Source organism: Protobothrops mucrosquamatus, unplaced genomic scaffold, assembly GCF_001527695.2.
Source record: "Protobothrops mucrosquamatus isolate PMUCROS unplaced genomic scaffold, P.Mucros_1.0 scaffold2962, whole genome shotgun sequence".
Classification (NCBI taxonomy): Eukaryota; Metazoa; Chordata; class Lepidosauria; order Squamata; family Viperidae; genus Protobothrops; species Protobothrops mucrosquamatus.
The window spans coordinates 1-56,031 of record NW_015388984.1 but is presented as its reverse complement, the minus strand read 5'-3'; the positions used below and the strand labels follow the sequence as shown (position 1 = coordinate 56,031).

Here is a 56,031-nt window from a genome sequence, read left to right as displayed (position 1 = left end):
GTCGGGACTGACTTCGGCGGCTCGTGCGCGCCCTCGGGGCTTCCGCCGTCGGGGCCCGGGGCGCACTGCTCGAGCCGCACCACCGTGCTGGACCTGGACACGCACGTGGTGACCACGGTGGAGAACGGCTACCTGCACCAGGACTGCTGCTGCGCGCCCTGCCCGCCAGGCGGCCTCGTCCCCGCCGTCGTGGCCTCCGCAGCCGCCGCCGCCTGCTGCTGCCCACCGCCGCCGCCTCCGCCCAGCCCGGGCGCCAAGCGCAAGTACGAGCCGGCGGGCGGCGCTGGGGATCCGCCGCTTCTGCCGCCTCCGCCGCCCGGTGCGCCTTCGCCCTTCGCCTCCTGTGCCAAGCGCGCCCGCTTCGAAGGCTTCCCCAGCGCTGGACCGGCGCCCTCGCCTTCCTCCTCCTCCTCCTCCTCTTCCTCCTCCTCCTGCTCCCATCCTTCCTCCTCCTCCTCGCCGGACGCTTCCAACATCTCCAGCCTGATCTCCATCTTCGGCTCCAGCTTCAGCGGGCTGGTGAGCCGGCCGCCCCAGCCGGCGCCGCCGTCGGACTCGGAGCAGCTCTCCAGCGGACAGCTGTGCGGCAAACAGGCGCTGGCCAGCTTGGGGGCTTGGACGCGGGCCATCGTGGCCTTTTGAGGGCGGCCGGGGGCGCCGCTCGGCCCCTTTGGGGACGCGGGGGACGGACCGAGGGCGGGTGGGAGACCCCGAAACAAAGACTGGACCGGCGGGGCTCTGGGCTGGAGCGGGGAGGGCAGGGGGGGAAGGTTTGGGCCAGGGGGGGCGTCGAACCGAGCGAATGTGTTCTGAAATTGGACCGCGGACTTTCCCCGGGGCCACCGGAGCTCCGTTTTTGCCGCGGACGGCCGGCCGAGCAGAGGCGAGACGATTCGGGCAGCGAGGAACGCGGAAGACGGGCGAATAACTTTTCCTTTGTTTCTTGATTTCCCGGCGCTTTGGAGTTGGAGGGGTGGGTTTTCCCCCCGTTTTTTTTCTGGGTTCCAAGCCTTCTTTGATTTCCTTGCTTTTTGTGTGTGTGTTTTTTAAGAGGAGGGGTTTTTGATTTTTTTTAAAAAGGGGGAAAGGTGGGACCGTGAGCGAGCGCGAATGCTGCATGGGGGGGAAAAGGCGAAATTTGGGGGGTCTCGGTGGAGGAAGAGTTGGTTCTGCCTACATGGAGGGGGGCGGTGGGGAAAAAAAACTGGAAAATTGAGGGGAGGTCCCTGCCTGGAAAGAGGGAGATTTTCCCTCCCCTGGCTGTAAGGCTGGGGTGAGAAATATTTTTCAAAGCTTCAGAGTTAGGATTTATTTTGAAAGCCCCTTGAAAATCTGGGCTTTGAATGGATTTCGCTCTAGAGTCACTGCCCCCAACTCCAATGGACTGTATGCATTTTTTCCACTTCTCTGCAGCTGCTTAGGGGTTTTTTTGGGGGGGGGAAGAGGCTCGCCTTTAGTGGGCATGGACCTCCCCTCTTCCCCTGTTTAAAAAAAAATCCCCAACGTTTTAAGCTGCAGAAAGAAATGTTTCTTCAGAGGGTGATTTTTGTATCAACTGACCACTTGGAAATGGTTACTATTTTTCCCTTGCATGTACACAAACATGCAGTACACACTCTTAAGTATTCCATTTGCAGATGGGTTTTGGGGGAGGTAACAGCTCCCATCCTGCACAGCTGTCTGCTTCCTCCCTCCCAAGGGAGGTGTGCAAGAAAGAGAGGCAAACAGCTCTTAAGAGCTCCCGAGTTCACTATTTTTGTGTCTTTAAAGTGTTGAACGACTCCTCCAATTTTTTTTAAAAAAAACACTCCTCAACCAGCCAGCATTGTTCAGTCCTGTGTGCAGGAAAAATAATAATAAAAAAATCTGTGTTTTCTGTAACCCTTTTTTATTTCTTGGAAGAGAAGGGGGTGGGAATTAAATTTGTCTTCTTTGTTTTAATTATTATTTTGCAAGGGAAGGGAGGAAAATAGCCTTTTGTTGTAAAAAGGTAGTTTTTTTTCAATCTGCCATCCACTTCACATTCAGCACTGTGTATTAAAGGACTCATTGCCAAAACCATTATTTTTTTTTCCCACCCTCCCTTTGTATCTCTGTATATTTTTGTGTGCGTGTGCGTGCGTGTGTGTGTGCATACTGAATTGTATATCACCGGGTAAAACTGTTCAGATTTGTTTAAATTTATAATCTTAATAAAAAGGCCAATTATAAAAGGGGGAAGCATGTGGCTGTGTTGTCCTTACAAAAAGGAGCTTAGAGCTGGGGGAGGGGGAGGCATTGCAACTCTTGAGTTGCTGTTACTCCTGAGTAAGTGCATGAGTCACCCTTGGCTAAGGGGATTTGCTGCCAGCCCAGCCTTTTAAGTTGAGCCTAACCTAAAGTTGACTGAAAATGCCCTTGTCTGGAAAGCATTTAAAACTTGCAAGTTATCTTTCACATTTTAAAAGGTTTTGGGGAGGCTGTGGTGATGTCAAGCCTTATTCAAATGAATGAACAGAAGGAAAGAGAATGATCTATTTTCTTAAGACAACCAGATTGGAAGAAAAGAGCATCTGCTATCTTCTTTTAAAAAAACTTTTTTCATTAGTTTTTGGAGCAAACTTGGAGTTGTAAAAAGTTGAATTATTTATGCTTAGGGAAGCTTTGATGGATTCGGAGAGTTTATTTCAATTTGGGTTTCTTTTTTTAATTTTTTTAACAGAAGGAGTGCCTTTGAGAAAGGGCTTAAAAGTTTTTTTCTCTTGTGGATCTATGAAACATGGTTATGTGGCTGCATTCCTAAAGTTTGTTTTTCCCTCTTTTCTTTATCTAGAGTGGAGTTTGTTATCTCTACTTTACGCCACTTGGTGGTGTTTTCCACACACCCCTTTCTTTAAACCAAATGAATGAAGGTAATAAAAAGATTTTTCTGACCAACTAGAGGCTGGCCTCAAAATTAATGGGTGTGCGTGACTGTGCACATGTGTGCCTACACAAACACATTTTTTTATAGGAGCTGTTACTAAAACATAGCTAGAAACATTCCCAATCCCAGACAAAATGGGCATAATATATGAAAACCTTTTGACACCCCTTATAATTTTTAACTGGAAAGGATATTTACTTTCTGACCTCAAATAGATGACCATTTTTGTTTCTAAGGGTCACTGATGGCTTTTGATGAATTTATGCACTTGCTACTATCATTTTTTTCATTTATTTTTTCTTAAGTAGGAAAATCGTTTTATTATATATCATGTTAGCTCATCGTGGTTTAAATTTTGAAAAAGCCCATTTTAGATCTGAATTGAAATACGGGAGAACAGAGTGTATTGAAATCAGAAGTTAATATTTAAACAAAAAGGAGTTCCCTTCCATTTTTTAACTTTTTCTTAAAAGAATGTATATAATTTTAATTCGTTTTTCCCCAGTTTAAATTCCCCAGCGGTAAAGTCCAGCTGAAAAGGCAATTGCCAGAGCTCTCCCTAGTGGTCAATGTGGGCGTTGCAGCATTATGTTGTAGTAGCAGATTAAAAAATACATTTCAGAGTTGGAATCTTGGATTTGAGTTGAGTCCAAATTCAGCTCATTTGAGAGGGATTTATATCATTACTGGGGGTGGGTGGGAAAGTGGATGACTCTTCTCTCACAGTTTATTGCCTCTTTGCACAGACATTCACACATAAGCACACACAAACACATATACACACATCTAAATGGGCTGCATAAAAAGATTAAAACGAAAAGGCTGTTCTAGAACTTGGATAACTCAAGCTAATTGCTACAGGATGCTAAGCCATGGTTTTAATGAACAAACTCCAGCCGAGTCCATGCGGTGCACTACATGCATCAGGATTTAGCAACCACCATCTGCGTTTATCTGTATCCTGCCTTCGTTATTTTTACAAATATCTCAAGGTGGCAAACATCCAACACACTTTCCTTTTTTCCCCACAACCCTGGGAGGCGGGTTTGGGCTGACTGGCCCAAAGTCACAGCTGGCTTTCACGCCTAAGACAAGACTAGAACTCACTGTCATCTAGTGATTGGCCCAAAGTCATCCAGTGGGCTTCCTTCTTTCTCATTTTCCTTCCTTCCTTCCTTCCTTCCTTCCCCCTTTCAGCCTCATTTCAGCCGCTCTTTCTATCTATCTCCTTTTCCTGGAGGACCCACAGGGCAAAACCAAATTCTCTGTTGCTTTTCCTCCCCAAAAAGGGCCCAACCGCTTTGAAAGAGAGCATGCAACAACAACAAAAAAAAGGCTTGTAAATAAAGCAAAACCGTTGTGTTGAAAACAGCCCTGACCCCGTTTGCGTGTTGTGGAAGGCAGAGAGAGGAGAAAATGGAATTAGCTGAAGCCAGAGTTTGTTCTGGGCTAAATTTAAACCCCTGATAATTAGCAGATTGGCTCTGCTGGACCCTTCTTGGTATTCCCACAAGACAGTTAACCTCTCTATGAACCCGGTTAAGTATGTTGTGGGAACCAGGCCAATGGACGGGGCGAACCTAAAAAAACAGGTTAATTTAGCAACCGGCTTGTGGGTTGGGCAAAATGAAGAGTGTCCCTTAACGCGCCCAGAAAACCAGATTTTTTCCCACTCAGGTGCACAAGAGTTGCCTATATTTAAAAGGGGGGGAAATGGGGCAGTTTGCAGGCAAATGAAAATCAGACCAACGTCCCAATCAACCTACGTGGGATAAAAAAATATTTGTGGCCCCAATGCTTAAGGTTCGTACTGACTTAATTAATTTATTAATGGTTGATTAACTGTATCCTTGCTTTCAGTTAAGATTAATTCATATTTAATTCCATGCAGTTATGATCTTACCGCCAAATGCTCAAGGCAGATAATGACATGAAAACTCAAATAGCAAAAGAGGCTTTTTAAAAAGCAAGTTAATTAGAACTACCTTCAAATTTAAGTCAAGTCTCTTTCAAGAATGGACACGTTCAACATATTCTTGGCAACGCTAAGAAAGGGGTAGAAAGAGTTTGTCAACTTCACCCTTTGGTCTGTGGCACCGAGATCGCCTGGTGGCATCTCATTCAGGCCCAAAGCAGTTTGAAACCTGCTTAATTGTTTGGAGATCAGCCCAGGTTAGAATAAAAATGTTGTTAAGTTCAATTGTGGTGACATCATCAACAAATCCAGCTAGTTTCCTTGTTGAAGCTCAAAAATGACTTCCCACTATTGTAAGATTTTTTTTTAAAAACTTCATAACCTGGTGGTCTCCTGTCCATTTAATAACCAAATGAGTTTTGCCCCATTTTATGACCTTTCTTGCCACAATTTCTAAGCGAATCACTGCAGTTATTAAAGTTAGTGACACGGTTAAGTGGCTCCCCTATTGACCTTGCTTGTCAGAAGGTCGCAAAAGGGGATCACGTGACCCCGGGACGCTGCAACCGTCATAAATATGAGTCAGTTGTCAAGCATCTGATTTTTTATCACATGGCAACAGTCGAAAGTGTGTGAAAACGGTCACAAGTCACTTTTTTCAGATCCTTTGTAACTTCAAATGGTCACTAAACGAATTGTTGTACCTTGAAGACAACATCACCACCAGATGGATCTGGTACTGGCTGGCAAACTGTACTCAACGAGTAGTCCTCAACGGCACTACATCCACATGGAGAGAAGTAAACAGTGGGCTACCACAAGGTTCCGTCTTAGGCCCAGTAAACTCTTCAATATCTTCATCAATGACTTAGATGAGAGAATTGAAGGGAAACTCATCAAATTTGCAGATGACACCAAACTGACAGGAGTAGCCAACACCCCAGAAGACAAGCTCAGGATCCAAAAAGATCTTGACAAACTTGAACAATAGGCCCTAGCCAACAAAATGAGTTTCAATGTGGAGAAAAGCAAAGTCTTACACTTAGGCAGGAAAAACCAAAGGCACAAATACAGATTGGGCGAGACCTGGCTTAAAAACAGTAACTGTGAAAGGGACCTTGGAGTCCTAGTGGACGATCACTTGACCATGAGCCAGCAGTGTGCAGCAGCAACCCAAAAAGCTAATACAATCCTGGGTTGTATAAACAGAGGCATAGAATCAAGATCACGCAAAGTATTAGTACCACTTTATAAAACCCTAGTAAGACCACACCTAGAATACTGCAGTCAATTTTGGTCACTATATCACAAAAAAGATGTTGAGAGTTTGGGGAAAAATTCAGAGAAGATCCAAGGCCTGGAGACTAAAACATATGAAGAACAGCTACGGGACTTGGGTTTGGCTAGTCTAAAGAAAAGAAGAAATAGGGGAGACATGATAGCAGCATTCCAGTATCTGAGGGGCTGCCACAAGGCTGAGGGAGCCAGGTTGTTCACCAAAGCACCAGAGGGAAGGATGAGAAACAATGGTTGGAAACTGATCAAAGAGAGAAGCAACCTGGAATTAAGGAGAAAGTTCTTAACAGTGAGGACAATCAACCAGCGGAACAGCTTGCCCCCAGAAATCATGGGCACTCCATCACTGGAGATTTTTAAGAGACTGGACATTCAACTGTCTGAGATGGTATAGGTTCTCGTGCTTGAGCAGGGGGCTGGACTAGAAGACCTCCAAGGTCCCTTCCAGCTCCATTCTATTCTATTCTAAATTCTATATTCTGTTCTCTTATTCTATTCTATTCTATATTCTGTTCTCTTATTCTATTCTATTCTAAATTCTATATTCTGTTCTCTTATTCTATTCCTGTTTACTGAATGGAAGGCAAACCTTCAGCTGTTCGCTTGGATGCCATTGTCGGCTCCAAAGGGGGTCTTTTGTCCTTGTTAAAATTAAAATTAACCAGATGATGCCCCTCTCTCCTGACCACTGTGCTGGTGGAAGAAAATTCACTCTGCACCTTCTCAGAAGCCAACCCTTTTCTCATTATCCTTCGCCTGACTTCTGACCTCACGGCTTGGAAGCTGGGAGGATGGATCGGTTGCAAACCCCAGCAGAAGGTTCAGCCTTTGAACTGCTAAAGCTGGGCTCCTTTCATCTTTTCTCCTCGGCTGTCAGTTCAGCAATTTCTTTCCGAGGGAGAAAAACTCAGCAGAGCAGCAGAACAGAGAGGAGGAGGAGGAGAAGAAGAAATTGGGGCTGGGGGTTTTTAGGGGAGAGGGAGAAAAGGGGAGAGGGGATTCTTGCTGTCACCCTGAAAATTTACCGACAGCGTGATTATCGTCTGCTGATGAATATGAGGACGAGTCGAGACAGGGAAACAAGAGCAAAGAAGCAATTGCTGTAGCTTCGCTTGATGGAAAGGCTTCTGGGCGTGTGCAGAGAGCCAACCAAAGTTTTAGGGGATGGTCTGATCAGCTGATTGGCTTAAGCAAGGGCTGGGAAGAGATGTATCTTAAACCTGGAGCTTTCCCTTTTATCATGCCAGATTCAATTTACTGAGTTTCTTGGAAAAGGGAGAGAAAGCATTAAGATGGGTTGGACTTCCATTCCCAGAATTCCCTAGCCAGGCCTTTTATTAGACATATCAGTCCAGACGCCGACTGGGGAATTCTGGAATTCTGGGAGCTGAAGTCCAACCATCTTAAAGTTGCTGAGGGATTGGAAGGGGAGGGTTACGGGGTGTGTGTGTGCAGTGGTTAGCAAAATTTTTCTAGGTTAACACAATTTCTTGGGGGAAAGAAATCATATGGATGCTCATCTTTCTTTGATAGTTGCGCTTTGACAACTGGATCTGGTCAGTTTCACACTGTTTCACTCCAAGGACTCTCAAACTCAGGCTCATCAATTTAGGGAGGAGAGGCAAAGGAGGTGCCTGCCTGCGTGTGAATGTGTCCATTTGTGTTATATATGGATTGCTGTCAGAACCTCCTGCAGAGGGTCAGGATTTTGTACAGTTGCGGCTCTCAGGAGCAAAGACGGATCCAAAATAAACATGCGATGTGAAACGAGGAGGACTATCTCAAAAATACAAGCCGGATCTCGGGAATTGTGGAGAGCCAGACAAACAAAATCACAAAAAATAGGATTCTTCCGTTGTTTATTTCAAGGGAAAGGGACTTATCCTTTTCATACACACACTCCACACAAACACAAATGTATAAAATAGGATTTCAGGGCGCAGGAAAACTAGAGAACGTCTGCCTGACATTGATTTCAAGACCCCCCTTAAGGAAACACGTCCCGCTTTAGTGCCGAAACTCCAACTTAAGACTTTGGATTCAAGATCCTTTGATTCTGAAAGGAATTTGCAGGCTCTGCATCATTCCGGATGGTATTTGGTTGTTCCTGTGATTATACGATGGGGAAATTAGATAAAATCCATATGGTGGCTAAAGAGATGGTCCTAAGTTGAGGACTGCCTGTACAGCTCCAGATCCAGAACACAGGACTGGAAGGGACCTTGGAGGTCTTTTAGTCCAGGGGTAGTCAACCTTGGCTCTTTTATGACTCATGGACTAAGCTGGCTCAGGAATTCTGGGAATTGAAGTCCACGAGTCATAAAAGAGCCAAGGTTGACTACCCCTGCTTTAGTCCAACCCCCTGCTCTTCTTGGAAACCTCTGGTGATGGAGCACCCACCACTCCAGAAGGCCAGCCGTTCCTTTGATGGATTCTTCTCATTGTCAGGAAATTCCTCTTGTCGTTCTACGTTGGTTCTCTCCTTGATTAAGTTTCCATCCATCGTCTCTCAGGTGCTTTGGAGAACAGAGTGGCCCCATCTTCTTTGGGGCAAGCCCTCAGACATTGGAAGGTGCTATCACGTCCTTTTCTTCAGACTAGCCATACCCAGTTCCTGCAACCGTTCTTCCCATGTTTCAGCCTCCAGCCCCCTGATCATCTTTGTTGCTCTTCTCTTAACGCAGGTTACATTTTTGCTTTTAAATAAATGACTCCCCCTCCCACGACCCAAATATTTCCTGGAAGATGCAAAATTCAAGGAAAAGCAGACTGCTCAAGATCTAGAACCACTGGCCCTTCCTTCCTCCCAACCGCCGGTCCGTGGATCAGTACTGGGCCGCGGCATGCCAGCAAGCGGTCCGCACAAACAAGCAAAGCCCCATCTGTGGGATGCAGGCAGCACACAAGACCACATGGAAAAACCTCTCTCCATGTAACCGGTCCCTTGTGCCCAAAAGGTTGGGGACCTCTGCACTAAAACATTCTCCAGAGTGACTTTCCCCAAAGCTTAAACACATCCAGTCCCATTCAGTTCTGGAAGAAGAGTTCCCCAGATCCTATGGGAGAAGAACAAACGTCTTAGGAACCGGGTGCCACCCTGATCTTCTCCAAAACATATTATTATCACCATCGCATTGTTCAATTATATTATTTTACTCTTATTACTAGGACAGGTGAGTGGTAGGAAACACAGGAAGCCGTTCTATTAACTATGTAATTTCACTGATCCCGCATCTGGCCTAAATGATAATTTACTTTACCTGCAGCCCATACAAAGCTGTGTGCCCCAGAATTACACAGTTCTTGAAAAGAAAACACTGAAGACCTGGGATCAGCTTTATTCCTCTAGAAACATTCGGGGTGGGTGGGGGTGGTGGTATTAAGAGACGGAGAGGGACGTAATCTAAGCAGTAGATAAACAGATTTGATGGTCACAAGGAGCTCTTTCAAAATGCTGTTTGATCAGGAATTCAGTTTGCTGACTCGGCCTTAGGTTTTTGTTGTTCGAGAGATCCATGTTTGCCATCTGGAAATCCCAGAGAACAGCAGCCTGCAGGAAGTCCTCAACTTACAACCGTTGAGCAACCGTTGGAAGAGATTTATGACCGGTCCTCACACCTACAATCATTGCAGCATCCCCACAGTCAAAATCGGCCTGTGTTTGCCACAGTTGCAGCATCCCAGGGTCACCTGACTGACATCCACAAGCCAGTTTGTGACAAGCAAAGTCAATGCAGGAAGCTGGATTTCTTTAACGACACGATTCAGTTAACAACCGTGGCAAAAAAAAGAGTGCAAAATTGGAAGGGCATCTCTGAACAGAAGTTCTGGCCGTTCAGTGGAGGACTGCCCGTACTCGCAGGTTAAAAAGAATCGAGAATCCTTGAGAAAAGCTCAACAAATATACGGGTCGGACACTGAACAAAACGTGGGCAACTCCAGGCAAAATTCAACAGGTTTAATTCCAGCCAACAGGCTAAGAGAACCGGGGAACAGGGTCAAGGGGAAGGCTGATGGGCCCAGGAAAGCCAGATTGACCGTTCTGGACTTAGGCACAGGTATGCAGAAGTACGGACCGGACAGACAGGCTAAAGGACACTCAACTGAATTTCCACCAGCTAGGCCCCAAATCTCTCCAAACTTGGCGACTTTAAGACTTATGGATTCCCAGAATTCCCCAGCCAGTATGTGGGCTGACGTGTCTAAGAAAACGCTGGCTGGGGAATTCTGGGAGTTGAAGTCCAGAAGTCTTAAGGAGACTCCTTAAGCTGGGCTATTGTACTGTGAGACCTAAGAGAGGGTTCAAAACCCCTGACCGTCCAGCCGAAGGAGCGCGCGGGGGGCCCTGGATGATACCTGCTAGGAAGAAAAGCTACACCACCACAGAGAAAGAGGCCAATCCTATTTAATGGAAGGTGCAGCTCTCCAGGCGCCGGTGTCATCCTTGGGGGGGTTTCACGTTTGCAGGAACAGGCAAAGATGGATATTTTGAGGGGGAGGGAAGAGGGGGTGTCTCCTCCCCAGGGCTGAGCAGACACATGCAAGGTTTGCAAGATCCCATCCCCATCAGCAAGCTCGCCTGGGGAAGCTGCCACTTGCTTTGATCAGGGTTTCAAAAGGCATTCTGGGGGGGGGGGAGGTTTGCGCGCAGCCATTTCAAGTGCAGTTCCAAGAGGGCTGTCCAGGAGTAAAATACGGGAAAGCTAGGAAAGGAGACCAGCCTGACAGAGGAGAATATTGGCAGCTCAGGATTGAAATGAGGGGTCCTCGGTGCATCCTGAACTTGGTTTTTTTTCTTGCAGATGTTTCATCACCCCACTAGGTTACATCCTCAGTGCTATCAAGGAGTGGGGTTTGCTTCTAGCACTGACGGTATTACCTAGTTGGGTAAAATGAAACTTCTGCAAGAAAACTACTAAGCTGAGAGAGCACCAAGGACCCCACAGTTGTCGTTATCTTCCTCCTCCTCCTCTTCCTCTCTGCAAACCCCCCTCTCTCCTAGCCGCAGGTGGAATCCATTGCTCACTGGGAATGGGCCTTTGGAGTTACACGCAGCCACCGCCTCTTTCAAATTAGTCTCAGGCTGAACATTTAAAAAAACAAAAAAAAAAAATTAGGGGGTTCCTTTAAAATGGAATAAACTGGCAAAGCAACCGGGGCTTCACCTTTCCTGCGCTACAGAAGCGTCTCTTGGAATTCCCCCCCAATTTAGGAGAAAAAAACAGGGTCGGCAAGTTTTTGCAAGGAGCCAAAATAAATAAATAAATAAACCTACCGAACCGGTTGAATTAGAAGTGGAGGCAAGCCTATACTAGGAATGGAGACCCCCCAGCCCCTCTTTCAAATCACTTGGAGGGGAGGGGAGGGGCAGGTAAAGAAATGTGTTCCCCATACACTTCAATTGGGAAGTCTTAAAAAAAAATCTTGGTGGTTTTAAGAGAACGTGGACTAGAATTCTCCAACCAGCATAGATATATTCCACTTTAGTTGTTTCCCGTTGTGTCCAATTTCTGCCCACAAAGAGGCTTCGCTTCTAACCATCATTCTCCTATTTAGATGCAGGTTACATTTTTGCAAATCAATACAAAATGCTTTCCCTTCCCCCCCCCCTCTGCCTAACCATTTCCTGGAAGAAGCAAAATTCAAGGAACAGCAGACTGCTCAAGATCTGGAACCACTGCTCCTTCCTTAAGTCAATGTCAAGAATTAGTCAATTTCATCTTCCTGTCTGTGGTCAATTTCACCAGGCACCGAGCAGAACCTGGGATTCTAAACCTATTTTTTCTTGATGCAGGCTAGCAAGAGGATAGTTGTTTTTGCTGCTGTTCTTTGAACTTGCCATCCGTCTGAACCCTTCAAACATGGTCTCCCCAAGTGGAGATGCCACATGCTGGCTGGGCAATTGTGGCTTGCCAGAGCTTGGGCAATGGCGATACTAGCAAGGGGAAGGATTTATGCTCCAGTAAGAAAAAAGTTTCTAATGGAAGATTGATTCTATCTGGATCTGGAGACAGAAACACAAGATGTTACTGGAGTATGCAGGATAGGGACAGAGGAAGAGAGAAAAAAAATAAAGAGGATTTAACAGGAAGAATTGCATTTGAAGAGGGCTAAGAAAGAGAGAGCTAAGATAAATATTCAGCAAATGTCTGAAAAAGTACCATTGCTGGGTTTGGGGGGGGGGAGGGGGAAAGGAGGCAGTTTGGGGCAGCATCCCAAACTCCAGACAGAAGACAGGAGAAGATGAATCCTGGCAGGAAAGGATTTCTGCGTTGCCAGGATTATAGAGCTGCGCTTGGCGTGACTGTAAAGGCAGGAGAAATTTCAAGCAGGCTTCAGTTTAAGGTCCCATCCTAGGACCAGTCACAGGAAGTCAAAATCTACAGATCTGGTAAAGGTCCTCACATTTTGGAGCTTGCAAATCTGAATTCCACAGGCAGCGTCTTTCAACCTCAGCAACTTTTAAGAGGGGTGGACTTCCTCCCAGAATTCCCCAGCCAGCAATTCTGGGAATTGGAAGTCCACCCCTCTTAAAGTTGCTAAGGTTGGAAAACAGGATTCAACAGACCTGTTGCGAAGGATGGGGGAGCCAAGTTGGATCCCCAGTTGCTCAGAGTAGCACGTACACACTCTTTTGAAACTGGGGGCACTGTGGGGCTTCAGGTTGGCTTCCAACCCCGCCCCTTGGAGGGTGCTGCCCTCAATTTTGCTCCACCGGGCCAAAAGGGGGGAGGTTTGGCATGTAAGAGATCTGAGATTTTGCACTGAATTCGAGGGAAAAAGCCACTGAGCAGCTTCGTGGGGCTCTGACATTCCCACAATTTCCTATCTTTCATGTTTCAGGACTGGGACATGAGGCTGCAGATGCCCAGCCCTTTCCCAGTACCCCAAAACTGCTGAGGGGGATGTTTCAACCCAGCTCAAGTTTCCAGATGAAACCAGGGCTCACCACGGCTGAGAAACTAGTGTTATCACTCTTTGGGGGCGGGGGCTCCAGACACTTCAACTACAACTCCCATCCCCTGACTATGCTGATAGGTCAGGAATGATGGGGGCTGTGGTCCCACGGCTCTGGAAAGGGCCAGAGTGGGCTGCTGCTAGCCAATAGCGATGCATCTGGATTCAAAGCAAACTTCCATGCCAGTCAAGGAACACTGTGCTTCAATTTTTACTCCGTTCCTGACTGCCGCAAAGAAGCCTGTTCAGCTCCCTCCATCTTTGCTTTGGGTCGCAGAAAACCTACCAGCTGACCCATTGCGCCCCCAAAAGGAAGCCGATCTCCTTTTGCAGAATGGGGTCCTCAGGGCCTCTCTTTTAACTCCCTCCAAATCCCAGTCCTCCGAGGACAGAAGTCTCCAGACCTGACAACTTTAAGACTTGTGGACTTTAATAGAGCTGGCTGGGGGATTCTGGGAGTTGAAGTCCACAGGTCTTGAAGCTGCCCAGTTTGGAGACCCCCGTCCAAGGGGATCACGGCAAAGAAATGGAAGGATTGGGAAGGGACCCTCGGGAAGAATGCAAGCACGGCCAGCTTGTCTCTAAATTTAAAGCATGTGTATTTGCCCAGCAAAATATACACCCCCTCTCCCAGTCTTAAGAGCACCAACCATCCGGGGGCAAACAAAAAAGGGGGTGCAGAGGAGGGGGGGGACAGTTGTGTGGCCCGACTCAAGTCCACCTCTTGCCTTTTTTTTCTTTTTCTTTTTGCGTCAATGCAAGGGTCTTCTTGGACAGTTGTGCCCCGCCAGGCAGCTGCCGAAAGGGAGGAGCATCAAGGCCGGCGGGTACTGGGGTGAGTGGGAAGGGGACCCCTCCCGTCGCTCTGCAGGGCTCCCCCCTCCTCGGTCCCATCACCAACAGAGCTCCTTAAGGCGCGACGGGCTGGATGGGGAGCAGGCTGCCGAATTTGAAGTGCTGAATGACGGGGAACTTCTCCAGGCACTAGAAAAGGGGAGGGGGGGGGAAACAGAAGAGGGACAGAAGTTTGACATCGGCGTCCATCATGGACTGGACTCACCAGGCAAAGGTAGTCCTCGACTTAACGACCGCGACTGAGGCCAGAATTTCCAACTATCCCATTCCGTGAAAGGTCCAGGGAGGCTGACCAATACCAGGTCCTCACATTGGTGGACTGCCTAACACCTTCGTAGAGCCTCAAGTCCAGGCAGATGTTTGATCCAGAACTACGACAGGTGCAGTCCCCCCCCCTCCTCTGCCTTTCCTCACCTCAGCTTTGTACATCCGGACGAGCCCCTGGTTGACTTTGGACCACGAAGGGACAGCGCTGATGTTCCACAGCTGGTTGGAGTGCTCAGGAAAGGGCCCTGTCTTCATCTGGAAGGCAAAAGGAACCAGGGTTCACTTCCAGGCACATCCCCCACAACAAAGTGGAGACCAAAGTGGTCTAAAAAACCCCCCCACACGGTCCCTGTGGGAAGTTCCTCTCGACTTTTCTTTTGCACATCTGGGGGTGAGAACGTTAAAATCCTGGATGGTATTTTTCCCGTTTGCTGCTATGGCTGCCGGCCGTTGGTTCAGGGCGGCTTCTCTGGAAGCACTGAGAAAAACCGTTGGGAGAAACAGAGAGCCTGAAATTTGGGACACAACTCCAGGTAGTCCTTCGACTTACGACAGTTCATTTAGTGATTGTTACAGCACAGAAAAAAGCGACTTATGACTGTTTTTCCCAGTTACGACCTTTGCAGCATCTGATCAAAATGGCCACTGCTTCGTACTTACGACCATTCCAAGCTCACACAATCCCCTTTTGCGACCGTCTGACAAGCAAAGTCAATGGGGAAGACAGGTTCACTTAAGAACTGGGTTAACTGCACGATGCAGATGCCAGAAGTTGGAAGTAAAGACTGGAAACTGGTGAAAAGCATGGACAGGTGAGCCCCAAGGATGCTGCAAATAGCTGACCTGCGAGCCACAGGCCAAGCACCCAAAATGCTACTTTCAAAGTTATGACGGCTGCACACCCGCACGCGCACACCCACGGACTCTAGAAAGAGGGTAGGGAAGAGCCAAAAAGATGGTAAGGCACTTGGAGGCTAAATCATACAATGATTTCAGGGAAGCAGGTATGTCTAGCTTAGTGAAGAGAAGGACCAGGGATGACATGATAGCAGTCTTCCAATACTTGGAGGGCTGCCATGAAGAAGAGGAGGGGGCGGCACAACCTATTTCTCCAAAGCGCCTGAAGGCAGGACAAGAAGCAACGGATGGAAACTAATCAAGGAGAGAAGCAACCTGGAACTAAGGAGAAACTTCCTGACAGTGAGACTAATAAATCAGCGGAATGGTTCGCCTTCAGAAGTTGTGGGTGCTTCAACACTGAAAGTTTTTAAGAAGAAATTGGACAACCATTTGTCTGGAGTGGTTTAGGGTCTCCTGCTAGAACAGGGGGCTAGACTAGAAGACCTTCAAGGTCTCTTCCAACCCTGTGATTCTCTTATTTATTTCCTGCCTGACGATCTGCGCCTAGCCCAACCTTGCCCAAGAGGCCAAAAGACCGGTTCTGCTGGCTGCCTGGGCATCGGAGCGTTTCGGAAAGCTGAGGCGCCCGGTTGAAGCGCTCTGATTTCTGCAGCAATCTACAGTGGGGGGGGGGGAGGGAAGGACTCCCCCAGAAGGCTGCACCCCGACCTTTCCGACTCCAGCCTTGCTCCTCGTTGCCTGGAATCCTTTTGCAAGAAAGCGATTGGGATGAACTCCCAAGCGAAAGGGGCAGGGCTGGCGGGGAGGCGGAAAAAGCAGCCGAGTTACTTTTCCTGGACACGATTCTGGGGCACACCCTTCAGAAGAAAGCTGGCTCTGTCTGGGGGGGGGGGGGAGAGAGAGAGAGAGAGAGAGAGAGAGGGAGGGAGGAGGAGGAGAAGCCTGGGAGGGAATGCAACTCAACTTGCCGAGAGGGAAGTTTCCATGACATCATCCACCACAGAGCTGCAGCGCCAGCTGAAAAGCAAGCCTGGGAAGAAGTCAACAGCCCTTGCAGGATGCGGATTTTAAAATAACTCACTTCCTCCCCCTCCTCCTCCTCCTCCTCCTCTCTCCAGACCTAAAGCACACAGAATATTCAGACTGCAACCCCCCAGCATCAAAAACAAAGAGGGGTTGAGAGGAGGAGGAGGGGGAGAGGAGGGGGGAATTAAAATGGATGGTGGAAAGGGGGGGGGGAATTGCATTTTAAATGCACCGAAAATCACTACACTCAGCCCAAAGGTATTTTGGGGAAGAGACTGGCAACATGGTGGGGGGTGGAGGGGGGAGAAAATAGGTGATCAGCCCCCTCCCCCTCCCCTGGTGGTCAGCCCCCTTTCTCCACCCTTTATAACAAGGCCTGGATTTCATTTCTACCCCCAACAGCTGCAAAAAATTCCCCATCCTCAAGAGCAAAGAAAAGGACGACGGTTCCTTGCTAAACCAACAAGGGTTGAGGGTCTGGAGCAGAAGTACAAATTTGGGGTGGGGGGGAAAAGAGGGGAAAAAAACCAGATTGGGTTCCCCGTCCACCCCCCCCTCCGTCTTTGGGCAATCAGCTGATGCAAACCTAAAGGGGTTATCAGATTCTTTGCAGAATTTCTTTGGCTCAGCTGCCGAAAGGAACCGAGGAAAAGCATCACCCCAAAACACAGGGGGGGAAAAAGCCAGAAGGACAGGGGTGGGGCAAGGAATAGACACAAAATGTGGTTTTGGGGGGGGGCGAGGAATCTGCCACACCTGCTTTTCAAGCTCCTAGTCCTCAAGGGCTCCAGCAGGGGTGGGAAAAATGCAGTTTGTGAGCTAGAGGTTGGCCTTTATACAGGTAAGGAGCCCCACAACGGAGCCCAGGATTTCTGTTGCTAAGTGAGACATTTGTTAAGTGAGTTTTATCCCATTTTTTACCTCCTTTCTTGCCACAGCTGTTGTTAAATAGTAACACGGTTGGTGTTGTGAATCCGGCTTCCCCATTGGCTTTGCTGGTCAGGTTGCAAAAGGGGATCGGGTGACCCAGGACTCTGCGACCATCACAAATATGAATCAGTTGCCAAGCATCTGAATTTTGATCATGTGATCACAGAGATGCTGCAATGGTCATAAGTGTGATGGGACCTCGGAGGTCTTCTAGTCCAACCCCCTGCTCAGGCAGGAGACCCTATATCAGACAAATGGCTGTCCAGTCTCCCGTGTTGGAGCACTCATAACTTCTGGAGGCAAGTCGTTCCACATCCTATTTCCAATCTGCGAACAGGGGAGCAGTTACCTCTGAGAGAGAAGGCAAAAGGCTGGAGGATTTCCAGGGCCTTAATCGAAGGACGGGGACTGAAGCCGGGGCAATGGGGGGGGAAGCGAGGCCCCAATTTGAAAAAAGCCCGAGGCAGCATGAGCTGCAGAGGCCTCTTCGTCATGCCCAGCCAGATCCTCGAAAGGGAATTAAGCGTGACTCATCCAGGCTGCCAAAGGCCCACAAAGGTGGTTAGCTGCATTTAAGTTCTTCCCAAGAAGCATCGGAGACTTCAGCTCACGTGAGGCTCCTCCAGAGCGAACCCCTGGGCTGTTGGATCGATTGATTTTTATTTATTTATTAGGCTGCTATCCCTCCTTTAGAGGTGGCCCTCTACGACCACAAGCGAACCCAAAATTTCTGTTGTTAAGACACACACACACCACTGACTCTGCTTGCCACGAGCTGGCTGGGATGGTTGCGAATGGCGATCACACAGGACCCTGGGATGCTTTTATTTTATTTTGCTTCGAAAAAAGGTTGCAAATCACTTTTTTCCCCTTTCCTCTTTCCTTCTCCTCTCCTATTTCCTTACCATCTTCCTTTGCATTTGAGAATTACAGAATAACAGAGTTGGAAGGGACCTTGGAGGTCTTCTAGTCCAGCCCCCTGCTCGAGCAGGAGACCCTATACCATTCCAGACAAGTGGCTGTCCAGTCTCTTCTTAAAAACCTCCAGTGATGGAGCACCCACAACAGCTGTTCCATTCACTGTCAGGAAATTCGATCTTGTTTTCCTTCCTTCCTTCCTTCCTTCCTTCCTTCCTTCCTTCCTTCCTTCCCCATCTTTATTTTTACAAGTAACTCAAGGCGGCGGTACATTGCATTTTATATGATGATCAACTTCAATAAAAATTATGTATTTTTGAAAAAAGAAACGAGACAGAAAAACGTTCAAAAACTGATCAGCGCTTGCAGAAAAGGGATCTGTGACCCAGACAAGGAAAGCCTCTTGCCTGCCCCTTCACGGCCAGGCGCCCACAATGTCGCTGTCGCTTGGGGCAGATGGTGGTTTGTGTTTGTCTTCCAAAGAGATGACCTTTTCGCGCAGCCTCGGTTACGAAACCAGAGTTTGGCACCCTGAGACTCCACTCCGCCCAGGCAGGTGGGCATCACCGAGGTGCCAAACGGACATCTGCTGGAGAGGGAAGACCGGGGACGGACGAAGTGGTGGAGTGTTGGGAAAAAGAAAAAAAAGAAGCAGAGAGAGGCAGGAAAAAAGAGAGAGAGGAAGAAAAGAGCTGCAGCTGGTTCCAGCCACAAGAAAAAAAGAACAAGACAGGGAGAGAGAATGGTGGAGAAAGAAAGAGAGAGAAAGAAACAGAGAGAGAAAGAAACAGAGAAACAGAAAGAGAGAGAGAAAGAGAGTCCTGCAGTGACCCCAAGGGAACGGAATGAGTCAGGCTAACCATATTGAGCAGGAAATTACTCACAGACGCTGCGTTCCTGCCTCTGTGTTCCCAAGAGAATCGGCCTTTTGTAAATGGTTCCTCTGTCAGTTGAAAAAAAAAACTGGTGGAGAGGAGATGGAAAAGGGGAGGGTGGAAGGCAGCTGAGCCCAGCACCTTCCTGTCCGTGGCTTCCCTTCCAGGCAGGAAGGGCTTAGCATTCCTGCCTTTTTTTCCCCCCAAGCCCCAAACCTGCAAAGCAAAGCTTTAAAAAACCTTTTATTTTACCTCTACACCCCCTTCTCAGCCCCCACCCCGCCCCAGCTCCTTTATTTAAATTATTAAATTACTCCGTTATTCCCAAAACTTTCTCAAATTTAGAAGCCGGATTTATTTATCCATTTGTAAAAATTCATTAGTCGCCCATCCTTACGGCAAGATTAAAAGTGGGGCAAGAGGGCAGGGAGCCCGGGTGGGGTAGGGGTCGAGAAGGGGGTGTAGAGGGAAAAAACAACAACTAATAAAACATTTTAAAAAGCTTTGCACTGCATGTTTGGGACTTGGGGGAGAAAAAAAGGCAGGAATGCTAAACGCTTCCTGGTTTTCTCCAGGCGTGGAATTTGTGAGTGGGAAGGCAATAGTTTTCTGGCCTGTTCACTGACACCCCCCCACGCCACACCCCACCCAGGGGTGGTGGGGGAGCCCTGCTTTGGAAATGAGGCCGGGGGGGGGGAACCCCACAAGAGACAGGGAGATGCTCTTGCTGAACAAAGGAACAAAGCCGTGGGCGGGAAGGAAGGAGAGCTGCCTGGGAACCGAAAGACTACGCTGGGTGGGGGGAAGAGAAGGGAGGCTGTGCGCGGACTGTGGTGCCCCCAACGTAGGCTGAATGTTGTCCCTCTTTCAGGGATCTCCAAAGAGCAAAGGTGCTCCTGTCAGAAGGTCGCAAAAGGGGATCACGTGACCCCAGGATGCTGCAACCGTCCTAAACCTGAGCCAGTTGCCAAGAGTCCGGATTTTGACCACAGGACCCTGAGGATGCCGCAACAGTTGTGTGAAAAATGGTCACAGGTCACTTTGTACGTTTGTAACTTTGAACAGTCGCCAAACAAACCCTTGTAAGTCAAGCCCACCTTTCTTAGACAAAGCAGACCAGGCCAAACCGAACCCGGCTTAGAAGCAGAAGTGGGGCTCCTGCAGTCCAACCTTTTTCATAAAATCGAGAAATCGCCGGTCACCAGGTGGAGCTGCAAGAACACAACTGGAGTCCAGTTCACAAATTCTCCCAGTCAAGGCATAAGGAAAACCTACCAGGAGTTTCTGCTGCAAACATCGGGCCTCCTTCCAGAATACAAAACGACCACGAAGAGTCCTTGACGTATAACCACTTGTTTAGTAACCATTCAAAGTCATGACAGCGTTGAAAGAAGTGACTTAGTCCCGTTTCTCACGTTTGCAAGCGTTGCTGCATCCCCAGGGTCACGTGATCAAAATTCAGACCCTTAGCAACTGACTCATATTTATGACAGTCGCTGTGTCCCGGGGTCACAAGATTCCCTTTTGCGATCTTCTGACGAGCAAAGTCAGTGGGGAAGTCACTTAACAGCTGTGCGACTAACGTAACGAATGCAGGGATTTGCTCAACAACTGAGGCAAGGAAGGTCATAAAATGGGGCCAAACTTACTTCGTTATCTCGCTTAGCAACAGAAACGTTGGGGTCGTAGACTGAGGACCTGCCTCTGCATCGCCAAAGTTTGGCTAAAGCAGGGGTAGGCAACCTTGGCTCTTTTATGACTGGTGGACTTCAACTCCCAGAATTCCTGAGCCAGCCATGCTGAAGGGAAAGGGAGAGCTTTCCAAGCTGAGCCATGCTGGCTGAGGAATTCTGGGAGTTGGAGTCCACAGGTCATAAAAGGGCCAAGGTTGACCACCCCTGGGCTAAAGGGAATGGGAAGCCAGGCAGAATTCCAGTCTCACCTCAGTGATGAACCGGATACATTCCAGGAACATGTAGTCCTTGTGCTGCTCGTTCACCACCTTCTCGTCCACAAAGTGACGCGGCTCCAGGTTGGGGTGATCTAAAAACAGGATCTTTTCAGAGGGGCTGGAAGTGAAACCCTGGAGGAGGTTTGCTGCATGGAAGTGGAGAGCGGAAAAGAGAAAGAGAGAAGCAGAGGAAGAGAAAAGGAGAAAGGGGGGAAAGCAAGAGCGCAACAGAGGCAAAGGAAGAAGGAAAGAGAAAGAGAGGAGGCAGAGAGAGGAAGAGAAAAAGGGAGGGGGGGAGGACATGCCTGCTTACCAATCAACTGGGAACTTCCCCAAATGAAGGGGAGGAACTGAAAGTCGTCGAGACCCCAGACCCCCTGACTGCCAGCTGGCTCCATCCGATAGGTTTTCTGGAGTTTCCGCATGACTTCCAAGTACCTGAAACCAAATAAACTTGGATGGGCCGTGACTGTGCGGCAGCTCAGCCTTTTATTATCCCGGTCTGCTGCTGATGCCCGACAGAGCCACAAAACAAACCTCCACATGGGAAAAGCCCCCCCCCCATTGGGAGGAATAATGGAGTGACCAGAAGATGAAGCAGAGGGAGAATCTGGGCAGGATTTGGGATCTCGGTCAAAGCCGTAACGTGGGCAGAACCTGGGGGCTGGACTAGAAGACCTCCAAGGCCCCTTAAAACCCTATTATTCTATGTCCTCTGTTCCCTCTTCAGGTTCTGGCCTCCTCACTTTCCCAGGAAGCAGATCTCCTGCCTCTCCCCTTGCACAAGGGCCCAAGAGGGAGGGTGCAGAAGGAAAACAGCATCAGCTCTCTGAGAACTTGTTCCAAAGTGGTGCTGTCAACCTCGGCGGCTTGAAGAGGCCTGGACTTTACCTGTTGAACACTTTGAAGACGATGGCCAGCTGGTCGTCCACCCGGAGGACGCCGATTTTACAGAGGCAGCAAAGGAAGGCAGCAAAGGCCGCTTCGTGGCCTGTGGGGAGAAAGGAGACGCTCAGGATGACGAATGAAGAGACAGTTTGGTTAAGGCTAGAAACCAGGAGGCAGTGAGTTCTAGTTCGGCTTTAGTCATAAAAGCTGGCTGGGTGACTTTGGGCCAGCTCCTCTCTCAGCTGAACCCACCTCACAGGGCTGGTGTGGGGAAAAGAGGAAGAGGAAGGAGTATTAGGTATATGTCCACCACCTTGAGTTATTTGGAGAAATAATAAAAGTGAGATTGGAATAAATAATTTAAAAAAATAAATAAAGTCGCTCTTGTCTGAGTTCTACTGAGAACTCAGCCACCTCAGCCAGGTGAGGCTCAGGTGAGGTTGGAACCCTTTCAAAACTCATTATTTTGAGAATGTCTTAGAAAGGAGGCGCTTTGGGCATTTCCGCTTTCCCCCAGGAATTCCGTTCTCTGTCTGCATGAAAGTGACCACAGTGTGTTTCTCAATCTTCGCAACCTTAAGATGTGGGGACTCCAACTCCCAGAATTCCCCAGCCAGATCCTGTTTTATTGTATAATTCCATCCGTACTGAAGAGGGTTGGAAGTAACTTTTTTCATGTTGTTTTTGTTTGTTCGTTTTTCCTTTTGTATCTGTGTTCACTTTTTAAACTTTCCTTGTGTTCCCTTCGGGTTGTAATTTTGTATTTTAATTATTTACTTTTGAAAGTTAGTAACAAAGAATTAAAAAAAAAAAACAGTCATTCCAAAGATTTAAGGAGCCTCTGCATGTGTGCAAAATACATGGAGCTAATCTGGGTCTGTCAACCTCAGAATCCAACTTAACATTTCCAGAAAACTCAAAAAATGCTTCACTCAGCGCGGTTAAACCTCGCTTTAGCTCTCTTGCTGTGATGTCACACGAAATGACAAGCCCACTTGTGGGTCAGGCTGGCTGGAAATGACGGGGACTGCAGTCTAAGGCAAGAGCTATGAAAAAAACATGGAGGGAAAAGTGAGTTTTGTGTGCGTGTGTGAGTGTGAATATCTCAGGTGGTTCCTGCTCCCTCCAAGCTAAATTGGCATTCAATTTTGAAGTAGGAGGAACAAAACAGGAATTGGAGCTAAAGGGTAACCAGGATGACAGTGCCGACTGGTGGCTGACTGTGGCTTTACTGCGGGTTCTCTGGCAGTCCTGCAGTCTTGAATTTTTCATGCATTTTTTTTTTAAAAAAGGATAAACTAGCTTTCCAAAAGTTCCTTCTTGGACTCAGCAGCAGCTTAGAAGATGGGCAGCTATATAAATGCTTTAAATGGATAAATACCTGTGCCATAGTCAATGCGAGTTGAGTTGCCAACGGACTCTTTCAAATACACAGCCACCTCGGGCACGGCTTCAGCTTGCTGTTTGGGGATGACAGTTGCCACCAGGGACTCTGCCCCCTAGGGTGCAGCCATAATCAAGCCATTAGAGACCCCATCGTTGCAATCCCAGCCAAAGAATAAATCTACAAGCCGAGCAGTTCCCCCTATCCAGCTATTATCATTCACAGCAGCCAACCCCAAGCAAACTACGGAGGTGTGGACTTCAGCCCCCCCCTCCCCCAGCATTGCCTCTTGTGGCACCTGGCTGTAGCTAAGGATTCTGGGGAATGGAGGCTGGGCAAGGGATCGTGTGGCTGGCTGAGGAATTCTGGGAATTGAAGTCCACAAGTCTTAAAGTTGCCACATTTGTTCTAAGAGAAGGTCAGCTGGCCGCGAGATTGAAAATCCAGGTTTATAAGCTCACGCAACAACAAATCAGATTTTTAAAAAAATATCTTTGTTTTTGCACTTGAGCCCCTGAGCAAGTGGCCTTTGTAGTGTCCTTTACAACTCTGGGAGTCTCTTTGGCCTAAACTGACCGGCAAAGACAGGTTTACGTCTGACCCTCTCTCCAGGGGACTCTCTCCCCTCTCTCTTTCAGCTCCCCTCCAGCCTACCTGGTCCACTTTCGCATACCACGTCCGGAAAGCTTTGTTCCCAAAGCGAGACGGCTGATCCACGGGGGGCGTCTCGTCGATCCACTGATCCAGCGTGTTGAGGAGCGTGACCAGCTTTTCGATGGGCTGTCGGGGAGAAAGTACAGCCGTCGTATCGGCACACACACTGTTTTGCCACGTTTACCACTTTATAAGATGCTAGAGAGGCCACCCGTGGAATGCTGTGGGCAATGCTGGTCACGACACACACCCACACAAAAAAAGATGCGGGCCCTAGCCCTCAGAGCCCAAACACACAATCAGTTTCTGAACCGTCTCCCGTTTCAATCGGTTCAAAAGCCCCTTTCGCTGAAGGCCTGTGGCTGCCTCGGTGTCCCCAGCCTACGGGAAGGGTATGGTTTTCACCAGCCTCCCCAGGAACAGGGTAGCCCAGATGCCTGTGATCTCTCCTTAATCAATTTTTGCTGTGGTTGGATTAGCAGCCAAGATTGGTTTGCCTGCTGATCCGCTGCCTGGTCTGCCTGCAGCTGAGATCCTTGCCGTTTTTCAAATCTCTCTTTCAAGCAAGGAAAGGAAGGGGAAGTAGAAATCCCTCTCTCCTCCTCCTCCTTCTCCTCCTCCTCCTCTCTCTCTCTCTCTCTCTCTCTCTCTCTCTCTCTCTCTCTCTCTCCAAAGAAAGGAAGAAAGGGGAGCCCATTTGGTCTGGTGGTGAAGATATTAGGTTAGAAACCAAGAAGCTGGGAGTTCCAGTCCTGCCTTAGGTATGAAATCCTCCCTTGTAGGGAGCATTGGAAACAATGATCGGGTGACCGTGGAGTCTCGGCTCCCAGATTTGGGATGCACTCTGTAAGTTAGCCCATTTGGGCTACCCTGATTCAAAAACTGTTGTCTTGCGATAAACCGTTTCACCCAACTGAAGGCTACAAACAGACAGGAGAACTTTAGTAATATTTAGATATAAGCGCTCTGATTTTTCTTCCTTCAAGAAATTTATTTCCAGTTTAGGTTGCAATGGGATAATCTGGAATGTTTCCACAAACTGGCTTGGTAGCTGGATTCACATGCTCTGCAATTTCCTATGAACTGCACTCAATCCCAAAGGCTAGCCTCTCCACGCTAAGAGAGGGCAAACCTGAGATTTTAGGAGACACATAATTTCTTCCAACCACATCAGGATAAATCTTAAATGTCCATCAAGATAAAAGCTTCCTAAGCACTGTGTGTTGCTTTTAATACAGATGTGCAAGACGGGGCTATTAGCTGCCTTTATAAATTATAAATGCACCATTATAAATGCATAATCCTACGTTTTTGTTTTGAACCTCTCCTTTTTTTTCCCCTCTCTAGAGCTGGTCAGTCTGAATATTTCATAAATGGCATATTTCTGGAAGCTGAACCATCAGGAACCAGAAATTGTTCTACGTTGGATCACTTCAACACCAAATACGATACCCATTTTTAATCCGAATTTGCAATTACATTCTGAATTAGGAAATAAAGTCATCTCCGTGTGAGGCATATGTAAGTTTTCTAAACAGATGACGGTCAAGCCAGATACACTGGAAGTGTTTGCCCAACTTGCTTAACCAGGAAAAGACGAGAGCACTTGAAAACAGCAGGCTAAACCTGATTAACTCCAATGTGGGGTTCTTTTCAGCTTTGTGTGCTGTAGGAACTGTGGGTGCTCCATCACTGGAGATTTTAAAAAACAGACTGAAGAACCATTTGACTGGAATGGTATAAGATTCCTACCATGAGCAGGAGGTTAGACTAGAAGACCTCCAAGGTTCCTTCCAGCCCTCTGTTTCTATGTTCAATCAGAGAGCAAAACACAGCCTACCTCCGAGACTTTATATTCACAGGTCAACTTCTTCCCCTTGATTCCTTCATTCAAGGTGAGAATGAAGCCCATGTAGTCAGCGTACGCCTGTTTAAAAACACACACATTCACAGAATGTAAGGACCAGCAGTACAGGCAGTCCTCGACTTACAACAGTTCATCCAGTGACCTTTCGAAGTTAACTACCGCACCGAAAAGAGTGACTGATGACCATTTTTCACACTTAGGATCCTTGCAGCTTCCCCCTGGTCATGTGATCAAAATTCACATCCTTGGCCATTGACTCCTATTTCTGACGGTTGCAGAGTCCCAGGGTCGTGCTTTTGCAATCTTCTGACAAGCAAAGTCAATGGGGAAGCCAGATTCACTTAACAACCGTGTCACTAACTTAACAACTGCAGTGATTCACTTAGCAACTGTGGCAAGAAAGGTCACAGAACGGGGCAAAACTCACTACTGCCTCTACTGCCCGAGCCAAAGAATGCCAAGCCAAGCTTTTCAACCGTACCTGGGACCGTTTCCACTTGGCCATGTCAGGAACCATGTTGATTTCCTTCTTAGGGATGATGAACTTTTGGGAGGGAGGGGGAGGCTGTGTCTCCTCAGAGGCCTCTGGAAGAAGAAAAAGCAGTCAGATTACAACAGATCTTTGAAAGGTTCAACTTCCTTCAGGGGAGGAAAATCTCTTCAGAAGGTTTTTAAATCCGTCTCTCAGTTGTGCCTGAGTGAGATGCAAGGGAAATACAGTCAAAAGGCAATAAATGCAGGAGATTAACTGTTATCACCCGGGAGTTAAAACCCTCAGGACCCTTGCTTTTAACTGTTCCCATGATTAAATCTGCAGGCAGGCAGAGATAAACGGTGTGGGTCCAGATGAAGTCAAGTGAACTTTTGAAAATAAGTGTTGCATTGCACTGAGGATATGTTTTAGGTTTCTTAAGGAGAGAAAACCCAATTAAATCACTGCAAGCCCCCAGTTTTGATAGCTCTAAAAGCATGAAGGAATGTGTACACAGGTAGTCCTCATCTTACAGCACTTCATTTAGTGACCGTTCAAAGTTACAACGGCACTGAAAAAAGGGACTTATGGCCGTTTTTCACACTTACAAGGGTCGCAGCATCCTCACAGTCATGCGATCAAAATTTGGACGCTTGGCAACTGACTCATATTTACGACCATTGCAATGTCCCAAGGTCACGTGATCCCCCTTTGCGACCTTCTGACAAGCAAAGTCAATGGGGAAGCCTGATTCACTTAACAACCATGTCACTAACTGAACAGCTGCAGTGATTCACTTAACAAATCTGGCAAGAAAGGCTGCAAAATGGGGCAAAGCTCACTTAACAAATTTCTCACTTAACAACATAAACGTTGGGCTCCGTTGTGGTCGTAAGTCGAGGACTGCCTGTATTACTGGTCACAGAGTATCAAAACAGACCAAAATAGAATATAACAATACGACACTCTAATACCCTACTTAATATAAGCAGTGATCAATACCAAATTAATTTAAGTAAGAATGTGATTAAGCAAAAAATGCTTCAGACTTTGTTTGTATGCAACCCAAAAGGTTTGATGTGAGAAACCCCTTTTTTTGCTTTTTTTTTTTTTTTTTAGGGATTAATGCAACACAGCCCTCGAGATTAAACAGCACGTCTCTCTCTCTCAAGGCAGCATTTAATGATTGGAGGTTTTAGAAATTTCCGGGTTAAAGCCACCAGCCGTTTGTTTGTACATGTGACACTCTATTTGTCTGTTTAAAAGGTTTCCTGTCAATTCAAGCAACTAAGAAATCAATTAAACCGCAGAGGTTTTCCAGAAAAGAAGGTTTTACGCTTCAAAGGGGTCCCAGCTCTGAAGAGTTACGCTTGGAAGTAGATTTCATAAATATGGAGGCCAAAAACTGCCCCAGCTGAGATACCCACAATTTTAGTTCAAGGGCAGGACAGCTGATTGGCTGCCAATTTATTCTTATCCCAAGAACTGACATGTTGGGAAGAAACTAGAAAAATAACTCTAGGAGATAAGAATTCAGGCCTCTTGGCCCCCTTACCTCCATCATCCCAAAACACATTCAAAATGTAGTCACTTGGCAACTGGCATGTATTTATGACTGTTGCATTGTCCCGGCCCCATCGGTCAATTGCAAAAGGCAGCTTTACTCGAAATAGCTGACATCCTGGGATGAGACCTATAACACTATAACATTAACAGCTAACCATCCCAGGTTGTTAGGAAGGATTCGATAGGTGGACAAAACATCCAAATCCTGAGTGAGCATCTGGCTGACGACGCAACAAACCACAAGCGACTGCCACACAACACCCCAGACTTCACCCCTGTTGATAAGAAAGACGGTACCTGGAGACAGAAAGAACTGGAGAAGATAACCAAACCCAAAGATCGGCAAATAGAAATAGAACGACTGTGGCAAAAGAAAGCAAAGGCAGGACCAATAAACGCCTTTGGTGCAATCCCAAAACAACTGAATCCCTACTTGAACACCACAAGCACTGATAAAATCCTCATCAGTCAATTGTAAAAGGCAGCATGATTTATAACAGTTTACATCCTACACTGTAACGCCATCAAACAGCATCTGTCTATTTTAGGTCCTTTGGAAGGACTCCATAGGTGGACAAAAATGCCAAATCTAGTCTGAACATCTGGCTGTGTGAAGAACCATAATAATAATTTATTATTTGAAAACCCGAATCCCATCGGCATTGACAAATTCACCCTTGGTCAATTGCAAAAGGCAGCTTTGCTGGGAACAGCTGACATTCTGCAATGATATCTGCAACACCATCAGACATCCACATCTGTCTAATCCAGTTGCTTACTAACAGGTGAATAAAATGGCAAATCCAGTCTGAACATCTGGCTGACTGTGCGACAAAACATAATAATGTATTATTTGGACATTTGACTTCTATCAGCATTGACCAAATCTCTGTCAGTTAATTGCAAAAGGCAGCTTTGCTTCGAACAGCTTACAGATAGTCCTCGAATTACAACAGCTCATTTAGTGACCAAAGTTACGAGGACACTGAAAAAAATGACCATTTTTCACACTTATAACCACTGCAGCACCCCCACGATCATGGCGATTGAAATTCAAATGCTTGGCAACTGACTCATATTTATGACGGTCGCATTGTCCCCTTTTGCGACCTTCTGACAAGCAAAGTCAACGGGGGAGTCGGATTCACTTAACAACCGAGTTACTAACTTAACAAATGTAGTGGTACACTTAGCAACCGTGGCAAGAAAAGTTTGTAAAACAGGGCAAAACTCACTTAACAAACGTCTCCCTTAAGAACAGAAAATTTGGGGCTCAGTTTTGGTCATAAGTCGAGGACTCCCTGTTACTGTAACACCTTCAAACATCCACATCTGCTTAGTAAGGGTAGATGGGTGAATAAAACGCCCAAACCAGTCTGAACATCTGGCTGAGTGTGCCAGCAACCCTAATTCCCAGCCTTGTTATTATGGGATGAGCCCTTCCAGGCCTGAGCCTCGCCCCCTCCCCACAGAAGAAGCAAAGCCCCCCCGAGATAAGACCCCCATGTTATTTTTCTCAAGGGGGCGTTTTCTCCTCCCTCAGAGGAGCAAAAGACCCCCGGAGGCCCCCTGGCGCACGCGGGAGAGCGTTACGACGACCCTGCGAGGTAGGCCGTTCTTCCTCTTGGAGGGGAGGCGGAGTCGCCTTCCCCCGCTCTGCCCCGCCGGGGGAGGGCAGGTTCTTCTCGGGGCTGGCCCTTACCCGGCTGCCGCTCGCTCTCGGCCATCTTCTCGGGACTGAGGAGAAACCGCCGCCGCCGCCGCCTTTCAACCCTCACCACCTGACGGCCCTGAGGAACCGCCGGCCCGTCATCTTGAAAAAGGGCAACGCCGGCGGCGGCGAATAGGAAGGCGCGAAGAGGAAGCCGGCGCGGCCATGTTTGTCAAGGGCACGCCATCTGTGACTAGGGCGTCAGCGGACGACGTTCCTTCGGCCATGTCGGCGAAGGGCAACGAAGCCAACAAAGGGAGAAAAGGCCGACGGGCCACAGTTGCTACTCTATACATACAACACTACATCGCGCGCGTGCATGACGTCACCACGTGCGCCTGTCTAGGGCGGCGGGAAAGTTAAGACGTTACACTTGTTTGGCCTCTAGACGGCGCTCCAATGATGCTGATAATTTTATCTCACATTTTATATATATATATAAGTGTTTTATTATTTTATTATATTGCAATACATTACAACATGTTACAATGCATCAAAGCATAGCATAATATTATACTATACTGTATATTGTATTCTATTCTATTATACATTACATCATACCATAGCAAAATATACTATGCTATATTATTCTATTTATTTTAAATTGCATTATATTTATTGTATGATTGTTGAATTTGCAAGCCACCCAGTCATTAGTTGAGACGGGCACTACGGAAATTGAATAAACAAACAATTTCTTTTTTATGGATTTATTCCTTAGCCTTGGCTTTGGTTTTTTCTCCAAGAACACATTTTAAAAAATTGTATCGCCACTATGTCCATGCTGTTCTAATCCCAAACTAAAATAAATTTGACTTTTGATTTGTTCCTATTCCTTCGTTCCGCACAGAGCCCAGATCAGGAAGATTGGGGCACTTAGCAAATGTCCACTTAGCATAAAGTTGCCAAGATGCAAATGCACTGAGCTGTCAAAATGTTCAGAGTTGCTTTGGGCACAATGTTTAAAATGCATAAACCGTCCTTCATTAATATACAGAGACAATATACATTGCCACTGCAGGAAAAAATGGTCAGGGTTTCTCAATTCCCTTGTTAAATTGTTTATGCCCTGTGGATGATTCCGTCTGGAATGGCCAGGCTTTGGTTAACAAATGAGTCATATGGATTCTTTCAAGGGTGTGGACTTTGGCAACTTGCAAAGTAGACTTGAGGACAATGGCTCGGGCGTTTTTTTTATCTTTGACCCACAAAAGAGCTGCCTTCCTTTGCTCCTAACTAATCTGGTGCACTTCTAAACTTTCAGAAGCCAAACTTCAAAGGTTTCTAAGCACCACTTTGATCTTCCGGAGATCTCCTAGTGGTCTCCCATCCACACCCTAATCTTGCTTCCAATCCCTTTGCATTGCGGGCGGGAAGGGGGATCTTGCCCTTCCCAAGCATGGCGAGGCCTCCCAACCTGGGGGGCGGGCATGCCCGGGCCAAAGATGGTTGCGTCTCGGACTCCGCCCCCCCACTCCCTCCAGCAGCTGCAAATTCTTGTTGCAGCAGCCGCGGGCGGGGCCGAGAGCCTCCAGGTTGCGCCGGAGCGCGGCTGCCCTTGCGGACTTCGCTCGGTGGGCAGGGCGTTGCGCGGGTTTTGCAAAAGCCCCGATCTCCGCCGGCGCAATGCTCGCCTTCCTAGGCAGGAACATGGTGAGTCTTTTACAAGGCTGCGCGGGCGCCCGGTTGGAGAAGCGCAGGCTGGCCGGGGGATCCTGAGTGGGCGCTGCTGCTGCTGCTGCTGCTGCGCGGGCGGGGTGGGGATCGCGGGCAGGGAGGCCCCTCCGCCTCCTTCCTTCTTTTGCAAACTGATGGGTCTCTGTTGACTTTCGCTTTGGCGCTTGGGATTGTCCAGCAAGGAAAACAAAATTGTGTTTGTGTTTTTTGTGTTTTTCCTGCTTGGCACCACTGTTCTCTCTGTTTTGGTTGCAATGCAGCCGGGTCCTTTTGGATCCTGGCCTTTTTTTGGGGGGGAGGGGGGAAGGACAAGGGGGGGTCCGTGAGCCTTTGGGTGGGACGGTATATTCTCCTTTGCAAAAGGATAGGCATCAAATCTTGACTTGTCCACGCAGAAGGAGATTTTTAATTCCACCCCCTTTAAATAAAGAGGGGAAACATCTCACTTTTGTCTGTTTCCGACAGGGTTTTTTTTGTTGTTGTTGTTGTTCCAGTTGTGGATCCAGGAATAAGAAACAGATGGACAAAATAGTTGCTTTTTATTCTGCAAGAAATAACAAAAAGAAATCGCAACAGAAACAAACAGGATCACAATTTTGGCAGCGGTTTGGGAACAAGTACAGGGGGCCTTTGACTTACGTTCGTTTAGTGAAGAGGAAGCAAAAATTGAAAGAAGAATTCTGTTTTACAGTTAGTCCTAAAACAGCCCGTCTGATTCAGTGTTTTTGGCATGGATTCCCTTGCAAGATAAATATTTCTATTTAGTTATGTGCTAAATCTGGTTCTGGCTGCGCTCTATCTACCCGTGGAAGTAAATGCCATTGACCTCTGAAAGTTTGCTCTGGCTGGCCTTCCTTTCTCCCTTCAATGATTAGCTTCCTCCTTCCACTGGACAGAGTCAGTTTTGGTACCGTTCCGCTCATAACTATAATAATTTTATTAGCACTAGTGTAACCGACGTCTTGCAGAGATGATAGTCCTCGGTTTACGACAGCAATAGGGGCCGTGACATTCATCGCTAACCAGTGCAGTCATTAACGGAGGCACCGCATGACTGCAACTGATTTTACAATCTTTCTTGCCATGGTCGTTAAGCAAATCGCTGCATTTCTTAAGCGAGTTGTGCAGATGTTGTTAGGCGAATGAATCCAGCTTCCCTCCATTGACGCTGCTGGTCGGGAGCTGGCTGGGAAAGTCGTAAAATGGTGATCACATGACCCCGGGACAGAGCAACTGTCGTAAGTACACGTCAGTTGCCAAGTGCTTGAATTTCAGTCAAGTGGAGGCTGCGATGCTCCTCAGCACCACGGCCAGTTGTAAGTCAAGGTTTCTTCCCCCTTGACTTTGCTTGTCAGGTTGCAAAAGGGGATCACGTGTTGTCGGGACACTGCAACAGTCGTGAGTACATGCCAGTTGCCAAGCATCCAAATTTTGGTCACGTGACCAGGGGGGATGCTGCAACGGTCGTAAGTGTGAAAAACGGTCGTAAGTCACTTTTTTTTTCAGTGCCTCAATCTGGCACTAAATGAACGGTTGTAAATCAAGCATTGCCTGTGGAAGTAATCTTGATCGGTTTAATGTTTGTTTCGCTAAAGTAGTTGCGTTTACACAATCCCCGTTGACAGGGCCGGGTTCCAGGAAAATTTTTGCAATAGTAATTTTGCTAATTAGACTTTGGAGAAACAGGAGGCGCTAAGCGTCCCGGCCTGGATTAATGAGGGGTGTGCCTTAAGGAGGATGCTGAAACTGGGGTTCCTGGCTCCTGAAAACTCTCTTCCCAGATATGGATTTACTTTCAGGCACTTTTATTGCCATGCAGGACGACTCCGGTCGATTTCAACCCCGAATGGTAAGACCTGCTGGGCATCAAAGCCGTGAGATGGCGATTTTGGGAGGCAGGCAGCCCACTGGCACGGTTGGTTTCACTGGGTTGCCAGTGGGTCAGACTGGATGTCCTCAAGGGGACCCTTTCTCCTTTGATAGAGGCTCGCTCTCTATCAGAGATTATTTCTTGCACGGACAAGCAAGGAAGCTGCAGAGCGAGTTGGTGAAAGAAGCACAGCGCAAAATTAACAGAAAAACAGCAGAGGAATCAAATGCCCAGAGGCCGAACATTCTTCCCACCGTTTCGAAAATCGTTTGGAAACTGCTGGGAAAAAAACCCGCAAACTTGTTCACCGCGTCAGGTTGGCAAATAGAAACGGGTTGAACCCTGCTTTCAAAAATTGCACCTTGAACTGGAGAGACATCGGAGGAACAAAACTGGTTGGGTCTGTGGTGGCAAAAAAAAAAAAAAAAAAAACCAAACAGATTTTTTTTCCCCTCCCAAACAAAATGTAATAAAATTAGTTTAATTGGGAGGGAAAATCTGTTCGGGTTTTTTTTTTTTTTCCAACCCGTTTCTCTTTGCCAACTTGACACGGTGAACAACTTTGCGGGTACACCTGGCTTCAAACAATGGCACAGAGTGGCTAGATAGGATTTAAAATGGGGTAGTTTTTAATCTTGTTAAAAATTAATCTGTTCAATCTGTTAACAGTTAAACCTGTATAATTTTAATTGTTTTATTCTTTTTTTCTATTTGCCTTTTTTTTATAATCCGTAAGCCGCCCAACTTCACCTTAATAGGGGAGATGGGCGGCACAAACATTTAGTAAATAATAAATCAAAATGCAATAGAATACAAGCCTTGTATTGTAATAACATTTGTTATTTAGCAAAGAGGCTACCAAGTTCCTGATTTTGAGCTTGTAGGTCGTGTAATTTACTTCCTCAGATGCCTGGGAAGGCTTTGTGTGTGCTTGTGTGATTAGTCAAATTACATAACAGGGCTGCTTTGTTGCCAATTTTATTACTACAGGTAGTTCTTGACTTACGACTACAATTGGGATGGGAGCTTTTGACACTAAGCGAGATGGCTGTTAATTGAATTGTGCAGCGGTTGTTAAGCAAATCCAGTGTCCCCCATTGACTTTGCGTGTCGGAAGCCGGCTGGGAAGGTCGCAAACGGCAAACAGCCTGACCCCGGGATGCTGCAACTGTTGTGAATGGATGCTGGTTGGCAATCACCCAAATTCTGATCACGTGATCACAGAGAGATTGCAGTGGTCATAAATGCGAGGACTAGCACTGTTGTCATTTCAAACCATTGCTAAACAAATGGCTGTAAGTCAAGGACTATCTAAAAGCAGGAGCATCAGCTTTGTTAGGGAATTGCAGCCGTATAAATGTATTTTTAGCGCATCTATAAACAAATTACGGTGGATATTGATTGTATTGCTTTTCTCTAATTGCAACTGTGGTTTAATTTTGCTTTGTTAATTTCAGTTGGGATTAGGCAGTGACCCCCGTTAGAGAAGGTGCCTTAAAAACAAAACCTTCGTACGTGTCTTTTAGTTGGCTTTTTTGCAGGCTTTGGCTGATCAATTACCAAAGTAAATAATTAGCCGGAACTAAAATGTATAAGCATCAAACCGGGATTACTGTTATATCAAGAAATCCTTTAAAGGTTGGCTTGTTTTGTTAGGGGATTATTTGGGGAGCTTTCAGATACGTGGCAGGGAAAAACGGTGTTGGCATAAAAGAACAGAGAGAATTGCTTTGATGCCCCCCGCCTTTGTGGAGAAATCGTGGTGAGATACAAACCAAACATTTTGGCTTTTATCAGCTGGTCAGTCTGAAGAATTTGAGAAGAAACCATGATATGGGTTGAAAACTACAGGCCTTGGGATTGCATTTGCCTCTTTCCCAGTTCCAAGGGGCTGCCCCAAAGAAGAGGGGGTCAAGCTATTCTCCAGAACACCTGAAGGCTGGGCAAGAAGCAAGGGATGGAAAGTAATCGAGGGAAGATTCAACCTAGAAATTTCCTGACAGTGAGAACAATTAATCAGTTGCCTCCAGAAGCTGTGGGTGCTCCATCGCTGGAGGTTTTTAAGAAGAGACCGGATAGCCATGTCTGAAATGGTCTAGGGTCTCCTGCTCGAGCAGGGGGTTGGACTAGAGGACCTCTGAGGTCCCTTCAACTCTGTTATTCTGTTAAGACCGTTTGTGTTTTGAAAGGCGAGCAAGTAACCTTCCTTCCTTCCCTGCCTGCTTTTCAGAATCCAGATTGGAGGTTGGCAAGGTCTCCCTCAGCCCTCATGCTGCTCAGGGCGTGAAGCCCAAAGCATTACGTGTCACGTCATGCGGGAAATGTGAAATACCGGAGAGAGAATCTTAGCACCAAAATGACCCTGTTGTTTCTGAATTCTTGTTTGCGTTTCTACAAGTGCTGACCAGCTTCGGTATTTTTACCCTGCTCACCTTACTGCTGAGTATGGATTTGGCAGCACGTCGTCTAACTATTTCATTGACAGGTTAGGAAATGTTGGGTGTTGTTAAAGGAACAAACCAAACCATAACCTGAAATGAAAGACAAGGGGGGGAAAAAGGCAAAAATGAGAAACCAGGAAGAAACCAGACCACAAATAAGAAAAAAAATGTAGAGAGAAACGTCTGTCTTCCATACCTTTCTTCCTTGTTGCAGGCGAAACCGTCCAGCTGGTTGAAGCCGGTGGCGTTACGGAAGCTGCGAGGCCGCTATCTGACCCACCAGGAGGGCCTGCCCCACCTGCCCGTCCCTCCCCTGCAGCAGACTTTGGATCGTTACCTGCTAATGCTGGAGCCCATCATTAGTGAGGACGAACTCGGCCACACCAAAGATTTGGTGCGGGATTTTCGGAAGCCGGGCGGCGTCGGAGAGCGGCTGCAGAAAGGGCTGGAGAGAAGAGCGCGGAAGAACGAGAATTGGGTAGGTGGGACCCCGAGCCCTGGGGGAAAAGTGTGTTGGGTTTTAGAGATCTGTCTGTGGAGATGCTCAGTCATCCAGGTCAGGGTTGCCCCCAAGGTGCTTTTCCAAGAGACAACCGGACTTTCTTGGTTTTTCCTTGAAGACCTTTCGCTTCTCATCTTCAGCTCAGAGCTGAAGAAGCTTCTGGGATGAGAAGTGAAACGTCTTCAAGGAAAAACGAGAAAGTCGAGTTGCCTCTTGGAAAAGCACCTTGGGGGTTTTAGAGATCCTTTCTAATCAGTAACTGTGAGAGGGACCTCGAGGTCCTGGTGGACAGTCACTTAAATATGGGCTAGCCGTGTGCGGCGGCAGCCAAAAAAGCCAACACAATCCTAGTCTGCATTGACAGATGGATAGGATCAAGATCATGTGAAATTCTAGCACTGCTTTATAAAACCTTAGTAACACCACCAAGCTCAGAAAACACCAAGGACCACAAAGTCCTCCTCCTCTCCTGACACCCCACTCCCTTCGAACACTGATGTTGTTACCTAGTTGGGTCATGAAACGTCTGCAAGAAAACCCACAGAGAGCATCCAGGGCCCCTCAGGTCAACCGTGAGCTACAAATATTCTATTAATACGTCGATGCTCCACTTATTGCATGCTCTCCCTTCTCAACCGAGCTTTCAGATTGGTGGCTGAAAACGGCGTATCTGGAGTATCGGCTGCCGGTGGTCATCCATTCCAGCCCTGGCGTGGTGCTGCCCAAACAGGATTTCCTGGATCGGCAAGGCCAACTAAGGTGAGCCTCCTTAGTTTTGTGGTTGAACCTCATTGCTGCAAAAGTCCATTTGCAGAGGTGAAAACTGTAATTTTTCAAGCAGGGCCTTCTGAGTGGTGGCTGGCTCCTTCCCTCCGAGATAAGGTTGGTCCCCACCTTGTTACTTTTTTGGAAGGCCCCCTAACTTTGAGCGGTCAACTAAATGCACTGTGGGTAAACTGAGGACTGCCTGCACAGTCTTTCATCCGCTTGATGGTACAGTGGAAGGCTGCTGCTTGTAGATCCCAGGGCATTTCGAATCCAGTTCTTCTTTCAGAGCAGAAGGTAACCTCCTTCTAGTATGCATTTTGGATGCCGCTGGTTTGCAAATCATCTAATTGCTGCTAGTATTTTTATCTTTCCTCTGTGGGCTGCCCCTGATTGAGAACGCCAAAAAAAGGGGTGGTGGTGAGGGGGGATATTTGATCTTTGCAGAAGGGGGGGGTCACCTTTCCCTCACTAGCCCACCAGCCCCCTTTCACCTTTCCTCTCCTTCTGGACTGCATTTAAAAATACCAGCCAATGCAAGGAAAGAGCGAGGGGTGAGGGCATCAAAAAGGAATTTTCCTTCTCCTGCAGCGTCCTTCCTTTCCCTGACAGGCCCGGCTCCAGTCACACGCACGCACCACACACACACACACACACACACACACAGCCTAGCAGGGCCCCCTCCCCCAGCAAAAGGTCACCCAGACAGCGGGGTGCTGCTTGGGCATGGCTAGAAAAAAACTGAAGGCGTTTTTTGCAAACAGACAGGCATTTTTTTGGGGGGGGGAAGGAGGTCAGTGTGCATCAGCATGTGGAATGAAGCCCCCCTCCCCCCTCCAGCCTTTAATCCTTGACTGGGGTTGATGGGACTTGTAGTCTGAGAGATCCAGAGGTGTCATGTCGAAAAATCTGGAAAAATATTTGGATATTATAGGGATGGATAAAATTTTAATACACAAGTTGGGATCCTGTCTATGTCACACACATAAAAAAAATTACATGGCTTGGAATAGCTCATCTGTTGCAAAAATATCTGGATCCTTGGTGGGGGGAAAAAAAATCTAGTGGTCCAAAGTTCCAAAACTGCACGCAGGCTGTGTTTAAATAAGAGAATAACAGAGTTGGAAGGGACCTTGGAGGTCTTCTAGTCCAACCCCCTGCTCAAGCAGGAGACTCCATACAATTCCGGACAAATCCGATCTTTTCTTGAAAACCTCCAGTGTTGGAGCACCCACAGCTACCGGAGGGAAGCTGTTCCCAAACGCTTCCTGGGAGCGTTTGTCCCCGTTGACCTCTGCGGAGATTTGAGCCAAGCAGCCCCCTGCTCCATTTGGCAGAGAGTTTCAGGCTGCTGTCACATCGGGCAGCTGACCTTGGTGGCTTCCTCCACCCCAGCCTGAAACCAGAGAGCCCCCTTGCCTCCCGCCGTCCCTCCTGACCTCTTTGCTTGTGACTCCTTCAGGTTTGCGGCCAAGATGATCGAGGGGGCTCTGGACTTCAAGACGATGGTTGACAAGTGAGTTGGAAGGCCTTGTTCGATCTCCGAGGGGCTTAACGTCCTTTGCGTTCATTCCATGGCAAGAAAGGTCGTTAAATGGGGCAAAACTCACCTAGCGGCAGAAACTTTGGGCTCAGTTGTGGTCGTAAGCTGAGGACTGCCAAGAGTTGCTCTGATATCCCTGTAGACCTTGCAGCTAATAGGACATGAAGGACGTCTTCCACTCCCCCATTGCCACATGTATGTGTGAGCTCAGCTACTGGAACTTTTATCCTTCCTGTCCTGCCAATTGTCTCGCCTGCAGCTCTTCCTTCTGTCTGCCTGAGCCATTCCCACAGACTCTTAACACCTGGGGAAGAGTCCGGTTCAATCAAAAAACGAAGCCTATTGTTTCCTCTTCCGTGCTTTTCCCCACCCTCTGTAGCTGCCCCAAGCAAACACTTTTCAAAAGCCGTTTCCAAATTCCAGATGTTTGTAGCCTTGACACGATGGTCAGCCACGTCTCACTAGACACCTTGCTTTCTGCTACCCTCTCTTTCACCTTTTTTTCTCCAGCGAAACTCTACCTGTGGAATATCTCGGCGGGAAGCCTCTTTGCATGAATCAGTACTACCAGATCCTATCGTCCTGCCGCATCCCGGGCCCCAAACGCGACTCGGTGGTGAACTACGCCCAGGGGAAGAAATCGCCCACCCACATCACCGTGGTTCACAACTTTCAGGTGGGCAGGTGACCCTTTGAACTGGGTTCTTGCAGGCGTTTCATGACCCTACTAGGTAACATCATCAGTTCTCCTTTTTTTCCCAGTTCTTTCAACTGGATGTTTACAGCAGCGACGGGAGCCCCCTGACCACTGATCAGATTTTTATCCAGCTGGAGAAGATTTGGAATACATCCCTTCAAACCAACAAGGAGCCCATCGGGATTTTGACAAGCAACCATCGCAACAGTTGGGCCAAAGCCTACAACAACCTCATCAAAGGTCAACACCCACCACTTACTCCCAGGGAGACCCCACATGGGTTACCATCAATTGCTTGTCATGAACCATTGAGGGAACTGGGTATGTCTAGTCTAATGAAAAAATGGACTGGGGGTGACATGATAGCAGTCCTCCAATATTTGAGGGGTTGTCACAAAGAAGAGGGAGTCAAGCTATTCTCCAAAGCACCTGAAGGCAGAATAAGTAGGAATGGATGGAAATTAATCCAGGAGACATCCAACCTAGAGGTAAGGAGCAGTTTCTTGACAGTTGAAACAATAAACCAGGCAAGCCGATCCAGTTTATTGCAGGGGTCTTCAAACTTGGCCCAGCGTGCCTGGCTGAGGAATTCTGGGAGTTGAAGTCCACAAGTCATAAAAGGGCCAAGTTTGAAGACCCCTGCAATAAACTAGATCGGCTTGCCTCCAGATGTTGTGGTTGCTCCATCACTGGAGGTTCTTAAGAAGAGATTGGATAGCCATTGGTCCAGGATGATATAGGGTCTTCTGCTTGAGAAAGGGTTGGATTAGAAGACCACCAAGGTCCCTTTCAACCCTTATTATTCTATGTTCTGTTTAGGAGAATTAAAGAGAATTTTCCGAATTTGTGGATGCTCCATCACTGGACAATCTTTTGACTGAGATAGTATAGGGTCTTCTGCTTGAACACGGGGTTGGACTACAAGACCTCCAAGGTCCCTTCCAACGCTGTTATTCTGTGTGTGTTGGTGTCTTCCCGGCTGATGGAGCGTTTCCTTCCTTTCTAGACAAGACGAACAAGGAATCTGTGCGCACAATTGAAAAGAGCATCTTCACCGTCTGCTTGGACGCCCCAATTCCTCGGGTCTCAGACGACGTTTATAAGAGCCGAGTGGCTGCCCAGATGTTGCACGGAGGAGGGAGTCGTTGGAATAGTGGAAACCGCTGGTTTGACAAAACCCTCCAGGTAACTCGGCAAGGGCACACCTGCCCCCACCTTGTCTAAAACTTGGCATGAGTTACGAGGTTTCTGTGCAGACATGGAGAAATTGTGAGTGCTCCATCACTGGAGGTTTTCAAGAAGAGACTGGACAGACATTTGTCTGGAATGGTGTGGGGCAGGGCTCCCCAACCTTGGCCACTTTATGACTTGTGGACTTCAACTCCCATGCTGTCTGAAGAATTCTGGGAGTTGAAGTCCACAAGTCATAAAGTGGCCACGGTTGGGGACCTTTGGTGTAGGGTCTCCAGCTTGAGCAGGGGGTTAGATCCCTTAGAGCCCTAGGATTCTATGATTCTAAAAAAGAGTAAAATATCAAGAAAGAAAGAAAGAAAGAAAGGTCATGTATTGCAGCCACATAGCCAACAAACCACGATTCCTTATTTGGGCATCTATGCCCAATTTCATCTGGATTTTTCCTTGCAGTTTATCGTGGCGGAAGATGGATCCTGCGGATTGATGTACGAACATGCTCCGTCTGAGGGCCCCCCCATTGTGGCTCTGCTGGATCACATTGTGGAGTACACGTAAGGCAGCTTGGCTTTGAGATAGTTTTCTTTTTTTTCTCCTCCTTTCTGGCAACCGATCCAGGATGGTCTTCGAATAAGCCAGCATGTCTTTCTTGGGCGATATTCACTCTTCAGTAAATACTTCCTTGTGTTTTCAACACACGTTTCTAATTTAAAAATCAGGGGATCCCTGATCCTCTTTCTTTAAAAAATCCATTTTCCCCCCTATGTTTCAATTATATCCTTGCTGCTTTTGGTAGAAAGAAGCCAGAGCTTGTAAGATCCCCCATGATCCCGTTACCGATGCCAAAGAAACTACGGTTTAATATCACCCCGGAAATCAAGAACGATATTGAAGACGCCAAGCAGAATCTCAACATGTGAGTGATTCAGTTGTGGACATAAGTTGTAAAGGATCCTTAAGGAGCCCTTGTGTGATCCGTTTTCTGTCCTTTTTCTGCAGCATGGTGCAAGATCTGGATATCAAAGTCATCGTTTTCCACCAGTTTGGGAAAAATTTTCCCAAGTCGGAGAAGATCAGTCCGGATGCTTTTATTCAAATCGCTTTGCAGTTGGCTTATTACAGGTAAATAGGGAGCTGGGTTCGGTTTTCCCAGGTCTGGTGATCTGAATGGCTTGGATGGATTTATTATGTTATAGAATAACCGGGCTAGAAGGGACCTTGGAGGTCTTCTAGTCCAACCCCCTGCTCAGACAGGAAGCACTATACCGTTCCAGACAAATGACTGTCCAATCTCTTCATAAAAGCCTCCAGTGATGGGAGAACCCACAACTTCTGGAGGCAACTTCCATTCCACTGGTTAATTGTTATCAGTCAGGAAATTTCTTAGTTCTAGGTCGCTTCTCTCCTTGATTAGTTTCCATCCGTTGCTTCTTGTCCTGCTCTCTTTCTCTTCCTCCTCCTCCTCTTCCCACCTGCTGGGAGTGGTGGATTTCCTTTCAACAGCTGGTGAGCCACTGTAAGAACACACCCAAGTCTAATCCAGCAGGGCCCTCCTTATATTCTTAACCAACTGCCCAAGAGAAGCCACCAATCCCCCAGCGGATGTCTTCAGAGGTGGCCCAACTGCCCTCCTGGATCCCTGGCCCCTTCCATGAACTGCTCCTTCCCTTTTCGGAAGCCAGTTTTAAGTTCGGGTGGGGGAGGCGTACATTTCACATTCCCCATGTTTGCTTTTGTTTCTTGTGGCGTTTTTAGAATGTATGGGGAGCTTTGCTCCACTTACGAGAGCGCCTCGCTTCGCATGTTCCGTCTCGGGCGGACGGACACCATTCGCTCGACCTCCGTGGATGTGCTGAAGTTTGTCCAGTCCATGACTGCGGACAACATACAGGTGGGCNTCACCTCCCATCGACCAGTACGCTCCCACAGGGTGGGTCTCCTCAGGGTGCCGTCAGCCAGGCAGTGCCGGCTGGCGACCCCGAGGGGGAGGGCCTTCTCTGTGGGAGCTCCCACCCTCTGGAATGAACTGCCCCCAGAGATCAGGGTTATCCCTGATCTCCCTTCCTTTCGCCGCGCCCTCAAGACTTGGCTGTTCCAACTTGCAGGACTGGCCTAGGGTAATTTTTAGAGGGGTTTTAATTATATTTTAAATTTGACAAATATTTAAATATTCTTTTTAATTAAATTTTAAATTGTACTGTTATTTATGTTTTTAATTGATTGTCAGCCGCCCTGAGTCCTACGGGAGAAGGGCGGGATACAAATCCAAATATAAATAAATAAATAAATAAATAAAAACTCCCAAGCTCAGAGAGCACCAAGGGACCCCTCCCTTGCCCCCACACTGTCCCTTTCAGTGGCAAACCTCTGAGCAGCGACGTTGTTCCCTTGCGGGTTCCTCTCTCTCTTTCCCGTAGGCCATAAAGGGAAATGCGATTGATCGTCATCTTTTGGGCCTGAAGCTTCAAGCGATCGAGGATCTGGTGAGCATTCCTGAACTCTTCATGGACACCGCCTACGCCGTGGCCATGCACTTCAACCTCTCCACCAGCCAGGTGAGCTGGCGTTGCCGTGGATCGGGCCCTTGGGGGTTGGGTCCTTTGGTGTTATCGGGCGCTCATGCATGGCCTCCAAGCCGTCCCTCGTGGTGTATTTTTGGAAGTTTGCAGATGGTCCTTGTCTTATGACCATAATGGAGCTTGCCCATCAAGGTTTTAAGTGGTGATGGTCGTACATGGGGTCACCAGTTTGAGGGGGTGGGAGAAAAGCCAGAATGGGGGAAGGACCCCCACTTTAAATCATCTCTGTTTCTTTATTTAATTTACTTTTAATTTTGTATCCTGCCTTTATTATTTTTACAAATAACTTGAGGCAGCAGACCTATCCAACACCCCTTCCTCCTCCCATTTTCCCACTACAACAGCCCTGTGCTGTTGTAGCTTTGAGAGAGGGATTGACCCAAAGTTACTCAGCCGGCTTTCATGCCCAAGGCGGAACTAGAACTCGCTGTCTCCTGGCGATTGGCCCAAGATCGTCCATCCAGTTGACTTTCATGCCTAAGTTGGGACTTGAACTCACCATCTCCTGGTTTCTAGCTCGGTACCTTTAACCACTAGACCAAATTGTCCTCCCGGCAGGTTCCCGCCAAGACAGACTGTGTGATGTGTTTTGGCCCGGTGGTGCCAGACGGCTACGGCGTTTGCTACAACCCCATGGAGGAGCACATCAACTTTGCCGTCTCGGCCTTCAACAGCTGCAGCGAAACCAACGCTGCCCGGCTGGCCCATTACTTGGAACAGGCCTTGCTGGACATGCGGCTTCTGCTCCAGTCCACCCCCAAGTCCAAACTTTAAGAGGGGGAAGCCCTGGAGAGGCGAACTGCCTGCTCAACTTACTGTCAGCTGGGTGGCCTTCATCCTGACCCTGGATTCCCCCGAAGGATGGAAGACTTTTCGTTGTTGCGATGAGTTTGCGGGACGGAAATGAACTCCACCACTTAATAGGGGAGATACCCCTGCCTCATCCGCCTTCCTCTCCCTGCTCACCTTTCCTCCGCTCACATCAGTCTGTGCCTTAAGAGCGTTTTCGCAGGGAGAATGGGGAGGGGGGCTCCTGAATTGAAGGGGATCTTGGTTGGATGCTGGCTTGAAAGAGAAGGTCTTGGCTCAAAGCCTCCTGAGAATTTTAGCCCGGGATTTTGCACAATGTTTTTTCTCCACGTGAATAGACAAGTCAATTTCATAGCATCCGTCAGTATGATGGGTTTCATGGTAGAGCCATTTCATTGTCTGATGATAAAGATTGCTTACTCCTTCCCTTTTCTTCTTCCTCCCCCATCATCATCATCCTTTCTCCTTGTCCTTCTCTTCCTTCTCCATCTCGTCCTCCTCCTGGACCAACGGCGGATTCTTTGATCTTACAAAATTGGCCCAGAGAGTTGTCCTGCTAGAGTTGATACCGTACTAAGGAGCATTTGAAAATGCCAACGTTGTCTAGGATTTTCTGTGCCAATAGATGTTATTTCATTAAATGATAAGCTTTTTGTTTTTTAAAATATATATATATATATATATATATATATATATATATATATTTGTTGGGAGATTAGCCTCCGATTTCTTTCAGTTTTTTAGCTTCCTTTGCTGATTGGCTATTGCTGGCTAGGATTCTGGCTACCCAAACCAGGATAACTATTTTAAGTCACAAGATGTAAACGTAAGACCGACAGTTGTGGCATGGCAAAAAGCCAACCTTCATGCCCGCATTTTGAATAATAAAATGTTTTAAGTTTCTAAGATGAGGGAAAAACCAAGATACAGCTTTTCTTTTTCTTTCTTTTCCTTTCCTTCCTTACATTCTTTTCCTTTTCTCTTCCTTTCTTCCTTGTTTCTCCTTCCTTCCTTCCTTCCTTCCTTCCTTCCTTCCTTCCTTCCTTCCTTCCTTCCATGCTGTGCTACCAACACAGCTCAGTGGCCAACATGTTGTAAGAGAATTCATAGAGTGCCAAATTAGATTTGGGTGATGAGTTCCTTCCAGAAGGATGAGGGAAATTCTCCCCACAGGTAGCATTCGCCAAGATGTTCATGAGATCCGGCGAGTTGATGGAAGGAAGCGCATCAACCGAAACTCTTTTGAGTCACAGAAGTGCCTTATATTGCCTGCTTCCAGGGATAAAATGTAAAGTGGTTTACAAGTTGTAAGTTGATACGTTAGCTTTAAAGTTTTTAACGTGCTGTACATTGAAAGGCAAATGTGGTGGGTAATTTTAAATATAGCGTTTAGAGCAGTGTTTCTCAACCTTAGCAGCTGTTAAAATAGGTGACTTCAACTCCCAGAATTCCCCAGCCAGCCACACGGCTGCTGAGGTTGAAAAACACTGGTTTAGAATGGTTTTTTTTTATAAATATGTAAAAGTAATGAGAATTAGAGACAGGACAAGGATGATCCACGCTTTGTGCCACATTCGTACAACATGCTAAGCTTGCCAGTTTCAACTTTGTTTTGAGTATTTGCAACGGTTCCTGTTGTCTGAATTCAACCTTTTTGCTTTTCTGCGTTCCCGCGCTCAGAATATGGGTTAATTCGGGCACCCCTTAAATAGGGAGATTCCCAGGAGTCCCAAATATGGTGCCAGCTAAGAATTCTGGGAATTTATTTTTTTTTAAATATTCCTGAAATATCTATGGAAGCTGGTCAGCAAGTTTTAAGGTCTTAAAGCAGCCAAAATGTTGCCTGTCCTAATAGAGATTTTGCACCAAAATGTTGCCTGTCCTAATATTATCCTAACACAACAGAGATTTTGCACTGTTTAATGAAGAATTGCCAAATTCTTGCTTGTTTGGTTTTTTAGCACTTTGGCCCAATGCTTGTGTGATTGGACTGTAAATTGTATTACACTGATTTTTAGTAAGATGCCTTGCTCTTGAAAGACGCAGAGAAATGGAGCTATATATAATAAATATAAATATATCCCAATTAAAAGATGGGAAAAGAACGCCGTTCAGATCTTTCTTTTCTGAGTGAATGCACAGATTCCCCTCCTGGTTTATAACAGCCCATGATACGATCTCCCCAATCAAGGCTTGCAAAAGCGCCCATCCCGTCCCATTAGCTGCAGGAAGCACACTCTCCCAGGCGGAACGCGACCATAAAAACACGTTTATTGAGTATTTAAAAGTTTTGAAGGGGTGGCGGGGGGAATAATCATTTTAAACTAGCCTCCTTTCGCGAGGTGCATTTTAATTCCGCTGGACTACAGTCCCCATCGCTCGCCACCGAACACGGGGGTGTTCCCGTTGGTGGGCCTTCCCTCAAGCCAGCAAAACCGAGTTTGGGATTAACTCTGGATCGGAGGAGTGGAGAGAAAGGGAAGGAAAGGAATTACAGTCATGGGATTCAGCACTCAGAAAGAACCCCCGTTTAAGTAATCTCAGTACCAGGGTCTGATTAAAAAGAAAAAAAGCATTGTGGATTTTATTTTATTTTTGCTGCTGCTGTATTGATCAGCACATGCAGATCCTTTAATTAAGGTTGTCGGGTTGCTTTAGTGTGTAGAAAAAGCACTTTTATGCACAGCAATCTGCAGACTGCTTAAGCCAAGAGGTCCAATCTTGGAGACTTTTAAGACCTGTGGACTTCAACTCCCAGAATTCCCCAGCCACCAAGGCTGGACACCCCTGGCTTAAACAAAATGCAGAATTCCCTCTCTCTCTCTTAACTTTTTATTAATTTTGCCCCCGACTCTTTTTCAGTGGCAGTAAGCTGGCCGCTGCCCCCCCCGAAAACCAGCCTCAAACCGGCCTCCGCCGATCCCCTTCGGCAAACTGGACAACCCAGGATTATATAAATAGTGTGTGGATTGCATGCTGCAAATTGATTTTTTTTTTTTTGTTCGTTAAAAAAAGAAATTCAATAGAAAAGTCACAGAGCTGTATCGGGCGTGTCCCCCAAGGCGCATGTGGTCCCTCCAGGCCCCAACTTAAATATTCACAGGTCTTAACCTACCGACCGATGTCTGAATCAAGCTCGGCTGGAGTGGATGGACTACGCCCACGGCCCGTTTCGCCCCCTCAGGCCTCTCCGCCCCCATCCGAATTAGCGGTGCTTCTGCCCCCCCTCCCCAAAATTGCTTCCTGGTGCTTCCCAGGGTAGCATCCGGTCTAACGCTATGCGCCTGCGATATATAAATGGGGTTTTTGCTCGTGGATGGACTCGGCATGCAGCAGGATTGATCCAGCGCATTGGAAAAGGCCTCTGGGGTCTTCGGTGGTGGTCCCTGCCCGATGGCATCGATCCGTCCCGTAAAAAGGCGCCTGGCTACATCCCCAAAGATCTGCGCAGGTGTCTCCGTTCCAGCCTGCCGGGATACAGAACTGCGTAGTCAAATGCCGGAGACTTCGGCGCTCATTGTAGCTTTGTGCCCAGCTTACGCTGTCGGTTCCTACGAGAGAAGCAACGGGACGAGGGTCAAGGGTGTTGGGCCAAACCTCACCACCACTGGAGGCGCCTAGTTTTTAAGAAGAGACTGGACAACCATTTGTCTGAAACGTTACAGGGTTTCCTGTCTGAGTAGGAGGCTGGACTAGAAGACCTGGGGGAGGCCCAGCTGGAGGCCCCTTTCGTGTCCCCAGCAGGAGCTGGAGCGAAGGACGAGAGCTCACCCCACCGCAGTACTCGGGGCTCGAACACAGGCCTGCTGACCTCCAACCAGGTGAGCCACCGTTCCAGGTGGTAAAAGGACAGGAGGGGAGGAATGCTTCCAGACTTGCCCGTTTCTGTGAACGTAACCTTTCCGTGACTACCTCGCAGGGCTGACGGCTGCTTACCTGGCTTCTGCTCTGCTGACTGTGTATTCGAACCATAAGATGTTGGGGATGAGGCTGGTGTCTCGGATTAAGAAAAACTCGGATAACGGCCTTAAAGAGAAAAGGCAGGAAGGCAAGATAGGAAAGTAAGTTAGCCAAAATGTGGCCAAATCCTTTTAAGTTCTTCCACTGAATCGGCCCCAAAATCAGTGCTAGAATTCAGGCTATTGTGACAAGCACCAAGCATTCAGCAAGCTTTGTCATGCGAGGCTTGAAAGAAACATCCCACCAAAATCACATTTGTGAGAATGGCTTGAGTGACAACCGTTTGTTTAGTGATGAGTAGTTTCTGAAAATAAATCCTCTGATCTCAGCAAATTCCAGAGACGGTGTCCCAGACAAATCAGACCTGGTTTGGGGCCGGATTCTGATCATACCACCTCAAACCGCCTCCCCTTTGAAGGATTCCCTCTGGAAAAGGCCAAAGTGGGAATGGCTCGGTCCAGGAAGAGGTTGGCACGATCCAGGCAGAAACGGAATGCTCTGGAGTCCTCTGGAATATTCCCACCATTCCCTGGAAGGCCCCCATTGCTGAGTCAAATAACTTTGTACATCCCCACCATCTACATGGAGTGGCATTTTTAGTTTAGAAGAACTGCGGAGCAGGGAAAGATGGGCTTACCATGCAGCTATCCTCGGGAACAAGGGCGTTAGGATTTCCTGCGTGAAGAGAAACCAAAGGGCAGCCATGAAGCTTCCTACAAAACCTCCGTAGACAACTTGACTCCAGGTGTGGTACATTAAGTAAACCCTAAGAGGGGGAAGAAAAAGGGGGTTATCAAGAAGGAAGGAAGCGAGGAAGACATTTAGCTCTTTCTCTCTCTCTGAAAAGACCAGAGTTCTCACCAAGAATCCCAGCCCTCTTTTTCCCCCTAGAACGCGCTACGAAGAGCAGCGTTTCCAAACTCGGAAACGTTAAGATGGTGTGGACTTCAACTCCCAGAATTCCCTGGCTGGGGAATTCTTGGAGTCCACGCACCTTAAAATTTGTTTTCAAGGTTGTGATAGGCAATTGACTCGCGGCCATCTGGGAGCAGAAAGGCACCATCACAAGACCCCCCAACATACCTGCTGCACGAGACTAGGCAGGCCAAGGTTAAAAGGCAGACGGACAACAGGTGTCTCCACAGCAAGTCCAGGAACCTGGCATTGTTGGTTTGGTGCATCCTGGGAGAGAGGAAACAAGCCTCTTAAGAAGGGGTTAAGAAACAGCGCATCCGAGCCCTGAAAAGTGGACGCCCAAAGCTAGATGCAGCCTTCCTCCATCTGTGCTTCTCCCAGGCAGATATACAGGCATGTTATGGCCCGTGATGGAGCCTGCCCAGCAGAGACACAATTCATGGCAGTTATAAACTGGGTCACCCACATAACCGACCCAAAAAACTTTCCACCCTCAGATTGACAACTGACCTTAAATAAAGGAAGAGGAACGAATAGACGGAGAAGAACCATATAAACTGAGAATGGCTGGAAGGCATGGCGTACTTCGAGTAGACCGACGGGTGGACTTCTGCGGAGACCGAAAGAAAACAGTGGAAATCAATTCCATTTGTGGGACGTCACACATATTTGCTCTTAGTCTGACCTCAATGTGGCTTCTAGCAGACACCATAGAATATAGAGTCCTAGAGTTAGGATCTTCTAGTTCAACCCCCTGCTCAAGCAGGAGACTCTAGACCACTCCAGACAAATAGCTGTCCAGTCTCTTCTTAAAAACCTCCAGTGATGGAGCATCCAAAACTTCTTGTGGCAAGCCATTCCACTGATGAATTGTTCTCACTGGTCCGTATATGTTTTAGCCTCCAGCCCCCTCATCATCTTTGTTGCTCTTCTCTGCCCTCTTTCCAGAGTCTCTGCATCTTTTCTGCATTGTGGTGACCACAATCACGAGACCACCTGTTGGTGAGTGTGCAACTGGTACTCTACCTGGGCAAGGCCTCTGTTCCTGGACAATGTTCTTGATTAACCAATTTATGCCTTCGTTGAAACACAGCCCTCCCAAGAAAGAGATCTACAAAAGAGATTTAAAATCAGATTAACCGTACGCAAGAGAGCCGTTATCATTCAATGGGGCAAATTTTATCTATTTCAGTCAAGCTGACTTACCGTGTGTAGTTCTCTCTTGAAAACAATGAGGGTGATGAAGCCTACGATGATGAAGATGGGACTCAGGCTAAGGTAGGCGAGAAGACGGCCAGTGAAGTCACCTGGAGGGGAGACAGAGAAATCAAAGTGTGGAGTCGAAAGGAACTTGCATCCCGTTGGAAGGGCTGATAGCAACAAGGCTTCCCCAAGACTCATGGATTTTTAGAGGAGGAGATGTGCAGGTCGGGGTTGAACTGTGGGGCCCTTGGTGCTTTCTGAGTTTGGCGGTTTCCTTGCAGATGTTTCATGACCCAACTAGGTAACCTCATCAGTGTTAGAAGGGAGTGGAGTTTATGGAGAGGAGGAGGAGGAAGAGGACGATGACTGTGGGGTCCTTGGTGCTCTCTGAGTTTGGTGGTTTTCTTGCAGACGTTTCATGACCCAGCTAGGCGACAACATCAGTGCTAAAAGGGAGCTAGTTTCTGCATACTGCTGCCTTCCAGCATTGATGAGGTTACCTAGTTGGGTCATGAAATGTCTGCAAGAAAATAACTAACCTCAGAGAGCATCAAGAGCCCCATAGTCCGTCTCCCCCTTTTCCTCAAACCTTCTAGCACTGAATTTCTGTCGCTAAGTCACACCCATCACTTTTTTCAGCACGGTTGTAACTTTGAATGCTCACTAAACAAACGGTTGGAACTACCTGCCCTCGCAAACTCTTTGTCTTGAGAAAAACCGACAGAAAAGCAAGAATTCATATCCATCCCCTCTCCGATTAAGTACCAGCTTCCACCAAGTTTGGAAGATCACGGAGTACCACTTTGATTCTCCTAGTTTTAAACTACGACGTGCAAACCGATGCACGGATAAAGATGTGAACAGTAACTTTACTTTACGTGTGGGAAGATTCAAAGGCAGGCAAAAGGGCAGCTTCCCCCTAAAACCAGCTTGAAAAGTGAGGTTGACCACAGGAGCTGTGCCTCATACGAAGCGAAGCGCGTCAATGAATGGAAAGCAAACCACATCCTTCTCCCAGCCGCCACCGCCGTTTCCTCTCGGATGGCAGCTTTGGCAGATGCTTCGGAGGTGATAATTTCAGCCGCTTGGTCAAAACGGTTTCACTCTCCGTCTTTAAGATGGCCGGTTCAGTGTCAGTACAGGTAATCCTCGACTTGCAACTATTCATTTAAGGACAGTCCGAAGTTACAACAGCGCTGAAAAAGTGACTTGGAACCGTTTTCCACGCTTAAGCCCCAAACCTCTGTCGCTAGGAGAGACCTTTGCTGAGTTTTGCCCATTTTATCACCTTTCCTGCCACACTTAAGTAAATCCCTGCAGCTGTTAAATTAGCCACACGGTTGTTAAGTGAATCCAGCTTCCCCCCCCCCGATTGACTTTGCTTGTCAGAAGGGGATCACATGACCTCGGGATACTGCGACCGTCATAAGTATGAGTCAGTGGCCAAGCGTCTGAATTTTGATCAGGTGACCCTGGGGATGCTGCAACGGTCGTAGGTGTGAAAAAGGGTCATTAGTCGCTTTTTTCCAGTGCTGTTGTTAACTTTGCACAGTCACTAAAAAACGGTTGTAAGTCAAGGACCACTTATAAATTTTCTCAGTAAGACAAGAAAAACTTTATTGTCACTTATTTTAAAATTAAGACAATGTGAATAAAGTTAAATAAATGAGATTCAGCCATCCTGGCTTTCAACTATGGATCGCGGAGTATTACATATGCTAACTGGGCTTCAGAAAAGGTAGGGAGTGATTTATGAAGCCTTTGGCCCAGCTTCCTAGAGAATTACACTCCACCTCCCTTTAACTCCAGAAAATTAATTATGATACAGCCCCTAGGAGTAAATCAGCCGCAGGGCAGCTTCCTTCAAGTCGACAGCTGGATTTATCCCTCCCTGCAGGGAGCCTTTGCAGCAAACCAGCAAAAGGAGAAGGTAGAATTTAAGATTTGGATATTTTTGCTTGTTTCATGCCACGGTTATGAATAGCCAGGGCTCCTCAATCTGGTAAATGAGCTTTCAGCTTGCAGAGAGCGGATGAACAGGAACAGAAAGTCCAACTTGTTGGTTTTCCCCATCAAAACAAAACTGCTGGCAACAGCTGGTTTGAGGAATGATGACATTTCCAATTACTTAGTGAAGCATCCAGCTAATGCATCCTCAAATATATCCTACATCAACGTGCGAATTTAGCCAGAGTCTGCTACACATGGCTTCCAGCTAGCTATAAAATGCATGCTGTGCGGGGATGTCTAAAGTTTCCTTTAAAAGGGCTAAAGAGCTGCAAAAGCAAAGTTGTGTAGCCAAAATTGCAAGAAACTGGAATCGGGCAGCGTGTTGGCAAATAAGCAGTGGATCACTACTATGCTTTACATTGAGACTTGCACCAAGGGCCCCACGGTCCTTCTTCTCCTCCTCCCCCTCCTCTCCACAAACCCACTCCCTTCTGGCACTGATATTACCTAGTTTGGGTCATGAAAAGTCTGCAAGAAAACAACCAAGCTTGGAGAACATCAAGGACCCCTCAAATCTGCTTTTGTTTCAAGGCCTGCCAAACAGGCTGGTTGGGAGGCCCTTAAAAACTCCTGACATCAACTCAAAACTAGGAGACCCACTAATGTTACTCGACACAAACACACACACAATGGGTGACAGCCTGCAGGCCTTAAGCAGCCCAGCATCATTCAGGAAACAGGAGAGGAGGCCGCTGAACATCAGAGGAGATAAATAATACATGTGCTTTATTGCCACAATGCGCCTATCATGCACAGTGCTGAGTGCCTAGAAAGGAAAAACCCGAAGGATGCCAAGATGTAGCTCTGCTCGGAAGCACCACGCCCTGTTACGAGAAACCCTCGCTCTGTTCCCAGAGGCCAAGGGCTGATTTGGGGAGCTGGCCGAGAAAAACGCGCTCTGCGCTGCCTCAGAGGCTAATCCTGCTGTGAGATGCAAAAACAGATCAGTTCGGGCGTGTTTATGCCTCAGATTACAAGTAATCCTCGACTTACAATTGAACCAAAATTTCCATTGTTAAGTGAGACATTTCTTAAGTGAGCCTTGCTCCATTTTATGGCATCTTTCTTGCCACAGCTGTTAAGTGAATCACTGCAGTGGTTTAACCACACGGTTGTTAAGTGAATCTGGCTTCCACATTGAGTTTGTCAGAAGGTCGCAAAAGGGGATCACACGACCCCGGGACACTGCGACCGTCATAAATAGGAGTCAGTCGCCAAGCGCCCGAATTTTGATCACGCGACCAAGGGGATGCTGCAACGGTCATAAGTGTGAAAAACGGCCGCAAGTCACTTTTTTCAGTGCTGTTGTAACTTCGAACAGTCACTAAACAAATGATTGTAAGTCGAGAACTGCCTGCATTATATTTTAAAGTCGTTCTGTTTCCATCCATCTTTGACTGTGTTGTGACTTCTCCAAAAGGGTTAATATCTCAAGGAAGGGGAAAGGAGATAATTTTTGTTTAACTGACTTGAGGGACCAAAGCTTCAGTTATATAAACCAGGGTGCAAGGGATTAGAGACCCCCCCTACCCCTCCTTCCGCCACTTTGCACTACAGTTGGCCTCCTCTCAAATAAAGCTGAAAGATAAATTGAGAAAAAAAGCCGACAGGCTGGCTGTGTTGTAACTCCCCTGCACCCAGGTCCCATTTCAGACTTTGCGCTGCTACCGATAAGATAAAGCATGAAGCAAACAAACCTGAATTCAACACTGCAACACCAGATAGGCTTAATGAAGGCATTAAAACAATCAGGAATTCCAAAAGAAAGAGAAGCATGCTTTGTCACAGGCACAAAGACAGGAATGTTAGTGCTAATCAAATCTATGTAAAATATGCCAGGTTGGGCAAAGGTTTAGGAGTCACAGTCTCAAATTCATATTTATTTATCAGAGATGATCAGAGCAAGCCCCTGGCCTACATTGATAAGTTATATCAGTGAACTGAACCTTGGTTTACTCAGTTCATTCAAGTGATCTGATTCCAGTGACAAACTATTAAGCACAAGTATCCACGGAGTTTCTCAATCCTCCCACTCATGGTTGTCCCAAAGACGCTTTTCTCTCTGAACTGAAGTCGTTTCTTGGATGAGAAGCAAAACGTTTTCAAGGAAACAACCAAGAGCGTCCAGTTGCCTTTTGGAAAAAGCACCTTTGGGGTATTAATGGTACACAGAAGCGAAAACCGAGTTGGCAACTTTGTGGTTCAGGGTGTTGTGTCAATTTGGCCATTCTCTCGAGCTAAACTCTACCAAGAGTCTTGAAAAGAGAAGGATTCAAATGGATTTGGCTTAAATAAACATGCAACAAAACCGGGGTGATTTTCAAGCTTTGCCAGTTCGGTTACTTAAGGAGCTCGGATTGGGTTGAGGAATTTGACCTTTCTTAGCGCTTTTTTTTTTTTCCAAGTATAAAATTTTTATTATTTTCATCATAAAAAAAACATCACAAATATTACACAATGCTATGAAAAAACCCCCACCCCCCCGGACTTCCCAAACCTAATCCCAGGATAATATTCAGATATAAGTAAACAAGTATTAATATCTCTAACTCCACAAAGTGTATTATTCTACATGGATAGGTAAAATATATTAAAGAAAAAAAAGAAAAACAAATTTACTAAAAACCTAGATTATATTCCACCACTCTATGCTTCTTTTGAATATAAACAATCCAACTTCTCCATATTAATAAAAATTGTTCCTTTGAGTAATTCTTCAAGTAAGCCGAAATCTTTGCCATTTCAGCAAGGTACGAAACTTTCAATCTCCAGTCTTCCATTGTGGGTAGAATTTTACTCTTCCAGTTTTGAGCTATCAACAAACGGGCAGCAGTTAAACAATACTTTCTTAGCGCTTTTGTATCCAGTTCTTAGCACTTTATAGGGAGCAGCCTGGACATCACAGCCCGGAATTTACTGTCTGGCACAGCACATAAGGAGAGCAAAGTCGCTGCGTTTTGGGAAATCAGCTTGAGGGCTGTGTAAAGCCAGCTTGCACGTTTGGCAAAGGAAACAGCTCATCCACTTTTGAGTCCTGGAGGAACTCTTGCTTTTTTATTTAAAATGTTCATATAACTGCCCATCTTATAACCAACTCTGAGCGGCTCCCAGCAGAAAGCCAACACAGCATGAAAGCCATTAATTAAAACTGTCAAACTGAACCTATTTAAAATAAACGTTGTAGTATAAGTAAGGAAGCACTTCCTAGCTTGGAAACTTGCACCGTGTTCATCCCTGGCTGGGGGGCAAGGGTCCTTGAAGCACCGTTTGGCGGCATAAATTGCAAAGTGTGCAAAACTGGGGTCCCTGATGCAATAAAGTGCTTTGTCCGGGGGAGGGGGGGGGGCACAGCCCTGGCTTAATCAAGCCCACCCTCACAGCTGAGGGATAAAAGGAGAAGACGGCTTGCAAAAGGCCCGGGAAGCAATTGCAACGGAGGGGGGAGAAAGGAGGAAGAAAGGCACCCCCGCCCCAATTTCTAGGCTGTGTACTATCAAGGCAAAGCCCAAGAGGTACCGCGCATGCGCACTACGGCAANCCAGGATAATATTCAGATATAAGTAAACAAGTATTAATATCTCTAACTCCACAAAGTGTATTATTCTACATGGATAGGTAAAATATATTAAAGAAAAAAAAGAAAAACAAATTTACTAAAAACCTAGATTATATTCCACCACTCTATGCTTCTTTTGAATATAAACAATCCATCTTCTCCATATTAATAAAAATTGTTCCTTTGAGTAATTCTTCAAGTAAGCCGAAATCTTTGCCATTTCAGCAAGGTACGAAACTTTCAATCTCCAGTCTTCCATTGTAGGTAGAATTTTACTCTTCCAGTTTTGAGCTATCAACAAACGGGCAGCAGTTAAACAATACTTTCTTAGCGCTTTTGTATCCAGTTCTTAGCACTTTATAGGGAGCAGCCTGGACATCACAGCCCGGAATTTACTGTCTGGCACAGCACATTAGGAGAGCAAAGTCGCTGCGTTCTGGGAAATCAGCTTGAGGGCTGTGTAAAGCCAGCTTGCACGTTTGGCAAAGGAAACAGCTTATCCACTTTTGAGTCCTGGAGGAACTCTTGCCTTTTTATTTAAAATGTTCATATAACTGCCCATCTTATAACCAACTCTGAGCGGCTCCCAATAGAAAGCCAACACAGCATGAAAGCCATTAATTAAAACTGTCAAACTGAACCTATTTAAAATAAACGTTGTAGTATAAGTAAGGAAGCACTTCCTAGCTTGGAAACTTGCACCGTGTTCATCCCTGGCTGGGGGGCAAGGGTCCTTGAAGCACCGTTTGGCGGCATAAATTGCAAAGTGTGCAAAACTGGGGTCCCTGATGCAATAAAGTGCTTTGTCCGGGGGAGGGGGGGGCACAGCCCTGGCTTAATCAAGCCCACCCTCACAGCTGAGGGATAAAAGGAGAAGACGGCTTGCAAAAGGCCCGGGAAGCAATTGCAACGGAGGGGGGAGAAAGGAGGAAGAAAGGCACCCCCGCCCCAATTTCTAGGCTGTGTACTATCAAGGCAAAGCCCAAGAGGTACCGCGCATGCGCACTACGGCAA

General features: G+C 47.2%; 4 protein-coding genes across 4 annotated transcripts; 2 read left to right on the top strand and 2 right to left on the bottom strand.

Annotated features, from left to right (window-relative positions):
• Positions 1-24: 24 nt before the first annotated feature.
• On the top strand, positions 25-642 carry IER5L (immediate early response 5 like; the record flags this gene model as incomplete). The annotated part of the gene is made up of 2 exons (XM_015826113.1): positions 25-367; positions 455-642. Coding segments are annotated over 2 exons (531 nt in total), but the record flags the coding sequence as incomplete, so codon positions are not given.
• A 13,167-nt stretch (positions 643-13,809) lies between these two features.
• On the bottom strand, positions 13,810-29,348 carry PTPA (protein phosphatase 2 phosphatase activator). The gene is made up of 10 exons (XM_015826110.1): positions 29,290-29,348; positions 26,031-26,134; positions 25,523-25,609; positions 23,683-23,808; positions 23,026-23,143; positions 21,648-21,747; positions 21,070-21,194; positions 20,748-20,848; positions 14,343-14,450; positions 13,810-14,057 (listed from the first exon to the last, which is right to left on the bottom strand). Exons 1-10 carry the CDS (start codon positions 29,312-29,314, stop codon positions 13,983-13,985), a joined length of 969 nt encoding a protein of 322 aa, XP_015681596.1. The 5' UTR covers positions 29,315-29,348; the 3' UTR covers positions 13,810-13,982.
• Positions 29,349-30,924: 1,576 nt separating this feature from the next.
• Positions 30,925-43,588, top strand: CRAT (carnitine O-acetyltransferase). Its single transcript, XM_015826114.1, has 13 exons — positions 30,925-30,951; positions 35,501-35,764; positions 36,429-36,547; positions 38,016-38,069; positions 38,607-38,772; positions 38,859-39,033; positions 39,800-39,978; positions 40,438-40,538; positions 40,781-40,900; positions 40,984-41,106; positions 41,740-41,929; positions 42,402-42,539; positions 43,122-43,588. Exons 1-13 carry the CDS (start codon positions 30,925-30,927, stop codon positions 43,335-43,337), a joined length of 1,872 nt encoding a protein of 623 aa, XP_015681600.1. The 3' UTR covers positions 43,338-43,588.
• Positions 43,589-46,730: 3,142 nt separating this feature from the next.
• Positions 46,731-49,555, bottom strand: DOLPP1 (dolichyldiphosphatase 1; the record flags this gene model as incomplete). Its single annotated transcript, XM_015826111.1, has 7 exons — positions 46,731-46,924; positions 47,310-47,399; positions 47,971-48,099; positions 48,417-48,515; positions 48,759-48,858; positions 49,275-49,359; positions 49,455-49,555. Coding segments are annotated over 7 exons (641 nt in total), but the record flags the coding sequence as incomplete, so codon positions are not given.
• Positions 49,556-56,031: the final 6,476 nt, after the last annotated feature.

Bases quoted from the DNA above. Each gene is read 5' to 3' on its own strand.
- PTPA (XM_015826110.1), bottom strand. From the start codon at position 29,314: ATGGCCGAGAGCGAGCGGCAGCCGG. The intron at 26,135-29,289 runs GTAAGGGCCAGC...TTCTTCTTCCAG, and splicing joins CGAGAGCGAGCGGCAGCCGG to AGGCCTCTGAGGAGACACAG. The intron at 23,144-23,682 runs GTAGGCTGGAGG...GCTGCACCCTAG, and splicing joins GGTATGCGAAAGTGGACCAG to GGGGCAGAGTCCCTGGTGGC.